This window comes from Lepisma saccharinum, chromosome 6 (genome assembly GCF_977018435.1).
Source record: "Lepisma saccharinum chromosome 6, izLepSacc3.1, whole genome shotgun sequence".
Classification (NCBI taxonomy): Eukaryota; Metazoa; Arthropoda; class Insecta; order Zygentoma; family Lepismatidae; genus Lepisma; species Lepisma saccharinum.
This window is the reverse complement of record NC_139234.1, coordinates 34243880-34315968: the sequence shown is the minus strand read 5'-3', so window position 1 is coordinate 34315968 and position 72089 is coordinate 34243880. Positions and strand designations below refer to the sequence as shown.

The 72089-nt window shown below is 37.2% G+C and overlaps 1 protein-coding gene across 3 annotated transcripts; it reads left to right on the top strand.

Annotated features, from left to right (window-relative positions):
• The first annotated feature begins 14519 nt into the window (after nucleotides 1-14519).
• Hcs (holocarboxylase synthetase-like protein) lies at nucleotides 14520-64388 on the top strand. 3 transcript variants are annotated; one of them, XM_083123739.1, is made up of 16 exons: nucleotides 14520-14586; nucleotides 24987-25168; nucleotides 26296-26417; nucleotides 27750-27914; nucleotides 28477-28630; nucleotides 30475-30588; nucleotides 34973-35603; nucleotides 39089-39439; nucleotides 41203-41365; nucleotides 42079-42261; nucleotides 42935-43117; nucleotides 43503-43635; nucleotides 53346-53506; nucleotides 54501-54615; nucleotides 56335-56548; nucleotides 57562-64388. In XM_083123739.1, exons 2-16 carry the CDS (start codon nucleotides 25027-25029, stop codon nucleotides 57731-57733), a joined length of 3003 nt encoding a protein of 1000 aa, XP_082979865.1. In that variant the 5' UTR covers nucleotides 14520-14586; nucleotides 24987-25026; the 3' UTR covers nucleotides 57734-64388. The 3 variants fall into 3 exon arrangements, with proteins under 3 accessions (XP_082979865.1, XP_082979866.1, XP_082979867.1); XM_083123740.1 differs by lacking the exon at nucleotides 14520-14586 and adding an exon at nucleotides 14653-14746; XM_083123741.1 differs by lacking the exon at nucleotides 14520-14586 and adding an exon at nucleotides 16806-16873.
• Nucleotides 64389-72089: the final 7701 nt, after the last annotated feature.

Sequence of the window (72089 nt, the reverse complement as noted above, 5' to 3'; positions counted from 1 at the left end):
AGTCGCATTCCGTGCGTTTCGTGCAAGAACGAGATTCACCAAACGCACGGACCAGGATGCTGGTTTGTTCCGTGAAAATCGTCTGCTCCTTGCAGACAAAGCGCGTGCTGATGGATTCAAACTGCACTAGTTCGGAAAATGTATTATAATTTTAACAGATAGCGATATGAAGCAACATGCACAAGATAAGTATGCCTTGACCGTTCTTAGAATGTGATTAAAATGAGTAACAGTGGCTATAATAGAGTTTATTTTTGCCATAAGGACATTCCTTCCGCTGACGCCATGCGGAAACTTTCTCTAAACAAAACGCTGCGCCTGCGCTTTCGCCTAGAGTGTCCCATAAGTCCGTAAAATAACTGGTTTCACCAGATTCACGAGCCCAGTTATTTTCGTTGAATGCGTTCGTTTCGTTAAGACTTTCGGAACGCACCCCAAGTTTTGGTGGTCCTGGGGTCAAGGGGTAAGAAGTTAAACCACCCCCCAAAACTTTGATCACTCGTAACTTTTGAACGAATAGTCGTAGAAAGGTCGGGTTTAGTGCGTTGGTCGAGTCTCGGTGTCCTCTGTCCCATACCAAAATAAACATAGGTCGTCATGGAACCAATTTTTTTCATCAATCGAAAATTTTCTAAGTCCACAGCGTTAAAAAAATCTTAAATTGCAAATATCTCGAAAATGGTAAGAGTTATCGAAAAAATATATCGAAAAACACCCCCATCCGGTATCGTTAGATACCCCCTGTCGATTTTGGAGGTGTAGAATACGTGTACCAAGTTTTGGTGGTCCTGGGGTCAAGGGGTAAGAAGTTAACTCACCCCCCAAAACTTTGATCACTCGTAACGTTTGAACGAATAGTCGTAGAAAGGTCGGGTTTAGTGCGTTGGTCGAGTCTCGGTGTCCTCTGTCCTCCCATACCAAAATAATCATAGGTCGTCATGGAACCAATTTTTTTTCATCAATCGAAAATTTTCTAAGTCCAGCGTTAAAAAAATCTTAAATTGCAAATATCTCGCATTTTTGACAAACAGAAGTGTCCCATAGGACAAAAAAACTACAAAGACAGAGACATGGACATAGACATTACACATAGACATAGACATTAGACAACTTAACCTAACTTAACCGGGAACACGAGCCCGGGGACAGGGATAGGACCCCGGGACAGGGGTCCAGGGACAGGGATAGGACCCCGGGGACAGGGGGTGTGGTCACTCCTCCGTAGCGATGATCGACATTTAGACAGTTAAACAACAAACCCGTCAAACTCATGAGATCCTTGAATCCCAGCCTGCAGACCAGGAACACGAGCTAAAGTAAGGGGCCATTATTCACACTGAAAAACTATCGACCAGAACCGGGTTCGAACCTATACCACACGCACGATGTCAAGAACTAGTGAACGCCTTAACACGCACGGCTACGGAGGAGGACCGAGAGAGGTCGTGTATAATTGTTCTTTTATGCGTCCACGCAGTGTTGCCACATGAAGAGAAATTCGGACCGAGATTTTTAGCCAAAAGGGAAATTTCGATTGAAAATACCACAATACCGCAACTGCACCACCGCTACTACCACAACTAATTATTATTCTATTATGTCATTAGCTTAGGTGAAGGGGAAAAAATGGTCCAAAAAGGGAAATTTTGCCCCTTGGTAACGCTGCGTCCACGTCGCCGGTGGTGACATCTAGTAGCAAACACTAGAAATATTTCCACAGGTATCGTCTTCATGTTCTCGACTGAAATATTAAAACAAACGGAGTCCAATGTAAGTTAGTCCGGTGCGTAAAAGATCGCAAATGAAAAAAAATGATAGGTTAAGTTATATCACTGAAGATCGTAAAAAAATCGTAAGAAAAAAAAAAAGGATAAGTTAAGTTATATCACGTAAGATCGTGGCATTCGTACCAAGTACGAGTGGGAAAAAAATTAGATGCGGTGAAAATTGCACTGAAAAGTCGTCAAACGCTATAAAATCAACAAAAAAATCGTCAAAATATGCTACCACTGAGGTTAAATCAATAAAAAAAAGGGCTCGTACCAAGTACTACTTAGAAACAACTAATTTACACTACTTATATATTAAGTTACCTTGCATATATTTTTTTTCACTTATTGATCTACTGTGTTTTGTTTCTTTTTCGTTGCTATGGTCAAAAATGTATATAGAAATGTATACATCGTAATTTTACATTATGAAGAATGTGATTATAATTAATGTGACGATTCTCTACTCGTCTCATGGCGATATCATTCCTAGGTGAAATGAAATGTTTCCTAGACATTAAAACAGGGTTCAGTTTGTGATTTTATCAGAGGGAGGACTTATTTTACCTATGTATTAGGTATACTTAGAAAATCTTTAACTGTGACGCTCACATGCTTTTGCTTACATTAAAGTTCACTTTTTCACATAAACGAGGAATTAATTGACATGTCACCCGAAAACACACGCATGAATATGCATTTAATACCACTACATACGAAAATAAACCTTGGCCCGCTCTTCATATTGTCCACAAAAGGTTGAAAAGAAGAAAAAAAACTTTCAAGCGTATGGTTTTCTTTGCTTGCTCTGAGATCTGAAGGATTTCGGTTTTGTTTAAGTTCTGAATGATAGTACTTTCAGTGTTTGAAAAGCGTCATTAGGTACAGCTACTTCTATTATAAACAAATACTTTGTCAAATGTTTTACAAGTTTGGTCGGGAACAATTTCAACTCTGTATTTTTTTAAAATAAAATTCCCTCTAGTTGTCTGAGAAAATACTGAATACATGGCTTCTAAAAGGCACTGGATGTGGTACACATTTGCCATAAATTGTTTTAATATATTTTTATATGTAGCTATAAGACTTTAAAATTAAAATGAACTGAACGAAGTGGAACTTTACAAGAAGGATATGTGCAATAATATGGCTTCTATAACCAGTGGGTGGGAGATGATTATTCCTGGTTGAGATGGCTCAAGATAGCGGGGGGGGTCCTCCTCACGCCCTTTAATCTCACCCTGCATTAAACGAATAGATGTATCTTTGTAAAAAGGTAAAGTGCTCCCCTGTGCATAGCACCACGCCATGAAGGCGTATAGGGGGTGTGGGGGTAACGCCCCACACCAATTTTCATATTTCAAACTTCTGATTTTCCGTTCCGTTAAATTCAAAATGAGCCCAGAAGAAGGTCCAGAGCTTTATATGTTTCGGAATTGTTGTCTGGTCTTAAATCTGTTTTTAAATTAACTATAAACTTTAAGAAAAACAAATAAATAAACATATTTTTGCAAATTTTGCATTAAAAAAATAGAATATTTCCTATGCCTTCACATTAAGCCTAGGTATAAGTAAAGTAGCACGCGCACGTAACCCCCCCCCCCCAATATATATACTAAACTAAACCCACAGCGCTACAGCCCTTGAAGGGCCTTGGCTTACCTACCGACTGCTGGTCTCCCTCCCACACTGTTCCTCCGTCACCTGTTATAGCGTGGAGGTCTTAGACCAGTCCAATATATATACATACATTGCTTTTCACGGTCAAGTCGCAGACAGACACACACATGTGAGGAAGCTGAATGTTGTACCCTCCCCAAATGAAAAACGTTCCTGCGCCACTGGTCATGTCTAACGATTGATTAAATCAAGTACCGAACATTATCGAAAGGCAATTCTCGAAACGTTAGACTGAAATGTTAACATTATCACAAAAAATAAATTTTTCATTTGACATCTTTCTTCTTCTGAAATGTCCTTGCATGGCCGTTCCAGTCTTCACGTTGTTTCCAACACGGTCAAAAGCTAGCGGAAAGAATAACCAGTGCACAAGATTCCGGCCGTGTGATTTGCAGAGAATTAGATACATTGAGATGGAAAAAGATTGAATTAGTTTTGTTCAGGGATGGGGCGACAGATATAAGGCTTCCATTACTAAACCTCCGAGTTTTTAAGAAAGCAAGAGAATTAATTGGTTAATATAGAAAGGAATGGTCAATTCATATATCAATTTACCGAGTTATTAGGATTTGGCATCCTCGAATCTTCATGCCGCAAGCACCCACCCTCTACGAATTTATTTCCGACTCTCGTCATTTTTACAGATAACATTAAAAGCCGTGACAAGCTATTTTTCTAGTTTTTGAACATGGCCCTTCCATTCACAACACGGAAACTCATCTTTGCATATCGTTAAAATTCTTCTCCTCTTTACACCGCAACGATGAGGATGAATAATGATGGTCAGTACCATGTGGTTTGGTAAATCTAAAGGCTCCAGGAAAATAAACCTCCGGAAGGTTTCCCATATAACAATGAAATACGCTAACACTGTAAATTGAACTGCGTGCAATTTAGATTTTATTGAAAAGCAAACAGAAAACATGTTGCAAGCAGTGTGAAAACTAGAGCGGTTATGCAAAAACATTTATTTTAATGTTAACATTTCAATCTAACGTTTTCGTGAATTGTTTTTCGGTAATATTCGGTACTTGATTTAATCAATTGTTAAACAAAAAACCCACAAAATTTAAACATATTATTACCAGAAATCATTTTATTCAATTCTAAAAAAAATAGGAACACTTGCACAATATATTTTAACTGTATTTTATATGGTGGAAAACGGAATTTATCTTAAGGTCTATTTATTGATGAAATCAGTGTGTATGTGCTTGCCTGTCTGAAATAAAAATAATAAATACAGATATAATATGACTCTTGGCGAGCAAGATAATTTTTCTTTTTTTCTTTTTATCTTTGCAAACTGATAATCCATATTATTAATATCCACAAACACGATGTTAATTTTTACAATCTTGCTTTACTTGTTCGATATCATCTTTACTTCAAGCACATGAACCCTATTCCTTCTTTCACGTTCTGGTTTCAATTAAGAAATATGCATATTTAATTTTAATAGTTCTATGTTGCGATTGAATTTCAATGTCTTTTAAACAAGAATTCACAAACTGAAAATAATGTAATGAAAGTGTTTAAGGGCATTATCGAAGGGTGGGGGGAGAAAAATCCAACTCTTGCATATTATGCCTTAATTGACACGTGGGTTCTGGAGGGGATTCTGAATTAAATGTTGGGGGGGGGGGGCAGTATCCAACTGTAGGTCTTAGATTATGGCATGGGAATTTTGGTGGTAGATTTGAATATTAAATATAAATGAAGCTCTTGATTGTCAAGGGATTTCTGTAGTGGAGAAAGAGTTCGAACATTAAATTTTGGTAACAGTATTTAGCGATATGGTATCCACACGTTTTCGACCCCGAATGTACCAAAAGAGAAGCTGGAAAGGACTAAATATCTCTGGATCCTAAGAAAGTATTGGCACACCATTAAATTAATATTCTTGAAAGCCTGCAAAGAAATGGATGAGAATATTTTCTTGCTCGCTTCGCTCGCAATTATGTGTTATGAAAATGCCTGTTTGGTGCTTTACTGAGGTGAATGTAAAGTTTTATGCTATAGCTGCATTACAAGACTTAAGGATATTCTCGATATTCATTAATAACATCACTTCTTAAAATATAATGCTTAGTGTTGGTATACTGCTTAATTTAAAGCAGGTGCATTATTTGGAACAAAAAGCTAAGAAAAGTTATTTTTTCTCTTGTAATTAAATACTTTGTAGGGATTACAATATAGTTTGAGGGCGCGAATTATATGATTTGGGATGGACACAGGATATGATTTGCGGGGACGCATGACATGATTTTGGGTGGATGGGCACCCCTGTGTATCACACTGGGTAGTGAGTGATATGTCAGCTATAAGTCATATCTTCTTGAACAATGTTACAAACTTGGTCTTGATATGAAAATATTCATGAGTCAAGGTTATGATGAGAGTTGCATATTTAATGGTGCAATCATGAATAAATCAACAATACCCAAATGGAATGTGGCGCACTCTGCCAGTCATATGGTAAATGTAGCCCTATCTTCAGCATGTCGAACTCCAACGTGAGAAACTGTTTTGGTACAGTATGTAGAGTTGTTTTTTGTCAGAATAATACATGCAGTGGTGAAATACTAGAAACAATATATTGCATTATGCACCAGGTAGTAAAACACACTATTTGTCAGTGTGTGCGTGTCTGGTAATTATTATTATTATTATTAACATTTAATAGGATAGTATTATTATTATAACACTGTCTTAATTTAGAACTTTATGGGGCTTTTGACATACATTGGTGAGTGGACACCCCTGGCTGGACCCCCAAATTTTATTTCTGGATACGCCCCTGCTGGCTGCTGAAAGGAAATTTTCACCTGAAGACGAGAGAAGAGGTACATTCTCGAGACGTACTTTTACAATATCCGTGACAAAAATATTGAGCCCTCGGTTTTCGCGCTTGTAAATTATTTGCGCCCTATTAAGTCAATATTGTTTTCAGTTTGCCAAAATTTGAATCTAAAAACCTTCTTGCTCGCTTCGCTCGCAATGTATGGTTCTTTCCTGTAATACATTTTAAATTAGCAGAGAGAGAGAGAGAGAGAGAAGTAATACTTGTCTTAAATGCATGAACAATTGTTTGGAGGAAAAGGAGCATGCACATTTGAGAGACAATTGTTACATTCTATGCCATTTGCTTTAGTGCCTGAAATATACGATAGCCTACTCACAGATGTGTTGTGTTGAATATTTAGTTGTTTTTTTATGGATACTGGTAGTTAGTTGTGAAATAATGCGTCACAGTGAGACCTGTAGTAAATACTGAATTCTGTTGCTAAGAGCTATACAAGTTAAAATCGATCGGTATTACTAATATAATATTCAACACGCACGGAATATGTTGAGATAAAGTGGAAATAATTCGTATTAATATTCATGTTTTTTCTACCAAAGTCACTGCTATAATAGGGAGAATAATTCAGAATTTCTTCCTCGCCCACGACTGAAAAGGTTCATTGTGGGCTGGAATTATCGTTCATTTAGAGTAATGCGTGTTACAGCCAACTGTTATCATTATTGCGCTCTGAGTATGAATTATATATATTTCAAAGTTTTCCTATTTCGTTGGTGTGTCACGAGAAGTGTGATTCCCCCTCTTCTACCTTGAGCCATTCCAACCAGGAATAATCATCTCCCACCTACTGAATATAGAAACCATATTATTCAATATATTATACTCATAGAGTTCCACTTCAGTTCAGTTCATTTTAATTTTATAGTCCAATAGCTACGTATAAAAATATCTTTAAACAAATTATGGCAGATGTGTACCACATGAAATGCCTTCTAGTACTGGAGAGGTCTAACTTTGGAATATTTGTAAAACATTTGACAAAGCATTTGTTTATCATATAATTAGTTGTACCTAAAGACGTTCTTCAAGCACTGAAAGTACAATCATTCCAACTCCAGAAGAGCGACATAGTTAATGAAAATATCTTAGTACATTTTCTAAATTTGAAATATTCGCGATTTACACGCATTGTTTATTTTTTCGGTAGGATTACTTTGTACATTCGAGTATAGTACACATATTTGCTGATGCTTTATATTCTCTGAAGTTTTAATAGAATTCTAATGAATTATAAATAAATAATGTAGATAACGAAAAAAGTTGAAGATATCCACAATCGTTTATTGTGCCATCTTTGTATCTCTACAGGTTATGTTAATGCTTGGTTCTATGCTCGATTGAAAATGATGCACGGATTCAACCCCAAGGTCATTGTTTCCAATTTCTCTAATGAATGATATTAAACTTGACGTCATCACGCAATGCACTTGGGGAAGAAACAGTATGAAGTCGGGCCAACAGATTCGCACGTGTTAAGGAAAGCGTATCAGAAGCCTTCTTATAGCGAGAAATTTGCGATATTTTATACGTACACATTCCTCATGTGATCATGATAATCACATCTTCAATCACTTGGGCAAAGATCATACGCACAATGCTTACCCGGCATGTTTTCAACGCAGGATCTGATCTGTTTACCCGAAAAATGTGTGAGCGTGATTTCGCGAGATGAATTGTGGGGAACTTGTTCGCTGAATATCATACATTATATATGTCTGTGTCTACGAGGCACTAAAACAGCTGACATAGATATAACAATTTCGCATAGTGAAATGTGACATCCATTGCATAGGATAGGCTATATGACTTACATAAATGTTGAATTGAATAATAGCTAAGTTGTTTCTTGATTGATGGTTGTGAAGTAAACCTGTCGTTACAGTGAGAACTAAGCAGAAACTGAGACCTGTTGCTAAGAGCTTTACACGTAAAAAACGATCAATATTACCATGTAATATAATTATCTACAGGCACGGATTAGGTTGAGATAAAATCAGTATATGGAAATGTGACATAATTACTACTGTTTATTTGTGTTCTAACAATCAATGTCACTGTTAGTGTTGCCCACGAGGCGAGACTTTGGCCTGTCTCGCAGTGGCGTATGCTGGTTCTAACGAGTGGGTAATCTCCGACCCTTGATCATCAAACTAATAAATGTTTCCGTGCATTTTATATCAGGATCCATATGGGATTTAGGAATATTTTGTGGGAATTTTTGTCTTATTGTGGCGACCACAATCAATTAATTCTCATTATTGCAGTTTAATATACGTGTAGAATTTCAAATAATAAAACAAGACAGTATTATAAAGCAAAATAAAAAAAAAACTGTGAAATATAAAATGAAAGACATGCACTAGTGAAATAGAAACCCTCATTATTAATTTAAGTGCAAAATTCAACTTACTCCAGGACTCAGAATGAAATTCCCTATGAATGATAAAAAAAAATCCCTTTCCGAGCTCCAAATTCCCTGCAATGACAGGTTTTAAAAGTTCGAATCAGTGCAGGCCTGAGCCAGAAATTTATTTTGGGGTGGGGTGGAGAAGAGGGTACTCATCCTTTATTACCAGCCGCATCATAAAGTTGAAAAAGTGGGGGTAGAAGTTCTGAAGATAAATCTCAGATAATTACAACGTATTATGCAAGGTGTTTAATCTGCAAATGAAGTAAAATTAATTACCACTATACACTTTTTAAATTAGATATATGAATGATTTCGGGGAGGGGATTTCAGCTCCCCGAGTCCTCCACCTGGCTACGTGCCTGATGTGTTTGTTCCTTATATGTTTTAGTCGTTCATCTTCATCACTATTAATCTAAGAAGGTGGAATAGTAACTTAAATAAACTAAAATATATGTAATTTATTTATATATTTTCCTTTAAAAAATATTCGTGTGGCCGCGGTGGCTCAATCGGTGACGCGTCTGACTACCATGCTAAAGGTCCCGGGTTCGATCCCCGGCGGTTCAAATCCGGGAACTTTTCTAACGATGGAAGCGGCCCCGGCGCCCACCCAGCGTCGAATAACATGGGTACCTGGGGGAAACTCTGGGGGGTAAAGGCGGTCAGGGGCGTGATGCTGATCACATCATCTCCACTCACGACCGGATCAAGAAAGTGTGGGGCGTTACCCCCACACCCCCTATACGCCTTCATGGCGTGGTGCTATGCGCAGGGGAGCACTTTACCTTTTTTACCTTTAAAAAATATTCAGTTCCGTGAAGGAAGTACTCTCGCTGCTTTTGAAGATTAGAGAGAAGAAACAATCACTATTTTTGCAAATACAAGAATGGGGGGAGTCAGCTTATAGGTGCATTAATTGCTTAAGTTTTGAATTTTAATTTAGTTTGCTTCATCTTCAATATTTAAGCTTTTTCCTTTTGTAACAGACATCAGCAAGACAGAAGTAAATGTATAGTGAAAATTAGCGTAGAATTGGTTTGCCTATGTTATTCATATTTTCCTGTTCTTCGCACTTTACCGGGTATGTTTTCCCTATTTGCCTTACAGAAGGCAATTTGTGAACCCAAGATTCCCGTTCCTGAGAAATGTCCCTGCCATAAAAAACACAGTTTCTATGTTTAGCGACGACATAGCCTTCGGGAGAGAATTGTGGAGGAGGGTTGTAGGAGGTCAATGGTCGCCAGCGGAAGGAAAGGCAAACTCTAGGGGTTGAGACCGGTGGACTCTCACCAGAAGGAGCTTACCCTGGCCACGGAAACGGCGCGCCTGAGAAGCAGAGTTTCCTCCCCCCTCTTTTCTTTCTCTTCTCGCCAAGGGTTGTAAAAGAAGCGGGTGGAATGACGTCAGGGTGAGATTCCCTAACGTCATTCCACCGGCTGGAGAAAGGTTCCCGGACATTCAGCGGCAAACGGTTGGAAGCATTCGCGGCGCGCTTGAAGCAAAGAAATGTATGCATCGAAATTGGTTTGGAAGAATATTGCGAAGAAATGTATATATATATATTTTTTAAAAAAAGAAAGAAATACAGCCGGGTCATCTGCGATTACCTAGATGACCCAGAGTATACGCCGCTGCTGTCTCGTCTCGTGGAAATGCTGTGAAATGCTGTCTCGTCTCGAAAATATTCGTTTGTCTCGGGACACATGAGTAATCTCGTCTCGTCTTGAATTTTTAAAAGCCTGTCCCGTATCGTCCCGTGGGCAACACTAGTCACTGTCTCACTGCAATAATAATGAAACTAATTGAGAATTCTTCCTTCTCAACGAGGATAAAGATTACATGCCAACTGAAATTATCGTTCATTTAGGGTATGCGTGTTACAGCCAACTGTTGTCATAATTGCGTCTGGATTATGTATTATATACGTGTATATATTTTTGAGTTTGTGCCAGATTTCTTGTACGGATGTTGTGTATTATAAAATGTATGTTTTGCACTGGCACAGGAACTTTTTTTATTGTTTTTATTCTTGCCTCGGTTTCCACTCAGAAGTTGTTAAACTTATTCTACCTAGGCAGATTCACTTCTTGATCAGATAGGCTAATAATGACTAAATCTACAGTTTGAAGTGAAGTCCTCGTGAATGTGGTACCCCTTAATTACAAGTCGAGATATCTCGTCCTAACCCACGAAATTTTTAGTGTAAGCAACACATACATTCTCACCGCTCAAAGGTTCACAACGTTGTACAGGGTGGCTCAATAAGTCACTTAACACCCTCAGTACAAGGCCACTGCGGCATGGAATTTGAAATTGGCGATGACCAATCGTTATCTGGCCAAGGGGGAACCACATTGACGCCACCCATGGACGCCACCCACACGGTCGGCGGCCATCTTGATGTCCGCCATCTTGAATTCAACTTCAGAATTTTAAATGGGAAGGGGGTCGTGCGACATATCAAAATGTGCTAGAATTTTACGAGAAATGCAATGGTGAAGGTTTTTTCGACGTATCTTTAACCAGTAAAAGGTTATGACTGAATTCTTGTACCAATTTGCTCCTTTTCGAGGTGTTAGAAAAATTCCTTAAAATTTGTTTAGCGCTTCGGTAATGCATCGAGATCAAGGTGACGTCTATGGAGAGACGTTCGCATGCCATTGCACATTATTTTAATCGGATACATCCATGAAGAGCTGTGCATTATGAATGGTTGTCGCGAACAATTTACAGTGTGACGCTTCCATTGAATTAAAAGTCCTTCACAGTGACAAGGCTAATGTTTATGTTCATAAGGAAGTTTATAAACAGAATATGTGACCCTTGTCATCTGATAACTAACTTTGGACAAAACCTGGTTCATAACGTTCCCATAAGTGTTCTGGTGTTCTTCCCTATTGAAAAAACTCTGTAAAAAGTACCTTCTTCCATAAGCAAGGATGAAAAAACCTGTTTATTTAACAAATCCAAGTAGCCCTAAGCATTTAAGGTTTCGTTGATGGAAAATTGACTAACCAATCGTGTTCCACACCTCACTTACCAACACTAACCATTCAGTTTTGATCTGTCGAAAATGGGTTATCAGATAAAAATCATCAAATATTCTGTTTATAAACTTCCTTATGAACATAAACATTAGCCTTGTCACTGTGAAGGACTTTTAATTCAAAGGAAGCGTCACACTGTAAATTGTTCGCGACAACCATTCATAATGCACAGCTCTTCATGGATGTATCCGATTAAAATAATGTGCAATGGCATGCGAACGTCTCTCCATAGACGTCACTTTGATCTCGATGTATTACCGAAGCGCTAAACAAATTTTAAGGAATTTTTCTAACACCTCGAAAAGGAGCAAATTGGTACAAGAATTCAGTCATAACTTTTTACTAGTTAAAGATACGTCGAAAAAACCTTCACCATTGCATTTATCGTGAAATTCTAGCCCATTTTGATATGTCGCACGAACCCCTTCCCATTTAAAATTCTGAAGTTGAATTCAAGATGGCGGACATCAAGATGGCCGCCGACCATGTGGGTGGCGTCAATGTGGTTCCCCCTTGGCCTGATAACGATTGGTCATCACCATTTCCATGTTGCGCGCTGCAGTGGCCTTGTACTGGGGGTGTTAAGTGACTTATTGAGCCACCCTGTATATATAATTTAATATATATATATATATATATATATATATATATATATATATATATATATATAAGTCTTTTTGTTTTTTTCGACGCTGCGAACCGTCGAAATATTGAATTTATCCTGAATAGATGAAACCGGGCAGCATTGGCTCGCAATTGTCACTAATAGATTGACTTTAGAATTACAATAAACAAAACATACAACTTATTTGAAAAATCAACAAGATATACGTTTGGTATGTCTCAATAAGCCACATAGTAATTTACATTTAACATAACATAACCCACAGCTCTACAGCACCTTGACGGGCCTTGGCTTACCTACCGACTGCTGGTCTCCCTCCCACACTGTTCCGCCGTCACCTGTTATAGCGTGGAGGTCTCAGACCACGTTTCTTTACTTCAATATTTGCCTCCCCCCCCTAGATTGGACTTCCGACTAAAATTGGGGTGGGGGATAATGCCCCTGTCACCTGCTGTGGCCGCAGTGGCTCAGTCAGTAACACGTCTGACTACCATGCTAAAGGTCCGGGGTTCGATCCCCGGTCGGTTGAAATCCGGGAACTTTTCTAACGTTGGAAGCGGCCCCGGCGCCCACCCAAGGTCGAATGACATGGGTACCTGGGGGAAACCCTGGGGGTAAAGGCGGTCAGGGGCGTAATGCTGATCACATTAACCCCACTCACGACCGGATCAAGAAAGTGTGGGGCGTTACCCCCACACTCCCTATACGCCTTCATGGCATGGTGCTAAGCACAGGGAAACACTTTACCTTTTTTTTTTTACCCCTGCTGTGGTTGCAGCACGTTGTGAGTGTCTCTTCATCAATTTCATCACTCATTGTCACGATCAGCTCGAAGTGGCAGAAAAGCAACGCTAAGTAACAAAAATCGAATATCCACTCCCTCTCTCTATCACATGAAACACTATTACCAATAGGTAGACTTCGGAAACATAAGATAAAGAAGTTCAAACTTCATAGCAACACATCCAAGAAAAACATCCAAACACATTAGGCACCTTTCATACAAGACTTCTCAAAATCTGTTCTAGATACTGAAAATTACGAAATCATTTCCCGAAGTCTGAATCAGGAAGGGATTTTCTCCCCCTAATCCTAGTACGACATTATTCGGAATCCCACACATAGTGTTGCCCACGGGACGAGACGGGACAGGCTTTTAAAAATTCGAGACGAGACGAGATTGATCATGTGTCCCGAGACAAAATAATATTTTCGAGACGAGACAGCATTTCACAACATTTCCACGAGACGAGACCGGCTAAAGTCTCGTCTCGTGGGCAACACTACCCACACACCTTAATAAATCACAAAATCAATAAGTGTCTTTGTTATGTTGCTAGAATAGCCTAATAGAGAATATAATTGTAAAGGTTAGTGAGAATTCCAGGTAGGAATATGTTCTGTATTTTTCGGGCAGAGCAGGCTGCCCCCCTCTAGCTACGGGCCTGGCATACACCTTCTTGTCTTTCCATCCACCATCAGTTTTACCTATGTCATGGCCATGGGGGACTGAGCACCCGATAGCTCTTGCCTGCTACAGGCCTGACATGTTCACAACGAAGGGAAAAACTTCAATTTCGAAAGGGAAAATTTTGCCGTGATTCACTTCCTTGTTTGCATATCTTTCAATAGTAGTGTACGTACGTCAACAGCAAACTGCCCACCGCTACTTTCATTACTTTTTTATTCTACATCCTGTGATGTTTTAAGGAATGAAATTATGTTGGTGCGAAACAGGCATTACCCTCTGCTTATTGACGTCTTTATTTCAATTCATTATCATCATATTGTGCAATACAGACCGAATTAAAATGGATCTGGACAGTTCGCCACTACTGTTTCTTTTGCCGCTGGGGTACCTAATTGAACAACAGAAAGTTTTCTGCTGTAATAATTGTGCTCAATTATGAACCAGGTAGTTCGCCTAAATTTATATATATTTTCAGTAAGAGAAAGTAAGATTATATGAAATACAATCATTGTAAATAATTCTCATATTTGGCAGCTTACTTTTGTAGAGCATAGTGCGAAGTGCAATGTATCGTACGAAAAGTAAATGTATATAGTTGAGCATAATATTTGATATTTTCACAAATATGTACTTCAAATAAGTATCTGAAGGCAAGCAGCCGACAAACTGGTCATTGCCATTAATGTTTATCATTCGCATTAATGCGTGCTTAAGGAAGGTAAGTGGGAAAAGGCGTTGTTGAAGTTAATAATTTATTCCAAATTCAAAAGTTATCTCATAAAGTAAGAAGTGTATGAAAAAGTGTAAGGCGTAACCGCGCGAGTGGTTGCTCTCAGTAGACCTAACCAACTGAAGATATGAACAGCATTTTTTAAAAAGTAAGAATGTGGAAATTTAAAATTAAATTACATTCGTATGTAAGCCTGAGCGTATTGTACAAGTTTGTCTTACTCCGTCATAAAAACATTACTTTCACACCAATGTAATGCATATGTTATTGTAGTTTTGCGGTGGTAGAATTTCCATCCAAGTGTGAAACAGAATGCGTATCCTGTTATTTAGGCTACTTGGTCATCACCAGCGAAAGCTAATTCTTTAGTATTATTTTAATTAGACAACAGTTTATGGATACATTTCCGAGCGAGAAACTTCCATTCATACAATTAAGGATCCGTTATTTTCCTTTTAAAAGGTACACTCAAGGCAAAACTACAGTTGAGTCCAACCGAATACTGTATGCCAGTTATTTAACCATGTAATTATTTATTTTTTATGACTAAAGTCCCGATTGTGTAATTCCGATTTCGGTATCAAATACATCTCCGATCAACTCCTCTCGCTCGTTTATTTCGTCATTTGGTAAAAATCTGATAGTCCCCGGACACCTATAACTTTTTCGTTTTGTGAATTTTTGACATTCGTACTTACCCATCTGCTTCACGGAACATTCTTGAAGGTGCAATCACGTTTTTTTTATGAAAGTAATTGCAATGTTTTTTTTTTTTTTTTAAAAAAAGTGTTTTTGTAACTGAAGAACGTACGTTTCCGCAAATGGTTCGTGGGGCTATGTGAGAATGGTGTGTGGGGCTACGCAAATTTTTTTCGAAACCAATTTTTAACTATTGTAACCTATATGTGACCCTACCTAACCTAATCTTACCGGAAATGGTTTGTGGGGCTATGCGTTAATGGTTGAATTTCTGCTATGAAACATTCCCACATCACACAAAACACTTTCCAGATGTTAGACAATGCTACAGGAACTTATTACCGTAAGTAGTTTCTTCTGTAAAAATGAAGAAATCTGTCCGGGGAATATCAGATTAGTACCCATCATTTTTTACTTTCGTACTTACTGATTGTGCATTGTGGAACATTGTGTAGTGAGTTATTTTGCTTTTCTCACGAAAATAATGTCCATAACAGTAATTATTGTTCGTCCTTTTTTCGCTTCTGTAATACACAATATGGCGGTCACAACATCGTGGATCAGTGGGTGTACAGTGTTTCCAACCTTCTTAACCAAAAAATGCCCCACACATCATTGACGGATAGCCCTAAATACCATTCACGCATAGCCCCAAAAACCATTCACGGATAGCCCCACTAACCATTTCCGGCAAGGTTAGGTTCGGTTCAGCAAACATAGTTAAAATGGTACTACTTTACTATACCTGAGACACCTGGGAATGATTTCTTTCGCACTTTTTTACATTGCTAACGTACTATTCTGCATTCCGGAACACTTATTTAGGTGAAATAATTGAATTTGTTAGGAAAGTAATGTATATTTCTTACATTTATGAGTACTTACTGTTCTTGTTTATTTCCACACACAACATGGCGAAAGCTTACCGTTGATCGTTCCTTGAGCCAGAAAAACCATTGACGTTAGCCCAAAAATACACGATAGCCCCACAAACCATCACGGGGACGAGGTATGCCTACTAGGTTAGGTTAGGCCTGTTAGGTTTGGTTCCATTAGCACTCTTTTCGTTCAATTTAGCATATACGGACAATACGAGAGCGTATTGTGCTCTCATGCAGGAAGCAAATGGCAACAGCAATAGCGCGTCGGAAATAGATTTTCGTACAAAACCACATGCATTCGCATTAAAATGAATCAAAATTACACTCCCAAACATCAACAACGCTACAGAAAATGATTTGCGTAAGTACTTTCTCCTGTAAATTTGAAGAAATCTGTCTCAGGTATAGTAAAGTGTTACCGTTAAAATTTTGGGTCGTAGTAATATCAAGAATGTATATTTAGTTTTTTCATCTTCTTGCAAAACAACGGCGTGACTGGAAACACTGACAGGAGGTAACATCATCAAACGTGCGCAACGTCCGGCTCTCGTAGAGGAAGGAAAAAGAACAGCAACGGCAATTGTGCGTCGGAGAGATATTTTTCGTGAAAACACATGAATTCCTGCTCAAGCACATTCAACGACGAAAGAAAATACCTCCAGGAACAGTCTTAAATGGTAGAAAAACTCATATCAGTAAGTACTTTCTTGTGTAAAAATGAAGAAATCCATTATTCGGAGATGCAATTGTTACCCCGATGTCATATGGGCATTTTTCCTTTTTAGCTTCTGTTCGCCAATATGGACTTTTGGTTGGAACTGCAAACAGTGCTAATTACTATCAGAAAACTTCAAATTTTCTTTCACAATCATTCCCACTAATCTGCGATACTTGTTCTTTTTTGGACTCTATATGTGTATAAGCACATATTGCAGATGATGAAGCTAGCTTTTGAGCTATTTTCACCAGGTTTTAAACTGGCCTATTACACTGATGCACTCGTTCTTCAGTTGTTGGTGTGTATCAGCACTCGTTCTTCAGTTGTTGGTGTGTATCAGCTTTTGTTGGCGTGCCTTTCTTTTCGTGCAGGTGACCAGTATTTTATTTTTTCTGCTCACCAGGGTTGAAATATACCAGAAGGTGATCTAGTATGGACTGCTACTGCTAATGTATCTCATGACCTATGTATGAAGAGGTATTTAACTTGCCATTGGTCAACATGTTAGAGCTTTAAACTGTAGGTCCAGTCCTGATTAGCCTTACTGTGCATCAAGTGGACCTAAATCACTCAATCAATCAATCTAGCTGTCTTTTGTTTTGTTACGGGTGGGAAAATGTAATAGGGTGGAGTGTTTCCTTCCATTAGTAGGAGTTGTGCCCTGATTATGTCAACAAATTGTCAGATGTTAGCGTGATGCTCGCATGTCGACCTACTGTGGGACTATTTTTTTCATTTGTATATTTTTGGTTTTCGTGAATTGTATTTTTCTTCTTATGTTTAAGTGACTTTTTCATGATGGACAATACTCATACATACTATGAAAGTGTACGTGAGGAGCAGTGCGATATTCTTTATTCAGAAAACAGTAATGTGAAGCAGCCTGCCATAAGTGATCATGACAGTAACAGTGAAGTATCAGCCGTTGAAAATTACCATCAAACTCAAATTCACAAGCCACAGTACACTGGCCGTGACGAAACAACAATGTGCAATATTCACATAACAAACCACAAATGATATTGAGAACAAAAAAATGATCAACTAAATTTAAATAAATGGAGGTGTTTGTGTTGCTCTCACATATTGAACATTGGTGTTACTCCGACATAGTTGACCTATGCTGGGTTTATTACATTCCTAAATGATTTCATTGTTACGTTAGACAGGTTAAGTTTGGGGATGTTAGCATTAAAATTACTTTGTAAATATTTAGAACACCTGATCAGTGATCGTGTGATTTCTCATCTTCAGCAGTTTCTGCCATTCTCTTCACTTGATTTTTTTTTTTTTTTTTTTTTTTTTTTTGTGAAATTTTGAGTCTGAGTTGAACGGACGTGTTTTCGCGCAGCTCCTGAGTACAGTGAAGTGTAACTGAATGGGAAACAGTGTTGTGCAGTGGCACCTGGCTATAGGTGCGTGGAACAGGAGGTGGAGGCCCCAATCGGGGCAAGCGAGAGGGCAGCTCCCCGCTAAAGAAGTGCATTTGCTTTTTGTGGCCATGATTACTCTGGTGTTATTAGTGTTGAGTGGCTTGGAAGAGAATCCTGGCCCCTGCACCATCGAGGACGTCATGGCAAAACTTGACTCCATGGACGAAAAACTTAACTCAGTGACCAAAGATACGGCCATATTGAAGGGTGAAATATCCAAACTCACAAAGGAACTGAATGACACGAGACAAGAAAATGACAGGCTTAAGCAACAAGTGCTAATGAACGAGGACGCTATAGATAGATTGGAAAGTCAATCAAGAAGAAATAACCTCGTTTTCTACAACATAAGGGAGGAACGTGAGGAGACATGGGCCAGAACAGAAGACTTGGTAAGGGAGTTTTTATCAACAAAAGGTAAAAAAAAGGTAAAGTGTTCCCCTGTGCATAGCACCACGCCGTGAAGGCGTGTGGGGGTAACGCCCCACACTTTCTTGATCCGGTCGTTAATGGGGGTGATGTGATCAGCATCACGCCCCTGACCGCCTTTACCCCCCAGGGTTTCCTCCAGGTACCCATGTTATTCGACGCTGGGTAGGCGCCGGGGCCGCTTCCACCGTTAGAAAAGTTCCCGGATTTGAACCGGCCGGGGATCGAACCCGGGACCTTTAGCATGGTAGTCAGACGCGTTACCAACTGAGCCACCGCGGCGAGTTTTTATCAACGGAAATGGGAATTGATACTGATGATTTCGACATTGACAGAGCGCATCGTCTCGGCAGGCCAAACGGACGGACCCGGCCAATAATTGTTAAATTTGCATTTTATAAAAGGAGGGAGGAAATTTTATTGAACAGTTACAGAGCCAAGAATACACCAGTCTATATCCAAGAAGACTACACGCGCCGAACGCGGATGGTACATTCAGAACTCAAACCGTACCTTATAGAAGCAAAGGCTCGCGGTCAACATGCTAAATTGCAATATAACAAGCTACTCATAAATGGAAAACCATTTACTTTGGAAGAATTGAAATCCCCTTACAACGTCCCGTCAAAACCACTTCCAGCAAGTTCCAGAGACGCACAAGTAAATTTGGCAACAACTTCGAACAAAGGACCCCAATCGTCTCCAGGAAAGAAGGAAGTCGTCTACCTCGGCGGAAACAGCAGGACTCCCCCCACCCCTTCACCACCATCAAAAATGGAAGCAAAACGTAGGTAACCCAGTTCACCATGCCAACAAATTTAAAGAACTCAGAAAAGCAATCAAAAAAGAAATATCATCCGCCCATAATAATTACTTGTTCGACATCGAAAGCAATATTCAAAGTGACCCGTCACTTTTCTGGTTGTACAAAACAAACAGTTTCCAGTTTCTTCAAACAATGAACCCATATTAAACCTGAATACCGTCATTGATGAATTTGCGAAATACTTTCAATCTGTGTACGCAAACAATACGGCAAAGTATAACCTCGAGATCATGGCGGGGCACACAGAGTGCAAAACGCTAGATTCACTCAACATTCAGATGATCAGTATGTCTGAAATTGAAGCAGCTGTAAAAAAATTAAAGCCAAAGAAATCGGCGGGGCCAGACAAAATCCCACCCTACATCTTCAAAGGATGTGTAGACATTTTAAAAATTCCACTCTTTGTTATCTACAATGCGATATTATCTTCCACGCAGTTTCCCGAACGGTGGAAAGTTACTGCTGTATGTCCAGTACCGAAATCCTCGGAGAACAGAAACATTCAAAACCATCGTCCTATAGCTCTTTTATCTGCCCCTGCTAAAATATTTGAGCAAATCTTATATTGCCACATATATAACCATGTCAAAGAAACTTTTTCTGAATACCAGCATGGCTTTCTGCCCAACTGCTCAATAGAAACAAACCTTGGCGAGAAACTGCATTATATAAGCACGGTGTTAGATGATGGGGGGCAGGTGGATGTAATATACACTGATTTTTCCAAAGCCTTTGACACCGTAAATCATGATGTACTACTAAGTAAATTGGGCACTTTCAACTTTTCCCTTCCCCTCAGGAAACTTATGGCGTCATATTTAATGAATAGAAAACAATATGTCTCGTATAAAGGCCACGCATCCAGCGAATTTCTAGTACGTTCCGGAGTACCTCAAGGGTCCAACATAGGACCTCTTCTCTTTCTTCTATTAATCAACGACTTACCAGAACATTTGATTAATTCTAGAAAACTGTTATTTGCAGACGACCTGAAATTCTTTCAAAGAATAAAAAATATTGAAGACTGTGTGTGTCTACAACAAGACATAAATAGGTTGAGTGCGTGGTGCTTGCGCGACGGTCTTTCTCTTAATGCAGCAAAATGCTATTCCGTTACTTATTCTAAACAAAGAACGATCTTAAATTTTCAATATAAACTTAATAATACCAATCTAAAAAAATCTGAAACAGCAAAGGACCTAGGAATATATTTTGACTCTAAGCTAACTTTCACTCACCATATTAACAAAGTAATAGGCAACGCTTACAAACTTATCGGGTTCATTATTAGAATGGGCAGAGACTTTCGAGACACCCAAACACTTAAGGTATTATATTACTCATTAGTGCGTTCAAAACTTGAATTCGGGTCTGTTGTATGGAACACTGACAGTATAGTACAGACTACAAAAATAAAGCGAGTACAATCAAAGATGTTACGTTATATGAAGTATAAACTTGAAGGTACTTATCACAAATTTGATTCGTACAGTAATCTAATAGAGGAGCTCCGAATGCACAGGCTTGACGATCGAAGGACAGTGCGCGACCTGCTGCTGCTCTGGAAAATATATAATGGAAAACTTCGCTCTCCTCATTGGATCTCACAATTTAAATTACGCGTTCCTAACAATAAGACTCGACCCAATCATCAAACCTTTTTTGTGAATAGAGCGCGAACAAACATTGTCAAGAAATCCCCTATCTGGAGAATGAGTATTCTCTACAATGCCTTAGAAAAGCGTAACAAAAAAATTGATTTGTTCTCTATGCCATATATACAATTTAAAAACTGTGTAATGAAAACAATATCAAATAACAGTCACTGAAGCATGTATGAAAACCTGTATCTCTGAACTCTCTAACTGGGCGCCAGCCTGTTGAGTTCATTATTGAAAAATAAATAAATAAATTATTTTCTTGTGTGCATAGTATAGGTATGTTCAACATAATTGCGAAATGTATCCTGTGCTGAACTAATAAATAATAACGTAACTTCATATGCTATTGTTTCACCACCATTTTCAATAAAGCTAGATAATGTACTGCTCTCCACAGAGAATGTTCATTTGCAAATGTGTGTCAATAATGTAAACCTATGTGTGTCCGTAATCAATATCTAAGAAATGATGAAGTTCTGCAAAAAGTTCTGTTGTTTCTGTTGAGTCTTGAAAGACCACCTGGCTAGTCCAGTTGCAGCCTTCATTACACCAAATACTCTTCACCATAATCAACAACCTTCTGCCAATATTCCACAATGCCATTTACGTTTTTATGAAAACTCCTCTCTTGTGTGGCAAATGAGAATAGTTTCCACAGAAAGTCTCTTGTGGATTTTTTTTCCAATCCAATGACCAAAAATAATAAAAAAAAAAGATGTGGAAGTCTCTCGAAAGATCTGGTAAATAGAGTGGATGGGGCAAGAAACATTCTGCTCTTATGTCATGACCAGGGAATGGATTTATATGTAAATACATATTTATCTATGAAGCTGAAATCCGTTATATTTTGTATTATCTTTGCGCATCATGGCATATAGACTCGAAAAATTTATTTTTTATTTTTCATATTTGTACATATATTAGGTTTTGGCTCATATTTTACAGATTGTAGTTATTTTTACATATTGTTTCCATATTTCAGAACATTTCTCAACATATACTCCATATTTGCACAATAACTACATATACTCCATATTTGCACAATAACTACATGTTCCTGTATGACCGAACGAGTTGGGTGAATTCCTTGCTAATAACTGACAAATTTGAAATACACTCCCATTACTTCTTGCGATATTAAATGCAGTTTTAGTCAATATAAATCCATCTTGAGAGACAACAGAAGGATATTCACCTGTGAACACAACAAAATTTTGTCATTCTTTGTTTTGGAAACAGAAAATGAAAACACATTTTGTGTTGTTGTACAGTTAATGTCATTGTGTAGCATCTTATATTATTAAAAAGGCAAATATTTACAATTTTAAGTTAATATGTAACTTATTTTGGTGAAAATAACTAAATATGTATTTACATATTTAGCACATTTTTACTACATATAATTCCGTTCCCTGCTCATGAGTAACGGGGGTTGGGATGATCAACTATGCAGATTGTTTTTTGAACTTGTTGAAGCTGGCCACGGAACACATTTGCATTGATTTTTCAAGCATTTAAAACCTAGAACATAGAACCCTGTCTCAGAATCATAAACACTAAACCCTCACAAACCTTATTACTATTTTAGATATTTTTTATTAGGAAATTGTTTCTATAATTTCATATATTTGTGTTTTGAGAGTAAATATAATTGTTAATATATGTTTGTAGTTTTTTTTAAATTCGTAATACTGCATCAGGATATCACAATATGTACCTTCAAGATTAGGTCATCTGCATACAGTCTTTGGGTAGATTAGATACTCAAAAAGCATTATAAACAAAATACTAGAGAGAGTTATACACAATAGGAACAACAAACCTAACACCTCAAGAAATCCAGACATGCAAAACAACCAATATGATGAAAAGATAGCAGTCAGCCTATACACTGGAAACGTATCTGCAATCGTCAGTAGTAGAGTTCTTTCAAAACACATCAAGATATTCACGAACTGCCCCCAAAAATCAGAAGCTGATTACAAACTTCAAAGAACAATCTGGGACTAACGACAACCATAGGTTTACTGTATCAGCTGCACCTCTGGTAAAACATACATCATACATAGCAGGAGGATAAAGTGGACAACACTGCAAAGAACACGTCAGCTATATCAAGATTTCCATCCGGAAAAATCAGTATTAGCAGAACATTTCATCAACGAGGGCCATAGAATTGACTTGACCACAACTCACATCATCAACAAGTCTTCCAAATACTGGGATCACATAACCACAGGGAGAATCAAAATTTCAATGGGGATATTTGACTTGAACTAGACCTGGCCTGTCTTGACAGTTGATCAGGAGTGTGAATCGGGTTTTCAGCCCTCCCGGAATGGCTGGGAGTCTTCCAGAATCAAACTACCTTTTCCGGTCTCCCAGACAATCTTTGTTATCTCCCAGAATGACAAGATTTATGTAGTGTTTTATTTATATTATTATATCCTTTTGTATTCTTTTATTTGCTGAGGGAAGAAATTTGTTATGGCAAACCAAACACAATATTATTTTGAAGACATGTACAAAATTAGTCATTATTTAAGTAATTTAGAGGAGGGAGAAATAGAAAATCTAAACACATTGTTGCATCAAAATCTTGAGACTTCTTTATTTCTTTCATTATGTAGATTTAACTAGTAGAATGTTACACTGGGATTAAGTGTGTTTCAGTGTTCATGATGTTGTAATCATGGTCAGTTCGGAGTTGCAAGGGGGGGGGGGAAATAAAGTATTGATGCAATTGTAAATGAATTTATATTATCTCATTTTGAAAGAATTTTGTATAGCGTTTTGGCTGCAGAAGAGTCTGTGTACCTGTATATTGATTTTGTTTTGTTTACTTACAAATTGTCATTGCAATGTTGTTTTGATCAAGCTGGTTCAGGATTATAGCAGGAATCAAGACACGGGAATCGTGCAAAACGTTGTTTAAGAAATACAAAATATCAATCCTCCCTTCATTGTACATATATGAAATTGCATTACATGCGAGAAAAAATATTACTCTAAGTTCAATAGATATATAATATATAATACCCGAAAGACACAGCTTCTAAAGCGATATTTCACCAGGCTAACATTAGTTCAAGAAGGACCCAAACAGATGGCAATTAAAATATTCAATAACATACCAAATGATATTAAAGCAGAAAATATGACAAGTTTCAAAAACAAATTTTAAAAATTATTAATTAATAAGGAATATTATAGTGTTAGTGAATATCTAGATTGTAAATTATAGAAATTTTGTAATTATATATTTTATCTGAACTGTACTGAACTCTCCAAATACCAATGTATATGATTTATATGGAGTAATAAAATTGAAATTGAAAAGTTTGTATTCACAGTAGCAAGACCACAAATAGGGAACAACTGATATTCAGGAAATAAGTCTTTAAGAACTTTTTCACCTAAAGGATTAAATAAATTTCCAGGAATTTTATTCTTAAAAGTTGGCAACCCCAGTGCAATTGGTGCACCACCTGCATCAGACCCTGCACATAGTGAATACATAATACTAGGTTCATAGGCATTCCTGTATTTTATTTTCTGAAGAAGGTAGTGACATTAGCTCTTGAAGCTCAGAAGCCTGCGGATATCCAAGAGATTCTTTTCGTCATTAAATTTTACATTTGTTAAAGTGTACAAGAAAGCTCTCCTGTTGATGTTGGAGACACAGCGTAAAAATAAATGCATGTTCTATCACAGCTAATGTCCTTTTTTTTGTGTTTTCAGGATTAATGGTAATGATGTGATAACAAACTGAAGGTACAGGATGCTTCTAACACTGTATTATGCTGCTGCCACCTGGATTCAGTCATGGAGGCTTAGCTCTTTGTCTAAGAGAATATCAGAGCTCCTTAGCCACAATGCAAGCATAGTGATGTACAGAGTATGTGAACCTAGTGCTAATGAAGGTGAGGGAATTTTTTTGTTTTGCACGGTATATTATTAGTTTACATGTGCTTTTTATAAAATCCGAAAATTCATTGCTGTAATGTGTTTCTATCTGAAGCAGCCAGTATCTGGAATGTTGGGTATTTTACATTATATGTTTTCATTCATTTTACATGTTTTGTTTCAAGTACAATGTTACAAAATACAGAGTTGTGAATGTAAAACTATACACAGGGCTTTGCTGTACACACCAACCAACACAGAGCATAAAGGACATCAAGATGAATACTTTGCTTGGTTAGGTCTTGTTTCGACATTATGATCCCTCAAAAAATGACATTTTTTAAAATTGTATCTATGAAGCCATGCAACATAGTTGCCACTGGCAATTATTTTTTCTTTATTTGTTAATTTTTGCTGATATAATACTGAAAGCAATAATATGCTATGGAAACAATGTCATGCCAGCAGAGATACTGGCCTTGCGAAGTTAATATGTTTAACCACTGCATTTAAAAATGCATTATCTTGCAGCTGACCCCCGTGGCAGAGTAGTTAGCACATCACACTACAATGCCAGGGGTCCCGGGTTCGAATCACAGCTTGGGGCATGGATGTTTGTGAGTGTCCATTCATCATATCATCACTCATACCCACCTTCGCAAATTAGCCAAAAGTGGTACAAAAATTGAAGTTATCCATCATTGTTGTTGCAAGTAGCCAAAAGTAACAGAAAAGTAATGGAAAATTAAGAAAATAATACAATAAAATAAAAAAAAACAAATGAAGTCAATAAGACTGCAGCCAAGAAAAGTAGTGAGAAGTTCGAGCCTGTTGTGGTGAATTTTTCATTTTACACTGCCTTTCTAAATACCTATTTTAGAGAGTTTTAGTGCTTATAACTCTGGTTTCTGTTCTTCTAGCTATAAAACATTCAACGTCTTTACTGTGATTTCAGTAGCTACAGTAGTGCAGCTGGTAGTGTGTGATTCACCTAGGTTCATTTCCCAGAGTTGTTGATGTTGGAAAATTTTCTGTTTAAATTTCAGATTGGTAAAATTATTAGAATATTTACTAATGGGCTATTGCTCATGTCCCACAAAATATAGTAACTTGCCTACTGAGATTATTCTTGTACTCCTTTCAGGTGGTATTACAATTCATGTCCCCAGCTTGAGTTCCAGTTCCTGCTTAAATTGCCATGAGGCAAAGATAGAAGACTTATTGTGGACTATTGGTGAGAGACGGGTGTGCTCTGTGTTTCCAAGGGTAAGATTTATTTTTAATTTTTATTATAATCCCCTCCCTGTATCATGTGCTGTGATTTTCTTGATACACATACTATTGTGGATGGAAGAAAGTGTTCGTAAAAATTTATTAGAATGTGAGCAGTATTTATAAAAAGGCCATGTAAGTGAAATTCAACTGTTAACAAAATACTCAAACCCATCATGAGCAGCAGACGAAATGGCTTCACCAGCGCCCCTAGCGGTAAGCAAGGAAACAACACTAACTGGAAGTCAACCCAACAGTAAAGCATCGAGTTCCCAAGTGGATGGTGGCAGAGGCCACTGAAATTAATAGAACATTTACAAGTAAGTTTCGCGGTTATAACTATAGTAACTCGCGTACGTCTTATAATACTTTCTCGCTAATGTAACACCGGAGTACACACATTTCATTTCATAACACCATTACCTGATGCTTACCCACATGTTTGCAAATATTTTATCAATTTTCAACCAAAAGTTTGTTTATGGAGACCAGAGCTACAGTTTAAAGTCTGGTGCCTCCACTAGGTATTGAACATGGCATCCTCTTGATTACAAGGTGACAGCATTACCACTACGCCATCAAGGAAGCCTTTACAGTCAAAATATCATAAATACTTACAATATACTTGTGTTGAATTTGGCAACACCTCATGTTGAACTGCAGAAACTGATGGCTGTCACTGCGAGTCAGCATATTTGCTGACACCGCTATCAACACACATCTTTACCCCATTGAATAAAAATCTATATGAAATCGATTTTGCATTGTGAATTGACAATGATAATGGGTTTTCAAAACAGCTGCAAAGAGCTTCAAAACAAGACCAAGATTGTATTTATAGGACTACCCAATACTAAGAAAAAGTTTTATCAGAAAATTGATAAGATGATTTTATTGGCTGATTTAAAAAATCTGAAAACTAAGAATTGTATTTAAAACCATTCTGTCTGCACTGTATTTAAATTGCATCGTGATTGGACCACATGTTTTTTTATTTATAGAATTTCAGAGAGAGAGGTCGTTTGGAAAATACAAAGAAACCAGCACTTTTTTGTTCTCATGACTATAAAAAATCGAATGCATACTAAAAACAATGTGGTTACCATAGCTTAATTCAGAATTGAATAAGTTAAATTTTTATGTAACTTTTTTTTTTACGTAGGTCCACTGGTTAATTTTTAATTGTAGTCCAAACTAGTCTCGATACTTTTTAATTGGATAATAGATGGTACATCATCTGAAAAGTATTATACTTTTATAGTCCCTTACAACGTTTACCTTTTTTTATAAAGAGTATTCTGACATCAAAAATTTCCTTCTTTTTAGCAAAAAGTGAATTTGCTAAGGTGGGTGAACTTCCTTGCTGAGAAGCCATTATTTCCCATGAAGATTCAGGGTGAAAGTAAATTATCGGACACCTGTAAATTTCATGTGTTGATTGAAGCAGAATATTTAGATGCACAGAAGTTAAGCAGAGAAAATTATTGCCAGGTAAACTCCTTGTGTGTTTATTGTGTATGCTATTTTATGTCAGTGACATAGTAATGAAGCATTGTATTAGTACTGTATTTGAATTGTACACAGTTCGTAAATTTCATATTTTTTCCTTATTTACAAATTAAGCATGGTATTTTATCACCTTATAACACACCAGATTGATAAACTTATTGCCAATTTTACTTATAAACTATTATAACCATAAGTTGTTATTTGTTTGTAATCACTGTTAATGTAAGTATGTATTTGATTTTTAAGCTGGATGTTACTGAAATTCATAACCATCTGTATGAAGTGTAATGTTTTTGAGATTTTAAAATGGTTTACTTCTCTTTTACATTGGTGTTTTTTCCCCCATCATCATCTCTGTATACACTGTGCTCCCTCTTCATGCAAGTACACACTAATCTTGAGGGTTTCCTCAGTTGTGATACAGCTAAAGAAAGGTCTGAAAATGTTTGAATGGTTCTAAAAGGCGAGTGGTATATACTGTAATGGTTGTATATATGTACTACAATACAGGGTATCTATGTTTATCATACTCTGCATATTGCAGGTTTGCGAGTTTGGAAATCTGAAGGCATGGAGGGCAAGAGAATACTTTGGCCTGATACTTGAAACAGACATAGAACATTTTGCAAAATTAGGTTTGGGCTTTATGCTGAGCAAATTGTGCATAGAAGGTGGAATGGAGGTTGTAAGAATTGAATGTAAGTACGCCACTTCAGCGAATTAACATTTCAAACTCCATAATGTTCACAGCATGTTTTCATTTGTAGTTATTTCCTACGTGAAACTTATTGGGCTTTTATTTATTTCAATTGAAGATGAATCATCATTATCAATTGTCATTCAATTTTTTGTGCTGCCTTTACCTCTATTAGTTCAGAATATGTGTGCTTTGAATTTTACTTTTTGTTTCTCATCTTTTACATGTAATATTTTTTTGCACGTGCCAGTCTTTGCTGTTTCATAGTTTTGCAGGAATTATCTTGACTACTGTTACTCATTTTTGGTTAAATTGCTTCAAATTTTAGTTTTTTTGAAAATCAACTAAAATACGGTAAAATGAAATTTGTATTAGTTGTACTGTAATCATAGGCTGTACTTATTGAAAAGAATGTTGAAAAATTCCCTGCACCACATGCCAGGACAATCATATCAGACTTATAATTTTCACACAGCTCTGAAATAGCAAAAATTTCCACTTGCAATATAACAAGAATTTCCACCATTGGTTATTAGAAAATATTAGACATCAAACTAGGCTTGTTCTGAATTCCCAACAATCAATACACACACAAAAAATGGAATTTTTAGAGACAGTCACACAACTAGTGTTAGACTACTTTACATGGAATGAACCTTAAGTGATGTAATTTGTATCCTAGAGTTCACATTTGATGAAAAATGTTGTAGTAGTTAATAATTCTATAGCATAATCGTGCGAGAAGTATAGGTTGATGACTATTGCATATTTTTCATTTAGCTGCAAGCATATTATCAATGTTTTGGTAATCGCTACTGAATTAGTATTGACCGATATAGATTATTGGTAACATTTCCGAGAATTTTACCAATGTGATATATCTATACATCAGCCTGTAATTTAGTGTAAGATTCTACCTTTTTGTTTTTGTTTTAATGAATATAGACATATAAGTCAAATGCTCTACGAAGTACCTATAAATACACAGTTTCTTTTTCAAATGCAGTTGTCCAGTTACATGTATCAAATAATGACATTGGTGAACTATTCATGTTCTTCAAGGAATATGAGAATACCAGTTATCAGTATCACTAAACTTTATATTGGCACTTTATTGATACCGGCAAAAAATTTATTTCAGCTCAACCCCATTATTTTGTGAAACCAACTTGGTGGCATCGTATAGGGAACAGATTTAAAGGTGCAAAATTATGGTCAGGAAAGGGAAAAAAAGGTTCTGAAATTTTCAAAAAAGTGCTGATAAAATGCCTTTTTTCAGATCTAAACCAGTTACATTAACATTCTTTATTAAACAGTGTATGAAATAACAATTAGTAATTAGCCATATATAATTTATGTTTTACCATCGTGTAGTGCTCGTTCTGTTCTACAAAATGAGACTAGGATTTTATGTAGCTGCTCAAGAAGAGCAAAAATAATTTATTTTTCTGTCCAATTTCTTAACAAAACATGAAAGAAAAGGAAGGAAAAGGTGCTGGAGCATCAAAGAGGGGGTAAAAAGGGGATAAATGTGCTAATCTCATGAAAAGGTGCAACAAAGTGTTCATTTACTTTATTTCGTGTCCTAAAATACATATCTCAAAACGATTGGTATGAAAACAGCTATACTTTTGGAAAGATGCTCCACTTAAATTCCGTTCCCTAGTAATTATCCAATGTTAGTTTGTGTTTCATTATGGTTGACTTAAAACATTACTTAACAAAACTTTTGAAAATTTGCTCGGCTTGGTGAATGGACAGGGAAATTTTTATGCTGTGATACTTTATAATAACAATTATTAAATATAATAACAGTTGACATTAATTTTATATTAATATTTATAGCTGTTGAGCTGGAAGGCTATCCATGTGTAATAAGGAATGCAGACGATTTTCCATTCAATCGCATCTCTGGACGAAACAGTGTTTCAGTTGGCAGCTTGGAACGATTAAATTCAGGTATTTACTTGATTGACCTGGTTGAAATGAATTTGAGGATATTTTACATACCAGTTAATTGAATATTATTATATTATTCTTTCAACATATTAGGCTCATCCAGAAAGTAAGCTTCCCACTCGCCCACAGGTGGCAGGCCATGTGTATTGGAACTGGTTTTGCACATGCGTGAGAGAGACATGCCCTGGCTAGTGAATGTCCTAGAAGACGCCTTCCGAAAGTCCTCAGTAGCGTCGCGGCAGCGATGAAACATGGTGGCTCTTATTTCATCTCCCACCATGTGCGAGGTTCGATCGGTGATCAAAACATACAGCCGATCGAAATTCATTGTCAGCTGTGCCAGGTGTATGGGCCAGACGTCATGAGCAAGCAGATGGTGCGTCGTTGGTGCAGGACATTTACTGAAGGCCGGCAAAATGTGCATCATGATGAGCACAGTGGGCGGCCATCCACCGTTATGGACGAGCTTGTGGAGCAGGTGCAGCAGCTCATATTTGAGGATCGTCGCATCACGATCACTGAACTCAGCAGCTATTTCCTGCAGATTTCTCGGTCATTGTTGCACGACATTGTTACCAAAGGCCGATTGTTCAGGAAATTGTGTGCCCGGTGGGTGCCGAAACAGCTGATGCCCGAACACAAAGGAAAATGCATGGGCACGGCGCTGACATTTCTGCAGCGTTACCATGATGATGACGATTTTCTCAACCGGATCATCACTGGGGATGAAACGTGGGTTGCATACAGCACCCTAGAAAGCAAGCAGCAGTCCATGCATTGGCATCACAGTGGATCCCCATGCAGGACAAAGTTCAAACAGACTGTGATGTTTACGGTGTTCTGGGACAGACAAGGCATTCTGCTCATAGAGTTTCAGCCCAGAGGTGAGACTGTGAACGCTAACCGTTACTGTGAAACACTGGGGAGATTGCGACGAGCCATTCAGAATAAGCGACGCGGTAAGCTCAGTGCCGGGGTGATCTTGCTGCATGACAATGCGAAGCTGCACGTGGCTACACGCACTGCAGCCCTTCTGGACAAGTTCGGTTTGGAGGTGTTCGATCATCCATTGTACAGCCCGGATCTCGCTCCCAGTGATTACCACCTGTTCTTGCACCTGAAAAAGTTCCTGTCCAGCCAACATTTTCTCATCGACGAAGAGGTTCAGACTTCTGTCACACAGTGGTTCGGCACCCAGGCGGTGGACTTCTACGATGCAGGTATACAGAAGTTAGTTCCACACTATGACAAGTGCCTGAATTCTGGCAGGATTTATGTTGACAAGTAACTGGATAAGTTCTGTATCTGTGGCAATAAATCATTGAATGAAATAATGTTTCCTTTTTGTGCACGACCCCAGGGAAACTTACTTTCTGGATGCTCCTAATATTTCAGGGAATCCTCAATTTTGGTGTCATATTTTTAAGTAAGTGGACTTAATTAACTGTAATTGAATCAAATTATTATTAAGCTACACCTATAAATATGCATAGCCATATAATGTATCATTAATACAAGAAGTAATATCATGGAATCGAAAATGACAAATTAATTTTTCTTGGATGTACGTGGTGCTTATTTTTCGTGTAGTATAAGTTTGTTCTTCTGAAACATCACAACAAGAAACTGTTTTTATGCTTTTAACAACCATAGACTACAAGAGAAATAATAAAAGATTAAGCCGTGTTCAGTCACCATTTCATATGTTGCATTCTTTACTATTAATGCATTGACAATGAATCACATGATATGCATAGGGAAAATTGGCTGCTCTGTCCACAAGACTCGTGTTTCATCTTCATCATCACTCTACAGATTGCTAATTTAGGAATGGCATGTCTTGTATTTTCTTTTTTTAAATTTATCTTGTAGCAAGTAAACATCACCTGGTTCTTCACTGTTGTTATACATGTATATTTTTACAGTGATTGAAGAAGTTACTCATGTTCTTGCACACTTAGCCTAATTCTAGCTACAAGGGGGACCCAAAAAAAACAGAAATTTTGAAATAAAGAAATATGTATTTATTTTTAGGTTGTTTCAAATTTAATCTCCTCCAGAGTACTGTCCATTTGATGCAATGCACCGGCTAAACATGTTTTCCACATTTCGAAGCAGTCCTGAAACACTTGCAAAGTGATGCCTTTTAATGCCTCCGTCGTTTTTTTCTTCACCTTTTCCACGTCCGCAAAATGCTTTCCTTTGAGGACTTTTTTTCATTCGGGGGAATAAAAAGAAGTTGCAGGGAACTAGATTGGGTGAATATGGCAGCTGGATGAGCTGGGTCATGCTGTTTTTGGTTAAAAATTGTTTTACACTCAAGGCTTTGTGCGCTGGCACGTTATCGTGAATCCACCACTCGCCACTTTGCCACAACTCGGGACGTTTTCGGCTCTCGTCACGCAAACATTTCAGAACTTCTAGGTAAAGTGTCTGGTTAACAGTTTCACCATTAGGAACGAATTCTGAGATCAGGTCACAAATTCTCGCTATGTTTTCGTCCATTCGGGAGGTCAAGGGTCACCCTGAGCGAGGTTGGTCTGCAAGCGACAATTCACCATTCCTGAAGCAGGAAAACTACTTGTAAATTAAACAAAAAAAAAATCACTATTTCACTCGACGGTGCCAGTCGGCAGACAGATGAAGAGGCATCTAGTGGTGGAAAAATGTTCTACATTGTGCCTGCCAACCAGAGAAGGATTCCGGTTTCTTTTGAATTCCCCTCGCAACAAATGAGATATTTTGCTGTAATATTGTAAATTTATATGAGACAAAATGACTTTTTATAACCATTTGTTCTTTTAATATAGATAAAAATTTATGTATTCAATTTGAAACAATTGTCACCTCTTCCTAACAATGTAACCTTTCCATGTATGAAAACTTTTATTGCCTTTCACAGTTTCATACCATTAGCATGCCCAAACAGAAGTACAAAAAGCTCCACATTAAAAGTAGCTGGTGTTCAAATACAGACAAGACCTCTCAGACTTATCAGACATCCCATTACCAAGGTTTATAAATAACTTTTTGGTTTCTATGGCCAACAAAAGGTGAAATGGAAAGTTGTCACTTTCATTAACTTGCTCAAGGCAACATGCATTCCTCTTCATGATGGAAGTAAACAAGTTTGTCCTTGTATAATTTTCCTTTGTCTTCAGGCAGGTAATGGGCAGTTAACGTATTCAAAGCTTCACCAACCATCATCATATTGATGGTCAATTATTTTTAGATTATGCTTTATTTTCCTTAGAAAACTTTTCATTCTTTCTCTTTCAAAAGTTCTCCCTCCTGTCTCGGTACCTCTACATGTGAGGGGGGAGGGGGGAGGGAAGAGGGTCCTCCCTTGATAACATAGTGGTAATGCCACATTGTACTAAAGGGTGGTCCTGGGTTCATTACCTGTTGGAGGCACATACATAGTGGTTCGGATCCCACTTTAAACTGTAGGTCCAATCCAGTGATAAGTCATGATGTTGTTGATGTCAAGCATCTTCCTGCATGGAGCTGAATACAGGGTGATTCAGAATTCGTATTACACACTTTTATGGGTTGTAGAGGGGACTTAGTAGATCAAGTTTTGTTAAGAAACTCATGTCCATAAACGCACTACACAGATGACAAGATCACATAATTTCACATCTCCCGCTTCACGGTAGGCAACCCATATTGACAGAGGGCGACGTCTTCAGTCACCTGATGTCATGTGTGCTGGTTCCAACGTCCTCTGTTAACAATCCGGTGTGCTTCGACCTTCACGTCAGTTGCTATTCATTCGTTGCGGAAGACAGTACAGTCTGGTTGAATACATGTTTGCCGAGAACACAGACATGTTGTTAATTTATGATGAAGCTGGGCGTAATGCTGGAGGTGCACAACGTCTGTATGCAGAGTGTTTTCTGCATCATGTCACTCAAACACATTATTTTTGCCCGATTAGATAATGATGGAAATGTGAAATTATGTGATCTTGTCATCTGTGTAGTACCAAAACAGTACGTTTCCGGACATGGGTTCCTTATCAAAACTTGATCTACTAAGTCCCCTCTACAACCCCTAGAAGTGTGTAATAGGAATTCTGAATCACCCTGTATTATACCTTATCACTGGATGACACAACTGCCACACAGATAGAACAGAGGAAGCAAAAATCAGGACTGGCTCCATATCTGTCGATAGAGCAATTCCACAGTATACCATAGACCCATGTTTGCATCCTGGTCAAGCCTGAATTTTTCACATTTTTCTCCCTAAGATTTCACTCTAAAGATTATTTTAGATACAATACGTACAATACCTTTTGTGTGAAGAGTAGTTTATGTCAATGGGTAAGTAAATGATTGATTGTAGTTCTAATTTTTCTCTAAAATTGCTTTCCACCCAGTGCCCTCATCCACGTCTCCAACATGGTTGATGTCTCCGTCTCAGTGGCTCTCCCACGTGGATCTCCTGCAGACCATCAGTGTGGCAGCAGAGAGAGCTGTGAGCACAGACGGCGGCTTTGAGATTACCGCGGATATGATCAGCACAATAAAGCTGTCGGCAGCGTCTTCTCTTGAATCTATAAGTGTTAGCAAAGCAGACTCTAAGGTGAACTTATTAAAATCAGTTCAGGAGGTGCCGACGGGCGAGAAGAGTCCGAAAGAAACAGAGTCCCCAAAGGTTAATACAGGTGCATCGCCTATCCACAGAAACAGTCAGCACTTGAAAAAGGAGTCTCCGAAACTAAGCATCGGGGATGAACAGTTCGATGGAGAGAGAGAACGAAGCAGTGATTCCATAGGATCTCTCGGCTCGGCGAGCACAGCATCTGCCGGGTCGGTGGTGAAGGCTCCTCTTTCAAAGACTTCAGCCGGTTCAATTACGTCAATGATCAAACCTATATCAAGAGCAGCAATAAAGACTCTCAAAATGCCAATGATGAAACCACCGAATGTGTTGATATACTCTTCTGAAAGTGGTGAGGCACTGGAAAATGTTACCTCCGTAATGCAATCAACTCTAGATAGATATAAGTGAGTAATTTATTTCTATTTGTGTGTGTTTTTGTATTATTTCACATTGGGCTCACCTCAATAAGGATTCAAAATCTTTTACACTGACTGATGAAGGTTTACTTTGCAGATCTCTCATCAAAATTTTGCATCATTGTACTGATGAACCATTCTGAGAGTTCTATGCAAGCCCTAGAGAATAAACTTGAAGTTGGAGGCAAAATTTATCCAATTCAGAATTAGATATCCAGATATTAATTTGCCTTCCAATGCAGATCTTGGGGAAGAAAATCTGATAATTTTACTAATTCAATGTTTCTATAAAGATCTTGCAGTTAAGTGCATTTTTTGTTATGTTGTTATTTTTATGAATATAAATGTATAATTAATATTCCTTAGATATGTAAAGTAAATGTCTAAATATGCAGTTTCTTTTTTTGAGGTTAAACCCCATTTCGGTCATCTAGTTAGATATCAACCTGCATTATTCTCATGGGGGTATTAGAAACCTAACTGGTATTATATTGAACTACTCAATTTGGTACCTTGTGTTATGGGTGGTTCTGAGATTGAGATGGCCTTGTGAAACTCGAAATCAGAATGAGACCAAACCCTTCTGGCCTTGAGATGAGACATTTTCGTAGAATTGAAACAAGATTGAAACTTCGTAATTCAATTTTGCTATGATATTGAAAAATTTACCTAAACCAATTTTACTTGATTGTTTTCGTTCATCAGACATACCACACATAATTATTTATGGATAGATAATTTCTTATGTTTATATATATATATATATATATATAAAAATCAAATAAGGTAAAAGGAAACACTCACCGGACAGTAGGAAAATTCAAAATTTTTTCGCTAATTTATAGCATCATCGGTGTGAGAAGAAACAGAAGACGGAACCGGAAGTGTGTGTGTGTGTGTATATATATATATATATATATATATATATATATATATATATATATATATAGTAATTACAAAGTCAGTCCTTTAGTGTCAGTTGTGAGCTTGTGCTGACTAGTTGTGTATATATATTCAGGGTGAAATTCCATTTTTCAAGAGCTCTCAACATTGAAATGAGATGTCAAACAAAATATTGATTGCCTAAATGACTTCTATACACTGTTAAAGTTTATATGGTGATTTACTGTATATGTTGTTTATATCTTGAGATTTGAGACGAGGTGGAGATGACTGTTTATAAATCAAGATAAGACCAAGAATGAGACAGGCATTTACAACTTGAGACAAGACCATGGTACTGCAAGTAACATTTTGATACCATCCCTACTTTGCGTACTTTCAATCTTCCTGCGAGTCTAGTTACAATGCTGATTTTTCACATAGTCAATGGCTTTATAAAATGAAAATACTTATCAGGTGGTTATGTTTTGTTCTTACACTCCAGTTTGTCTTAATGCTCATTAAGAGTCTTTAAGTCTACAGGAAGCTAGTGCAATATTAGAAAAAAAATGTACAATATTAGTTTTCCATAGAAGTCAATGTATTTCATTCACAGATTTATTTCCATTTCAAAATGATTGAGATAGAGAACAGAGGTTTTTTTTTTCGGCTATCACTCAAAATATAAGTTATTTTCCTGTAGTTTACGGTTATTACAAGCATAAGAAAACAGTTTTTTCTTTGTGACGTTTCAGGAGAACACACGCTCCTTTCATCAGACATTTATTTTCATTTTGACTAAAGATACAGTTATAACAATGGTTAGTAATTTTTAAACAAAAAGAATCTGTTATATAATGGATGTTGTCAATGTTACATTGTTGTAATATAGCAACTTAACTGTGAAAAAAGCAGTCTATTTTATTTTTATTTTAAAATTTTTTAAATTATGAATCCCAAATATCATCAGGTAATTCAAATTCATCATTGTTTTCACAAAGTCTCTTGATGTTTTCTGTTACATTGAATTTTAAAGATGGTGGCTTACTCCATTTGTGAAAAAGAAAACTCCACACTGGATCTATGTTACCATTTTCATTATTTAATTTATTCCAGTGTTCTTCTGCAATGACATTGACAACATCCATTATATAACAGATTCTTTTTGTTTAAAAATTACTAACCATTGTTATAACTGTATCTTTAGTCAAAATGAAAATAAATGTCTGATGAAAGGAGCGTGTGTTCTCCTGAAACGTCACAAAGAAAAAACTGTTTTCTTATGCTTGTAATAACCGTAAACTACAGGAAAATAATTCTATCATGCAAGCAATGCGTACATACAAGAAAAACTAAAATATAAGTTGGTGTGAATATTTAAAAAAAAATCTAATTGAAGTATTTTACATCCCATCAGACTAATGGTATGAGAGATTAAGAGGGTGAAGGATGCATTCGGGTTCTCTTGGAACATTTGTAATTTTAGAGTGAATTGGTAAATACCAGTTATCAGTACTGGTGCATTTTAAATGTGCACGTATTCAGTATCAGAAAAATTTCATATTGACCCATGTGTACAAACTTACACATTTCATAAATTATATGTTTTTCATTGTATTTTTTTAAGTGTGGTATCTGTTCTTGGTCCTAAACTATATGTATTTGTCCACTGCTGCTGCAGAACTAAGCATGAATCAGCCACTTCCAGCTGCCAAATGTTAAATATGCAAGATCTTGCAATCGATTTGAAGTTTTGTATGGCTCACTGAACTCTGAATGAGTTGAAATTTCACGAGCTTGGTTGTTAATGAAATATGGGAGAAATATTAGAGCCATTTTTTTGTAATACGGGAGAGTAGGTCACCCTAGTCAGTATATTGATTTTCAGTGCTGCTGTTTTCTGCCATATACTGTTGATGTACCAATGTGATAAATATATATTGTTTAATGGACCTGTCAATTTTCAGAATTAGTAATGTTGGGTCAAACTGATGAGTCTTGAGCTCTTTCCGAAGTGAAGTTCTATATGGTAGTAAGCTTAAGTAAGAATTTGGATTTTAAAATTTTGCAGGGAGTGCAGAAAGAAAATGTAGGGAAATATTGATGATATAATGGATGACCCAATTGCTGTAAACCCATTGAGGACAGACTATAATGTTAATTTAATTTCTCCAAAGCTATTGTTGACATTTTATTTAATACACATTTCATATATTTCATGAAGAATGTGTGTATGAAAATTAACATTATCATCATTATAAAATTATATAAAGTGTGTGTGTGTGTGATCGTTCTTTATTTTCTTAGATATTTTTAAGGGCCATATTAATAGCCAAGGAAAGAAAGTATAATACAAATATAAAAATATACTTTTAAGTAGTTCATGTTCTGAAATTACGAGGATCTGTTCTTGGTTTTGTATCTTAATACTAACACTATAAGTACTGATATTTATAAAATTTTCATGCGTGGCCCTCTTTATTTTTATTCAAGTTTAATGCATTGCATGAAGAGTACACATTGAACACTAGTATCTAGTTTGGTGATGTCTCTTTATCAATTATGCCCTTCAGTGTAACATTGTATTTCAGGTACCTGGTATACAGTATTAATACTGAGCGGATAATGACCACCCCCTGGCAGGACAACGCATGCCTTCTAGTGATTGCAGGGAGCATTCCAGACTCCCTCGCACAATCCTTCATATCCTATCTGCTGAGTGGAGGGAAGATCCTTTGCATCTGTTCCGACTTCCTCCACCTTGTGCTTCCAACATTCCGCACAGCTGAAGTACGGGAAAACGAATTGGTCCGATTTTCTTACAAGAACTGGAAGAACGTTAGATTGATGCATCATATATTTTGCTACATTGACTCGCCTAGGAAGCAGAAATTTTCACATGACATAGTAGATGCAAAAGGTCCAACTGACTTAAAAGACAGGTAAGTGATTGTGTAGATACGAGGGACATTCCGAAAGTAAGTTTCATCATTTTTTTTCACAGGGAAGCTTTATTACAAACAGAAGAATACAATCTCATAACAAAATACAATCTTTTGTTCCACCTCTTTTTTGCTTTCAAAGTGACATCCCGATAGAGCTGACTTCAACTCAGGAAAAAGGTGGATGTCTGATGGGGCAAGCTCAGGGCTGTATGCCAGGTGATTCAATCTCTCCCATTCAAGATGACAAATGTGTTCTGCAGTGACCCTTACTGTGTGGGGTTTTGCATTGTCGTCCAAGGACAAAACCCCTCGACTTAAGAGCCCTAGTCTCTTGCGTCAAATGGCAGACTTCAGTTTGCTTAGTGTGTGGCAATAGCGTGACGAACTTCCATTTGTGACCACGTTTCCAGCACACGTCTTTCTGCCATACTGGTTTGCACTCGAATGAGCTCAGGCACGTTGGTCTGCTGCTTATCTCTATTCTTCGGCACTCTGCGCATGCACCATCGCTCCTCCTGGCGTGAATTCAGGAAAGATTGTATGTTTTATACTGTAAATTATGATTTTACAGGAGGGCTGTATCGGAGAGACAAACCAATAATATTCTGTAATTCAGATCATATGTGTGTATAATTTAGTTTTATTCAATAAAACATTTTCTCACATTTCCTTCTGCTTACTCAAACATGTGGACCCTTTGAGTCTTCTGATGGTGTAGTGGTAATGCTGCTGCCTTGTAATCAAAGAGTCCTGGGTTCGATCTCCTGTGGAGGCATGTTGCATGGTGTTTTTGATTCTACTTTACACTGTAGGTTCAGTCCCAATTACCATAAAATGTACATTCTGACCTATATTGAACAAAAGGGGGTGGGTATGTTTGATCCTACCTACCGCTCTGTGCTACAGCCCTAGATGAGATTTGGCCTCCTCAACAATCACCTTCCACTGCCCTGGATCTCAGATTTTCTTGATCCATTCGTTCACTTTCATTTTGTAACTCTACAATCAAGATATTAAATTGTAGTTAGAGAAGTACATGATTTCAAGGCACATGCAGAAAACTACTCGGTGCTTGCAAAAACTGCGTAATCATGAATGTATTACAACTTGAGTACAGATGAAAGAAAGTTAAAGAAGTGTGTGTGTTGGGGGGGGGGGGGAGGAGGAAGTAGCAGAGGGTATCAAAGATGCAGGCAGAACTGAAGGCACTGGTAAATGTAACTGAATCCCAGAGGTGGACATATTATGTTACACTGCTCTTCAGTATTCTTTGGTTAAGTTAGTCAGCTGTTTGAATGGATTCATAATTTTTTCTGTGTGACTTTTTAAAAATGTTTCCTTTCACAAGATGCCCATTTGGCCTGGTTGTGAGATTTATTGGCCCTTCATATCCTATCTCGGTTCACTAATTCTCTTCTTGATTGTGCATCCACTCTCACTTATATGTACTTGTTCTGCATTTCTTGCACTTCCTCTCTTTTATTACTCATGTTTTAATGGTTCATAACATTGCAGGTATTTCATGTTGTGATTTTATTTTTCCAAGAAGAGAGGAGTAACATCAACAATTGGAAAGAATTTTTAAAATGTACGTAGCTTTACAGAACATAGGAGACAGTAAAATTTCGAAGTTGAATGTTTTGCCACTGTTATTTATTTAGAGTTTAAATGAGGAAATTGTGTTAGGTCCAATGTATTTTCAACTTTTATAGCTTCAAATGTACAAATCTTCTAACTTTCTTTTGGTCTCCTTATTTCAGATCTCCAGCACCTAAGGCACCTTCATCAGTAGAGGTAAAAGATGTTGATAACAAATCTCACAGATTGGAAGTGAAAGTTCTTGCAGCAGAAGAAACGTGGCAAACCCCAAGTCTTCTCATGGCGTCCGTTCCAAATTCTCCTGGGAAAGTTGTCTTTTCACAGGTTACACATTTAATATTTTCCGTTCCCTTCCATTTTGAGAAAATATAGTGAACCTAACTCTCAATTCAGGTACTCACGTTTTCCGCGAAACTGTTTTAAGTAATTTTCTATTAATTTCGATAGCCACTGCCACCATCCTCGTTGGAATTTGTTGTGTCGTTACTTGGCACCAACGAGGATGGTGGCAGTGGCTACCGAAATTAATAGAAAATTGCTTAAAAGAGCTTCACGGAAAATGTGAGTACCTTATCTATTACCGCGTCTCTCATTCCGATTGGTAAATGTTACGCTTTTGCTTGCAGATTGAAGACCCATTTAGTAGTTAATGCTTGTCAATAAAAAAAAGACCAACAGTTACTGAAGCCAATTGCATATAATTAATAATTCATATAATTTTAGAAATAAAATGTTGGTTGTCAGAATTTTTAAAACAAGATAAAAATCACAACATGTACATTGATTTGTTCTCCGAATTTTCAGACCGACTTTGGTCCTTTTTTAAGGGATGAAAGGAAAGAATGATTCGTGAATGGGTTAAAATAGTTTAAAAGGCTGGAAATGTGTAGAAGTTTATGTCCTGATCATGTCCCTGCAGTGATCAGCTCTAACTGATCAAGTCAGGCCTTAGCTTTTATTCCAATTCTGTGTTATGAAAAGACTTGACTTTTTCTAACAATCAGAATTAATATTTGTTGTAATTTTTATGATTCCAGATTCACTTGGAAGTAGACCCCCTTCAGTATGAAAGTGACGACACTACCTTTGCAGCTTTGAAACAAAACAACATGACACGGTTAGAGATTCTGAAAGACCTTCTGACCACACACTTGGATTTGGAGTGTGCAGAGAGCAAGTATCCAGACCTTACATCAGCTGTTCTTCTTGGGAAACATGAGGTAAGTACGCCTCTTCAACAGCTGATAGTGCTGCTGATCAGTAGTGTTGAGACATGAACAGGCGAGCAGGTGATAATGCACCTAGCAGCATGCCACAAAACTACACAACAAATCTTGCGAACAAATAGCACAACTAGTTTCCGAGAGCATAGTGGCAGTGACAAAATATTACATTTGCTTGAAAGATAGAAAGTCGAACGCAGATAGAATGTTGATTAAACCGTAAATTTTAATTTGTTTCACTGTGGTAAAAGTATTTAGTATTATTTGCATGCACACATTAACAAGCCACTATTGTATGCAACATAGCTTCAACAAATGTAGTACAGTGCTACAGTATTGCCACGGCATGGCAAGACCCCCCCACCCAGCTCAATCCCTGGTTCAATATCATATAGTTTTCGATTCAATTATTATTTAGTCTTATTGTGGGGGCCCTTATTATTTTATTCATATGTTGGAGAATGAGGATACATACTAATTTTATCTATTATTGAGTCGGGAGTATTTTCTAACTTTTCAATGAGGTGTAGGATTGTTACTCTATTTTTTATGAGCAGCAATATATTTTATATCATGTTGTTGCGTCTGCAGTCATATTGGCACATCCTTAATATCCTTTTAACCCTTTTTTGTATTCTTACATCTTCATGTACTGTAATGTCTATTACAGGATAAGTTGGAGTTTCTGAGCACAATAAAGAGCAAGCTGGACAGTGACTCGATGTTGAAGATGAATCGGATTTCTCTGAAATTTTGTGGGAAAGGAGTTGATCCACCTCGACCTACAGAGACACTGTTGCCTATTCTTGTACATGCGTGTCCTCGCAAGTTTTCTACTGTTGAATACTTTGAGGTAAGGTGAGAACTGGCTGGTTGGCTTCTTTATTTCTTTCTTTCATGCGAGATGAGATTTGAGTTGGGAAGGTGATTTTTTTTTTGTTCAACCTACATGAAATTAAAAGTAACAAACGTGTAATAAGGCATTCTTAATGTCTTTTCATGCATGGGACATTTCACAAACATATAACTCGGCAGTTATTATAAGCAATTTGATGCCTGAAAGTTGTCAACATTTTTGCAATTCAGAAATGAAAGAAAAGTTTATTTTAACATCATCTTATTCATATGGTTCACCAATAAGGTTAGATGACAAAAATAAAGTGTAAAAATTTTCTTCACCAGTGAGGATCCGATGTATGATGTTCCAATATTAAGCACAACTTACCTTTTCGTTGCAGAGTTTGAAGTCTGAAACCCTTGGCCGGTTGGTGATACACGCAGAAGTTATCAACACAACCACGGTGGTTCTAGATGGCCCAGTTTTGTATCATGGCCTTACAATCATCCCATACCAGCAAACACGAGCCAAAGGTGAGTTGCATGTAGATAACAACAGACAGACTCTGTGGTATTTACCTATCAGGAATTATATCTGTGTTTACTTTTGTGCTGAAAGTTCATTCCACAGCAAGTTCTACATTCGGTGAAGGTACTTTATGTTCGCCATCCTTAAAGTTATATGCTGCATTTGGGCACATACTAGAATGTATCTAAGAAACATTCAATCTGCAGTAACTTCATGATCATTATTCCGAATCCTCACAAGGATAAAAGATTACTGCATTATTTACATATTTGTTTTTGCCACTAACAGCAGGTGCGTTGACGTTATTGTTATTTATGACACCCATGGAGAGATAGAGAAAAGGTGCAAAAACAGTTGGATGGTTGGAAATCAAAATGAAAAAAATTAATAATAAAAGTGAAATTATTTGTAGTCACAATAGGAAAGAAAAATAAAACGCAGTAGAGTTACAGAATTTTACATGTGTGATATGCAGAACCAGGAAGAAACCGAGAGAACAATTAATGTGGTCTTCGTAAAGAAAAAAAGTGAAGTGACTGATGAACAGGAAGTACCACAGAAGTGAAGCCAGCTGTATTGGTATAGAGTCAGAAAAATATTGGTGTGATTTAACCTTTTGGTGCCCAAGCGTCTCGAACGAGATTCGAGATGCTGTGTCAAGGTCGTAGTTTTTACGTTATAACTTTTCTATTTTTGGCTAGAATTTCGATTTTATTTTTTTATATTGTTCCTAACACATGTATTTAACAGAAATGGTTTTTTGCATATTTTTTTTGTCTTCATGAAAATGGAGGGGGAAAGGTGGGAAAAGGGACTTCTCTTTTGCGTCTCTTTTCAAGGTCAATTTTTTGCCGAAAAAGGAAGACCGGCTTTGTTGTTCTAAAGCAATGCTTTTCACTCCCTCTTGCTAAGTGCATTCGAAGGAAGCTTGTTTATCAGTATCCGATGTCAAAATGAAAGTTTTCCGTGAGGGCGCAAGCAGGGCCGGGGGGAGGGGAAGACTGGTTGTTGAATCTGCGTTGTGAGGATGAAATTTCGAAGCGCGCTGAAGGAAACCTTTGTTTTCTTTAGCACAAGTGTCCACAAGTGGCAACAGGGCTTACCCAGCATTGTCTAAAAATAGAATTTCAAGCAGCTGCAAGAATTGGCGCTCATTTGTCACTACGTTCTAGCTTTTCGTCCGTGAATGTTGTGTGTAGGTGTCGTTTTGTGCCCAAGTGCGAGGACATTTTTTGGGTGGTGACAATTTTTTAAAATAATTTTTGGGGGTTTTCTCCCTTCCCCCTCCATATATACACCAAATTTGCATAAATTTTCCATTTTGTGCATTTTTTTCGGGGCGGTGGGAAACACCATTTTTTTTAAGAAAAGTATTTTTGAGGGGATTTCCCCCCTTTCCCGCTCCATATGTATGCCGAATGTGCATAAATTATATATCGTCTGAATCTGTGATTCATTCTGCGTACAACGGTATATCTTTCATATCTCTAGAGCATTTAGTTTCTGAGCTATAGTCATTTCAAGGTACCGCTGCATTTTGAAGCTTGAATCAGTGGCCATTCCTTTCGGGGGTACAACTCAAGTTACATTGGTCATACGACAATGATGCAAATATTTTTCTGTTTCTTACATGCCAGCGATAATTTCTATGTGCATTTTGAACTTTTCACATCCTTTTTTTCGGAGGGCGGGGGGGGGGGGGAAACCCCATTTTTTAAAAAAAAAATATTTTCAGGGGATTTCCCCCCTTTCCCCCTCCATATATATGCCGAATGTGCATAAATTATATATCGTCTAAATCTGTGATTCATTCTGCGTACAACGGTATATCTTTCATATCTCTAGGGCATTTAGTTTCTGAGCTATAGTCATTTCAAGGTACCGCTGCATTTTGAAGCTTGAATCAGTGGCGTGCCGACCATTCCTTTTGGGGGTACATTGGTCATATGATAATAATGCAAATATTTTTGTGTTCCTTACATGTCAGCGATCATTTCCATGTGCATGTCGACACTGTCATGTACTTTTTTCTTGGGGGGAGGGTGGGGGAACCAAATTTTTTTTCCGAAATTTTGGAATTTTGAGAGTTAGCCCCTCCCCCCCCCCCCGCCACATATACGCCGAATTTTCAAAAATTTCATATAGTCTGAATCTCTGGTTCATTCCGCGTACAACGGTATATCACTCATCTCTCTAGGGCAATTAGCCTCCGATCTACACTCATTTAATTGAAACTCTGCATTTTACTCAAAATCGGCTCGTGCAATAGAGGCTTACTTGTGAAAAAGGCCTTGGGCGGCAAAAGGTTAATCACCACTTCTTTTTCTGGACTCCTGTTATCATATTGGGTTCCTTTAAAATGCAACTTTAATGTATTTCTATCACCAGTACTGTGTGGAAAATGCATTTTTTTCCATCTGATTATATCATATGATTTGATATTTTCATCTGATTATCTCTTATGATTTGAACGTTTGATTCAATGTCCTGTTTGATAATGGTACAATTTTATGAGAATATTCATAAATGTGTCTCCATGCCAGAATGATCAATAAAATGTACTATGAAGCCAGAAATCCCAGGTTCGAACCTAACCTAACCTCTGGTTATGGAATGAGTTATCATTGTGTTTGTCCTAACATATTTTTTTTTCGTTCATCATTTGTCCTAATTGCAATCAACCTAACAGGTGGAAAAACTACATAGAATAACCAAAATGAAAAGAGAATATACTGAGTATAAACTCATTCTGAACAACTCTAAATTGTTACAATGTTCCAAGTGCTGGTGGGAATTGGTGACAGTATCAAGATCAGTGAAAATTGGTAGAAGAAAATGGCAGATGAGATGGAAAGATCAAATCGTGAAAAGAATGGAAAGGAGTTTAGGAAGACGACTGATTCAAAATAAAGATGTCTAAGGAGAGGTTAGCTTTGATACTGACCCAATTGTAAGATGAAAACAGTAGAGCATGATGATGAATTTATGTATCAAAAGTTATCAGCTAAAAATTCAACATTTTTTTATTGTGCGACTTTGAAATGCAAGCTTGGAGCAGCAAGGACCATTAAGAACATGTTCACTTGTTACACATGATCACAATTTGTTTCTTGCTTCAACATTAGATTAGCAATGATAATACAGGGTCATCGAGAATGATTGCCGGGATTTTAAACTGTTATTATAAAATAAGTATTTAATGGATATACATGTGCTGCATCTTAAAATGTTCAGAAAAGTTTACACTTCGATATGGGTGCCATTTTTAGCTCTGGTGATGTCTAGAGGGTATTCAATCTCCTGCCACATCTTCAGAATCGTGTCCAGAGTTACAGTTGTAATTGCTGCAGTGACCCTTCTCTTTAAGGTTGTGGATGTTCCTTATCTTCTCAGCATACACAATGTTTTTAACGTATCCCCACAGAAAAAAGGCTAGTGGTGTTAGGTCTGGGCTTCGAGTTGGCCAGAGTATTGGTCCACCCCTTCCAACCCAGGCATTTGGGAATCTCTCATTTAAGACATCACGAACAATGCGACTGAAATGAGGAAGAGCTCCGTCCTGCATGAAAGTAACTCTACTCCCCGTTTGATGTTCCCAGTCTTCAAGTTGTGGAAACATGTACTGTTGAAGCATGTCAAGGTACACATGTCCGGTAATGGAGGGACCAACAACACGATCGTACAACAGTCTGCACGAGACGTTCACCTTAGGTGACCCACAAACATACTCAAGAATCTCCCGTGGTGGCTGTGAACCCGAAATGCAACAGTTATGTCGATTAACGCACCCATTCACATGAAATGTTGCTTCGCCACTAAAACAAACACGCTGTAGGAAAGTTGCATCGTCATCGATGCTGTTGAGCATAAATGCAGCAAATTCCACACATTTTTGTATGTCGTTCAGTTTAATTTCATGCAGCAGCTGAATTTTGTAAGTGCGGAGCCTTAAGCGTTTGTGCAGAACATTTTGAATGGTAGTTTTTGGAATCCCTAATGCTAAACTTCTACAAGCAATTGATTTCTTTGGACTTCTAATGCAGGATTGCCTTGTGTGTTCCACCAATTCAAAGCTTTGTCATCTGGAGGGTTTTCTCGTGGATGCAAACGTCGCTACTTACGTTGCACTGCAACAACCAATTTCAGTTCGGCATACCACAACACAAACTCAGCCTTCTGCTGAACGGTCGACATCCTGCCACGTGCCAACTCACACTAAAGCGGAGTGAACAGAGTAGTCTCGCAGCCCCACTCCCGCTCCAGCGCATGCACCGTTTTAAGCCTCATGGTCACACAAGGTCACACGAATCTTGAATAAACTTTTCTGGACATTTTAAAATGCCACACATGTATATCCATTAAATACTTCTTTTATAATAACAGTTTAAAATCGCAGCAATCATTCTCAATGACCCTTTATTCTGGAGAAAATATTGAAAACAGCATAACTGGCTTCTAAGAAGCTAAAACTATGTTTTACCTGGCTTCTTGACAATACATTGATTTTGCTTCCTTAACCCTTCTCCAGTTGGTAATTACATTTTTAATTCCTTTGGCGTTGAAAATGTATTTTTAAAATTGATCCAAATATACAGTGTTTCAAGTATATTGATTTGTAATTATGAATGTAACAAATTCTGACAACCTTCTTGTATACTTAAAATTTTATTCAGAGATGAACTTATTCATTTGTCCCTAACTTAATATTTACACAATTTAAGTGTTCTGTCACTCATCAAATGTTTGCAAGATGCAGTTACTAATTTTCATTTGCTATACTGCTTGGTTTTAGATGTTTGCATGGATTTGCGACAGTTTATTTCTACCTCAAGTCCTTAGTGTTCATAAAAGTCCATATTTTTTGTACTGTGTCAAGAATGTGAAAGTTACTGTGTACAATTTCCATACTAATAGGTATATGCAACATCATTACCTGTATGAAATGCATTGCTTATTAAGAGTTTATTTCCTTTTTAAGGAAGTCTACTTTTCACCTCACATTTCACTACAGAATTAATGAATGTTCCAGAATTTGTGCGGAACTTGAACATATCCCAGACTTTGGAAACCATTTTATCGGCTTTTAAACTATTAGGCACATAAAGAAAGTAAGATTCCCTGGGGTCGTGCACAAAAAGGAAACATTATTTCATTCAATGATTTATTGCCACTCGTCCAGTTACTTGTCAACATAATTCCCGCCAGAATTCAGGCACTTGTCATAACGTGGGACCAACTTCTGTATACCTGCGTCGTAGGAGTCCGCCGCCTGGGTGCCGAACCACTATGTGACAGCCGTCTGAACCTCTTCGTCGCTGTGAAAATGTTGACCAGACCAGAACTTTTTCAGGTGCAAGAACAGGTGGTAATCACTGGGAGCGAGATCCGGGCTATACGACGGATGATCGAACACCTCCCAACCGAACCTGTCCAGAAGGGCTGCAGTGTGCCTAGATATATGCGGCTTCGCATTGTTGTGTAGCAAGATGCAACTGTCCCCGGTGTGGAGCAGTTTGTTGCAATATTTTAAATAAAAATAACTTTTCAAATGTTACTTAACAAAATTAGTATATTAAGCAATTTCTACAGTCACTATAGTTACGAATAACAAACAAAATAACATCAACATTGAATAGACTAACACAACAGAAGTTTTCTTCATTCTTTTCAGATTATGCACACAACTAAATAACAAAATATAATTGTAAAATGTCTTTGAATTAAAGAACTGTTGCAATAGCCTCCTCCTCCGGTTGAAACTCTTGATATCATACTTTGATGTAGAAATACGTATATTTTTCAAACGTAACATCTTCAATGTATCATCTTCTCTTCTTCTTCTTCTACTACTTCTTTGGCACCAATCTTATTCCTTTCACAGCTTCTTTACAGCCATCTTCAGTAGATTTCTTCTTTACTGCAATCTCATTACCATTACTATTTCATAACCATCTTATGTCCATTTAAAAGGGTTTTATTCTTAACGAGTGCACTTCTTCCGTTTGAAACCATATGTGCAAACGAAGCCCTTCAATAAAAATGCGAACCACATTACATTCAACTTACATTATATATATATTCCTTCTTATCATTCTTCCAGAGACACACTTTGTATAATTCTCCCTTTGTTATTCGTGTCAACACTCTTCCTCAATACATTGACATACACCATACTGATGAGAATAGAAGCCAAACATAAGTTCTTACATAAAAGATAATATGATGATCAACAGAACAGAGATAATAAATTCATGCTGGTTTACACATGATAATAAAATACATAATGCAAACAACTGAACTCGTTTTTGCACAAAATTACAACAAATTCAATCCTTATGTACAATTAAAACATAAATCAGTATTTCTTAACAACTCCTTTCTTTTCTCCTCCGAACAATTAAAAGGTTTAATGTTTTCTAGGTTTTGTCTACCTTTTGTTCCCTTTCCATCTAGAGAAACTACAGTCGCACAATTGTTTCTTACTTCTATTACCAAGAATGGGCCAATAAACAAATCATATAATTTGTAGATAGTTTTGTTTAAAGCAGAGCTCTTAGCATGATTTTTAATCATGATTAAATCTCCTTTGACAATATTTTTAGTAGAGCTTGTTTGAACACCTTTAGAATTTCTTCGATGTTTAAGTTTTTCTTTTAGCTCCAAGTATTTTGCCTTCCAGGATAATTCTTCAATATTCTCAGGCCAATCGACAATATTAGTTATATTATCTTTAACTTGATCGTGTAAAAATAGTTCCGCAGGTGTAAAACCAATAGATTCAGAATATGAATTGTTCAACAATTTGACAACGTTTGTCAAACATTTAGCCCAAGATTTATGATTATCCTTGCAAAATAACCTCAGTAAACGCACAATCTCTTTATTGTAGCGTTCAATTGGATTAGCGTGTGGTGAATATGGCGAAGTAAAAATATGCTTGATGTTCTTGGAGGTAATAAAACTTCGCCACTCCTTAGATTTAAATTGTGAACCATTATCACTTAATATAATTAGACATGCAGGATAATGATGAAAATACGATTGGTTTAGTTTATTGATAATTTCCATAGATAAAGCTTTACGCAAAGGATAAACCATAATAAACTTACTTGCAAGATCCACTATACTTAGTATATATTGATAACCTTGAGAAGCTGGTAACGGACCAATCAAATCTAATGAAAGGAATTGATGTATTTTAGGAGTTAATATGTGAAGATCTTCTCGTGTGACACGTTGCACTCTCTGCTTTGACTTGGCACATTCAAGACAATTTCTCAGATATAATTTAATGCTGGCTTTCATGTTTGGCCAAAAGAAAAATTTTGAACACTTTCTGAAGGTTTTTGAATAACCAAAATGTCCACATAAATCATGATGATCATACAGTACCTTTTCCACAGCTTTTTTAGGTACAAATATTCTCCAGTGTTCAGACGCAATAGATTTATAGAATAAGATATCTTCATGCATTCTAAAATGTCCTCTGATTTCGAACTTGAATCTCCCTTGTTTATCGCAATTCTTAACTTTTGACACTGCTCATCGTTCTGTTGAGATTGTACCCAATATTGTGGAGTATCTTGGGATAGGAGATCGATATTTGTATTATTAACGTAGAGTTTCGATGTGAATAAATCTCCCTGTGCCCTTGCAGGATATCTGCTTAAGGCATCAGCCACAATATTGGTAGAACCTTGAATATGTTCAACAGTAAAATCAAAACTTTGAAGTTTTAATGCCCAGCGGTTTAGTCTTGGGTTTAAACTTCTAGCCGACTGCAGCCATGAAAGTGACTGATGGTCACAATGAATAACAAATGTTCTTCCACTAAGATAAACACTAAACTTTTCTACTGAAAAGAGGATAGCAAGACATTCAATCTCATGAGTTGAATAAGTTAATTCTGTACCACGCAATACTCTACTAACATATTGTATTACTAACGTTTCATCTTCATCTGATAACTGCCATAAAACTCCTCCAATTCCAACTTTGCTTCCATCAGTGTTAAGATGGAAAATTTTACTAAAATCCGGTTGAGCTAATACATCAGGAGATGTAACTAGCTGTTTCAAATCATTAAAAGCTTGGTGATGATTCTCCTTCCAGTCCCACTTGTTATTTGATTTTAGTAAATCATACAAAGGAGCAGCTATCATTGCAAATTTGTGAACAAATTTTCTCCTCCAATTTACTATTCCTAAAAATTTCCTTAGAGCCTTCTTGTTTTGAGGAACTGGAAAATCCATGATTGCTTGGTTCCTTTCAGGATCAATATGAATGGTTTCTCCAGAAATCACATGGCCTAGGAAATGTATTTCAGTTTGGAAGAACTTGCATTTCGACAATTTAATAGACATATTAGCTGTCTTCAGAGTTGATAAAACATAACGTAAATGTTCTAAGTGGTTTTGAATTGATGGAGAGAAAATTAAAATATCATCAATATAAACAATCAGGAAAGAATTTGTATGATTGCCAAATATTTTATGCATTCTATCAACGAACACACTCACGGCACTTTTGATTCCAAAAGGCAAAAAATGGAACTCCATCAAAATGCCTCTATAAGAAAATGCCGTAAACTTAAACGACCTTGGTGTCAAAGGAATCTGAAAATAACCGCAACTAAGGTCAATAGATGTGAAGTATTTTGCTCCCTTCAATCTTTGTAGTAATTCCGAGATAGGCTCTACCTGTGTCATCGGAGAAATTACGTGTTGGTTTAATTTACGGAAGTCGACCACTGGTCTCCATAAACCTCCCGCCTTTGGGACTATGTGGAGTGGATTCCTATAGGGAGATGTGCTTTCTTGTATAACGCCCCACTGTTGCCATTTTTGTAACTCTCTTTCCATATCATCCCGTCTAGCATAAGGAACAGGATAAGTGGGTGCTATTATTGGCACATCAGTATCCAATTGTATATCGTAAGCTTCCACATTTGCTTTTTTAGGTCTGTCAGAAAATAAAACTTGGTATTCGAGAAGAAGATGAAATAACTGATCCAAACAATCAGATGGAAGAGTATTGTTCATGTACGCTGCACGCCGAATATCTTCCTCCGAAGCGATGTCAGATGTTCCTTCAATTTGTGAAGTGGTTGAAATTGGTAATTTGCAAGAACGTACTATTCCCTTCATTGACGGAAGACTTTCTTCAGATTGCACTAAAAATGGAGCAATTATTTCCTGACCTAATGAATTCGAAAGCATGACGGTTGCGTTGCTGTAATTTATAATCGCCTTATATTGCCACAAAAATGGCGAACCCAAAATTAAATCAGCGTGTAACTGTTTGACAATATACAGTCCCATGTGGAAAAACTCATTTGCTATTTGAACTGTTACATATTTGAAACCCATTACCTTTATACGAGGGTGGTGTGCCTCTCATGCATGCGTAAAACTGGTTTCAATACGCATGGCCATCCACCTGTGGGCGAGTGGGAAACTTACTTTCTGGATGCGCCTAATATAAAGTGTGCGCTTCACTTTATTTTGCATTTTGTATATAATTTGCATTACATCATGATGAAATGTGGAAGAAAAACTACTGCTCACCCCTTTCAAAACACTCAAAGTAAATATTACAGTTGGGAATCTCTCATTTTGTCCTTCCATCGAAAACAAAATATGTTGAACGTGTGTTTATCTTCATTTTTTGTGTAGAATATTTGTGTGTAATAGTGATCTGATATTTGTTATTCCAGGTCGAGGTGGAAATCTATGGATTAATCCTGAAGGATGTGCCATGTTTTCTATGCAACTGTTTATTCCATCCAGTTCTTATCTGGGCCAACATCCATCCATCTTACAACATCTGGTGACTCTAGCAGTTGTGCTGGGTGTGACTTCCATGCCAGGTTATGAGGTATGTTATTTCAGTTCATTAATAGAAACCATAAACAGAGGCTATGATAGAATGTGTAAGAAAGTCTACCAGTTGAAATTTTAAATATCGATCACATGGATTTGGTCTTTGTTATGTTTGTGTGCAGATTTAGCACACGTTAAATCATTTATTTTTAACACTTATGTATTCAATTTTCCCATATGCCTGCATCTTAGCCTATCTATACATGTTTAGAGTCAGTTGATGATGGCAAGCTATTTCTTAAGTACAGTGATAAGAAAACACATCACCATCAAAAGTTATGATGTAGTAGCATCATGCACTTTGAATAAATTCCTGAAAATCATAAGCATTGCTAAGTAGAGTTAAATTAATTAAAATTAAGTCCAAAGATTATAATTTACATCTTTCATTGGAATGTAAATTGTCAACATTAGCATATTCATGATGCACGATGGAGCATGTTAAACATGGTAGATTTATCAAGATGGAAGCGATTACATGTTTCCATGCTGTCTTCTATTCAGGAACCTTGTAATTTTGAAAATTTCATGCCTTGATTGTCTACAAGTTTAAAACCTCTTGGATGCATGAACCTGAAAATAATGATGGAAGTAGACCTTTGAAATTAAAAGGCTTTTGAATGGAATGCAGTATAGAAATACAAGATCTCTTCACTTTTGATATGACTTGTTTTCCGTTACAATTTGGCACATGCAGCAGATGTACTGTGTAGGAATCATAAGGTAATTCCACACAAGTAAAACACTGACAGTGAAAAAAGGGGTGACTTTGTGGCTCAGTTGGGTGATTGACGGCATGATATGCCAGAGACCCGGATTCAAGTCCCGTTTAAGCTTGCATTTTCTACATGTTTTCAGTGTCTGGATAAATTTTGAATTATGTGATTAGTAAAGGCTACTAATATTTCAATGATTTGGTAGAAATTTTTGACAGAATATGTAGAGTAAGACTTTGCCCCCTTCTCTAACTGTACTGTTTATTTTCGTAGGCACTGGATTTGCGGCTTAAGTGGCCCAATGATATTTATTATTCTGATGAAGCTAAACTTGGTGGAGTGCTAGCAACCAGTGTTTTCCTGGAAGACAAATTTGTGTTCAATATTGGTAAGTTACACTCTATAGCAAACTAATTCTGTATCATAAAGCTAAATGACATGAAATCTGTTATTTGTCTTACAACTATACCTCAAATTATGCAGTTTTGTGAATTTTTTGCTTCCCAATGTTTCTACCAACTGTTGTGTGATGTAAACCTGCCTGCTCAATGATTTCCTGTTCAGAAAAAAAAAAACAGCTGTGCAACCTCAATATCAACTTTGATGAAGCATCCTTGATTTTACACATATTTTGTACCTTAGGCTGAGTTACTGTACTATAGTTACTAACAACAGTCCACACTGCTACCAGTTACAGTAGAGAACCCTGAAGAAATGAATAAAAACTTTGAGCCACATGAAGTACAGCTCTCCATATTTTTATTTCTTAAAAAATGCCAGTGGGTGCATAAAGAATCTAAATTCATATTGTTTAGCTAGAAATGTGAATACTAACCTGCCACAGCTTCCTCTAATTCCATATTCAAGATACCTGCAGTTTCCAGAGAGATTATGTGACATGGAAAATATGTTAAAGGAGTGCTTTAGGATTTGTAGTGTTGACTTCTCAGTATATAAGGGTAGTGTATTGTGTGTTATACACACATACATACAAAGCAGATAAGTATAATATTGGTTTACTTCTATATGGCACATATAATACTGTGCTTCTTTCCTGTAATTCTGATTTAGATTTTACCATGAACCAGGAAGTCTCATAGTTCACAGCAGAAAGAATTAGAGGAAAACACTCATGAGTGGAACAGATAAAACACTAAGTATTTAAGAAATTTACTTTAATTGTGAATTTTTAGTTATGAAAAATAAATTATTTAAGACGAAGAGAGAAGGTAATTGACCTTTGAATATTTTAGTGGAGTTGAAGGGGAAATGCATCAGTTAAATGATTTTTTTTTTGTCAAGGGTTGGACATAATACAAATTAATGAACAATATGTAAAATACCTTCTACCGGGGTGTTCAAATAAATGTACACACACTTTAAAAGCATGTCGTACATGCAATAAGCTTCAATTTGCGTTGGCTACGGGTTCAACATGTAGTACTATCGTTCAGAAACAGCAACAGATAGCGTTAGTGTTCAGCGACGTGATGCGATGCAATAAGTTGAGAAAGTGCAGCGATGGTGCAAACACGGCTGTCATCCAAGGTGCAAAAAAAAACATTCTGAAGCGGTATTGGAAGTTCGAGAATGTGTGAAGTGCAACGACAATGGAGGCAGGAATATGAAACTGAAGCGCCAACATGTCTAAGCATTGCTCGCTTGCACGATAAGTTTGAAAGGGAAGGAACAGTGATGGATATATATAAGGGCTTGTGAAGCAATCCCTGTGGCTACTCTGGAAGATGTCGTGAGAAATGTACAGCATTGTGTGCAAAGGTGTTTGCAGGCTGGTGGTTTGCAGCTTGAGCACTTATTGTAATTGCACGCAGGAACTGTGTCTATGTTGTAACTTTTTCCTTTGTATTGTTGTAATACTCACAATAATATAGCAGCTATTCCATTTTAAAGTGTGTGTACATTTTTTTGAACACCCCTGTACTTGAATTTTTAAGATTGTTGACTCACATGATGTAATAAAGTTACAGCATTTAATTTAATTTAAAAAATTGAGGTTCAGGGCACTTTAACATGCAATAATAAATATTTCATGCCAGTGCACCCCCATGATATAATAATTAATCTCCACTGGTTTTCTCATTTGAAGGGTGCGCTGTTAACCTGAGCAATAGCAATCCAACAACATGCATCAATGATCTTATTCGCCACTACAACACCGAGTACAATCAGAACTTGGCCATAATCCCATATGAGAAGCTTCTAGCCAGAGCTTTTTCCTGCTTAGAAGAACTCATTGCCTTGGCACAAGGAGGCAACATGGACAAAGTGATGGAGTTGTACTACCAATGCTGGCTTCATAGGTAAGTCCTCCAGATTATTCCTTTTGCTACAGATACATTGTGGAATGGAAGATAGTGATGTTAATAGTTGATTAATTTGTTTTGTCCTGAACTGAAAATCCTGGCAAAATCTGACAGTAGAGTCCCTGAGTCATTGGACAATAAGGGAATATTCTAAAAAAACTGGAAAAATCTAGGAATATAATGTAATCATCATTGTACATTTGGTGAACATGTATTTTTCATATATTTGTAAACTCTAAATAAGTGTTTTGTATTTGTATACTGTAAGAAACAGTCTCTCTAGCACCTGGAAACAGTGCTTTTGCATATCCATTCGAAAAATAAGATCCTCGACAGAGTTATAATAAGTTAGTGCATTGCAAAGTGGTCTAGAAATGTGTTTCAAAATTAACATTAACAGCATTCTCTTCAATGACATGTCTACATGGTTGGCTCATGTGTAGAGGCATGCATATTTCATTTTTGACGGAAAAACAAAATGTGAAATAATACACGGTAATGGGTTTTTTTCTCCCATGAAAGGTGTGATTTGCATTTTCCTACCATGTTTTGCCAATAAATTATGTATTGTTTTTAATCAAATATATGGTGTTATTCTCCATTTTAACACCGAAATGACATTTTATGTACTGCTTTCGACCCTGAAATGTGTCCAGTTTTTGTACCGAAATCTTGATCTTTTATTTACAATATATGTGGCCCTACTTATATGGTATTCTAAATTCACCTTGAACTCCCCTCATAGAATGGCATGGAAATGTAGTTAAATTAAAGTTCTTCCGTGAACAATGTTATTAGTTCTATATTTTATTATATGAAATCGTGTGTAGTTAGGCTAATTGGGACTGGACCTACATTATAAACTGGGATCTAAATCATTATGTGCCTCCACTGGGGATCAAACCAAGATGACAGAGTTACCACTATGCCATAATCCCATAAAGTAGTAGTAATAGAATTATGTTTGGTATTTCCTGTCTTTACTAATAATTTTTTCCTTTCAATTCTAGTGGCACAGATGTGATAGTGAAAGATTTGTCTGGCAACACCCAGCATGCCACCATAGTTGGGGTGGACGAATACGGCTTTCTCAAAGTTCAGTCCCGAAGCGGGATAATCACCAGTTTGCAACCCGATGGCAATAGCTTCGACATGATGAAGGGCCTGGTGTACCCCAAATGAAGGTGAAAGGGAAGCTTGTAGTCGTGGTTTGTTGCTGCAGTAGGTCTTTTCGTTTGTCCTTAGGAGGGCTCACGTGGGAGAGAGGAGTTGCTTAAATGTTGGTGTTATTTTTTTGTACTCTCTTGGTGGAATCGGACGTAACTGTTTCATCTGTTGGAGTGTAGTAGGTGTTGATGTATTTTTACTCACGGCTCTCCCTTGAGCTGTTTGCCTTAACTGTGGTGGCATTTGTGATTAGGCTGTGCAGTCGTATTTATAGGTTAGCGTTGCTGCTAGTCTTAAAGCACATTAAGACCAAAGAGAAATATGTGATTGGCATGACTTTAATGACGTTAGTGAAATTGTTATTATTTTATATATTTAATTTTCTTTTTTTTGAAGGGAGTAATTGTTATAGTCTGTTGTTCCTCATTGTTCCTTATATATATTTAACTGGTCTAGTAGGGATTGGAAATTTTCAAAGAACGCTCCTTATCTGCTTTAACGAATTTATATATTGTTGTGATTCATGTTAGTATCATGAATGTAAACAAAATATATTCTTTTCCACATGCACAAATTTTCCTTAGTGACAACAAATAGTAGTGCTTTATCGAGCTTCTCCTAATAAAAGATTAACAGTAGAATCATATTTATACATTTACGAAGTATCCACTTGGAGTTTTGATATATTTTTACAGTGTCATGCAGTAGGTTTATGATAATGTGATGTTGAACTACTATAAAACTAATTAATATAATGCCCACTATATTTCTATAATAATAGAGATGTGGTTTATATGTTACTATATGACCAAAAACCTAGTTTTGCCTTGTAGAAGTCTTCCACTTAAAATATAATGCTTTTTGTTTGACAGAAACTTTCACAATTCATAACTAGGGTTCAGATTTTTATGACCTAAAAACTGTAATATGCATGCATTTATGCCCTTAAAATTAGCAAAATATGACCTTAAAAACTGAAAATATAACGAATAGGATATATGTAAAATTTAAAATGACTGACATTTAAAAAATATATGAAACTCAATTTACAAAATAAAATTCGGCCATCAGTACTGAACTCTTTTTACCGAACTCTCTCACAAAACTTTTTAATTTCACACTCTCTGGGCATTTCACATTCGGCATCTTGAAATTATAACAACGTACGCGTTACCTGCAAAATTCGTTCCCCTACTTTGAAGCAAAGATGGTCTCTGGATGAAGTGCGAACTGGAAGCTTCAAACTCTAAACGACGGGATTCCTTTCTCCCCTACCTTGGCACTGATACTCTCCCTCACTGAAAATAACGTACACTTCCAATGCTGTCTGGTTGCCGTGTATAGAAGGGGAGGAGAGGGGCAGAACAGCTAACGATAAGGAATGAACAATAGCCTAACAATCTTTAAGCCGATTGCGGACAACGAAAAGGACGATTGGAAAACAATTTCACTGTTTATTTTTTAAAGCACGTCCAGGAAAAATACACCGTTGGTTATATTTCAACCAAGGTATAAAACAAACTGAAAAAAAAAATCTGCCGTTTAGATAAGTTTGCAAAACAAGCCAGGAATTCCTCACTGGAAGTACTGTGTGTTGAACATAAAAATATGCTTTTATTCCACACTTTTGGGCCACAATATGCCCTAAACCGAAAATATTGTAGAAATATGCATTTATATGACCAATAAAAACAGTGTTATTGATTTCATAACACTAAGAAACGTGCTTAAACTAACTTTACAAACAGAAAAGCAGCCCCTGGTAAAATATGATGGCATAAAAATCCGAGCCCTATTCATAACAATATCAAAATTATGTAGTATGCGAGACAAAATTTTAACAAGTCTGAGTTCACTTCATTCTTTTACAGAACTACAAATAAAATGTTATTTAGTAATACTTGTTACAAACTAGTTTGTAACAAGTATTTCAGGTTTTATGATTATTCCAATTTGAGATTGGATGAATTCAGTTTTAATTTTGAAGCTACTCATTTAGCAGAAAACCTATGCATTTGATGACATAATAAAGTGCTCATATTTTATGAAGATTTAAAAGAAAAATATAATATGATGGAGGGAACTTATTGAGTTAAACTGAATTCACGTTCCTAAAAATGCTGACGCAACACCAAATGTAATTCCTGAAGTTGTAGTTGAAATGCAGTTAGACTGGAAGGAAGACACACAAAGCGTGGGGAGGTTCGTGACTTCTTCAAGATGTAGCGCTAGTGTCTTAAGCAATACAGTCAAGACACTTCCCAAATTTCAGAAACAGATCTTGTTCACAAATACAACTTGCTTCCCTGGTCAATGTTCAATTCTGCTGCTATTCAACAAAAGCAGAAGGTAAGATCCCACTATCCTACAGTTTTTCATGTGGCCATTTACAGTTTGATGCCAGGATTGTGAATCCAACAAGTCATTCTAAAACTGAGTGTAAGACGAATATTCATTCCAGGAATGTCAATTTGTCATGCCAGAAATTAACATTTCATGACAGACTGTACACCACAAATGAAGCCATAGAATTGCTTCGAGATTTGATGATTTTTCATGTCCTTTCTTTGCTCCAGGGAAGCATTTGACTCGGTAAGGGTCGATGAAGAATCAATCTTTATTCTCTTGTGAGCCTTGGCATCTAAACTGTTGAGGGAAGTGACATTTCTCTATGCACACTTACCATATAAATGCAGGATTTATTGTGTATCAGCATCTTTAGTTAGAAATTCAAGGGTTGAAACCATGGCCAAGCTAAATGTTCTCACTGTCTTTTCATTCATTTCATTAAGTTAGATTTTTAGCATTTACCAGTTTAGTAATTGAATGTGGCAGAGAAGAAGAAAAATCAGAATTAAAAGTCTTTGAACTTTCTTTCCTGAAATTAACGAAAGCAGATATGCAGTATAATGCATCTTTGAAATTTCTTTCCCTTCTACTTCTGTTTTTTGTTAATAAAATCAAATGTTTTAGTATAAAACTGCAATGTACACATGTGGGTTGTTGGAAAAGTCTCTGACCTGACATAGGTGACACTCTTCAGTCACATTCTTAGATTGTATTCAAATCCTAGGCAAAGAGGCATTTATCATCAGTGTGATTGTTCTCCAGTCATAAGGCACAATGTTCAACCGATTTCAACTTGAGAGGTGGGGATGTAAGCAATTCCATTTTCTTTTTTATTTCCTGTCGGCCAAGGGAGGAGTGACAGATGCAACTTGTATGACCCCTCTCTCTCCCATCAGCCATGCCTTAAATCGACCTCTCTCATGAAAACCCTACCTGTAGGAGGTTAAGGTTGCTTAGTGAATGCAACTGCTGCAATACAAGGAAGAGGAAAATGGAGGGAGAAGTTGCACTGCCAAGAGAATAGCCTTCTGACAAACATTATGGCATCTCCACAGTTGGGAAACGGGAGTTATGGCACACAAGATCATGAGATACTGTGGACCAGTGGCGGCGATTAGGTTTCAAAATGGGGGGGAGGGGCAAGAACAGTTTACTTTCCCTTGGTAGATAAGGTTTAGCTTAGTGTGGGAGCAAAACTGGCAAAAAGTGGGGGGCAACTGCCCCCTCATCCCTCCTAATTGCCGCCACTGCTGTGGATACAAGTGTGAAGCGTGAACAACAATATGAATGTCAGCTTGTGATGCATACTTCATCACCACAGCATAAACCTACCAGGGTAGAACCAAGTCTGGTAATTTGTAAGAGGCAAATTGTGCATATTGTGGCAGAATCTTTATCTATTTCCAGATAATCTGTGTCAGGCTCTGGACTTTTCAAACAATCCTTGTACTTGAAGATAGAGATAAAGGTGCAAGCAAAATTGTAATATGATACACATACCTCTGTTGGTACGAGTTTCTCAATTTGTGTGTAGCCTTTGCAGACGTTCAGAAGGGAATGCAAAGAAGTACTCAGTTCACAAACGATGCTGGGAAATTCTTGCTATTCCTTGTTGAGTTTGAGATGTGATGGACTGCAAAACATTGTTATGCAAACACGAATAGAATTTTCAGCTTGCATTGATGTTGCAAGAAAGGAGAATTTAAATTCTGACAAAGTTTTTATCATTGTAATTTTTTTGTATGTGCAGCAAATACTATTTTGTGGTGGCGACTCCAAAATTGAAAATTATATTTGCTATGAACCCCATATACCAGGCTGTAAGAGAAAAGGTTTGTACCTTTTTTTTAATAATATATTTTTAGTGTGGTATATTTTTGTATGTTCTGAATTTTTATAGTTAGTAATGTCAACGTTCTTCTTTAAACATATCATATTTGTTTCTAAATCATGCAAATATTTTTTTGATCAGTCCTTTGGGGAAGATGTTCATTGCTGATAGAAATCAAACATGAACTTTAGGAAGTTTGCTTCAGCATAAATAAGAAGGGAAAGAATCTTAAATGACAAGATGCTGCTTATTTAACCAGATGCATACCTTTTTTATTTCTCCTTCTTGTCTTAACCATTCACCTTACACATTTCGCTCCAAATGGACCAAATCATTTAAATTTTTTATTAGTGTTTTTGCTCTTCCTGGTTACTTGGATAACTAATACAACATAAGCCCTAAAAGACAATGGTATTGAGAATAGTACATATAATGAATAATGATTTTTCACTTGTGTACAAAAAAAATCCATTTTGCTCGTGAAAAATATTGACAGTATTGCCATTCAAAAGCAGCTGAACTTGACGATGCTCCAAACATAGAAAATAATAGTTTAATTAATCCAAGTTGAATCAGGCTAGGCTACATGGAACTAAACGAAATGTTTAAATGCTAATTTTAAACTTCAATTGCGAGTCTCTCTGGACTTCACATCATTGTCAGGCTACTCTGTTAATGAGTACATCATAACACTGAAAAACAATTATGCAGTTCAATTGAACTAACTATATGGGATGTGACACAAAGACGACATCACAACTTTTCAATAAGTTGTAATCTCATATAGTGTTTACAATAACACTATAGGCAAAAACTTGCAAGAAATATAAAACAATCCCATGTAACTGTGTGAAAGTGAATTACAAAAATTGGGGATGTGCCGAGGCCGATTACAGATGTATGAAAATTGGCAGAAATTGACATATCGGCATTGGTATCGGCAAAAATCCGATATTTAAACTGGTACAGATTATACAGAGTTTTTAACTTCTAATAAGTTTTATATTTTAGTTTTGTAAGATTTATTGAAAATTTGGTTATGATTCGTCATTATTGTAGAGTTTTTGTAATAAAATTATTGAAAACTCATTCAGAGGATCAACCTAACTATAAATCGGAAATAAGACAGTACATTGCTGAACGAGGATCTGCTGTTGTATTGGAAATTCAAAAATGAGTATTCAAACCTGAAGGAAGTGCTGAGAAAATACATGGGCATAGCTGCTGCATCAGCATTCAGTGATTGAGTGTTCAGTGTTGCTGAACAGATTTGTGATAAGAGAAGAAGTAGGTTACTTCCTGAAGTGCTTCCAAATCTCGTGTTTCTGAAGATGAATCTGGCAGAACAGGAATTCATATTGCATTTTTAAGAACTGCTTGTGTACTAATGTTAAATCTCTTGAGAACCCATGTTCTTCTTAAAGGTTCACAAAACATTTTGTAGATGCAAATGTACATTCGCATCTCTTGAGAATATATATGTATATACATATGATATGCAATAGAAATGTACATACCAAATTTATTTTTGTCATGCACAAAATAACATCCCATTTCTGTTTAATAATCTTATGTATCGGAATCGGTTAAATATCGGCATCGGTATCGGTTCCAAAAATTATTTGTGAGTACATCGGCATCGGTACATTTTCAGCTTCGTCACATCCCTAACAAAAATCAACAATGATTGGTAAGGAAATAAATAGACAGATTACCAAGTAATGGAAAATGTTTGAGATCTCACATGTGGTACAGCAACCGGCAAAAATTTCAATTCAACTACATTACTAACACATTTTAGGGAGATTTTTTTTTAAAAAGTTTTCATAAAAAAAACTTCTTGTTAAAATGAGTTTTGTCTATGGTACTCAATATATATATTCAGGTATTCTCTCTCTCTCTATATATATATAGAGAGAGAGAATACCTGGGCTTCTTTGCATCTGAGAAGAAATTAACTGTAGCTATTCATTACAAATGAATAAAATAGTATTTGTACACTTCTCACTAAATCATGCAATTCTATAAATTGTAATTTCAATTAACAGTTGGAAATACCTAGTTCAAGGATATAGTCTTTGTAGAGGATTATTTATGGTAATGTTGGAATTGTCCAGTTGTAGGACAACCAGTTTTTTTTCCCCTTTCTTTAATCCATGTTTCTATGGGTGATACCACAAAATTGAAAGTAGCAATATACTGTGAGTTGTATGAAAGTGTAGTAGCTCCATACTTTTAACTCAGAATTAGGATTAGAAATTATTGGAATATACCTAAGCTGAAGCCTTCCTTAGTGTGCATCCTAAATGTAAAAACATACTATGACTGTTGGCATATACTCGTAGTAGAACAGTAATTTATAAAAGTATTTTAATTGCTTCCTTCTTTTTAAGTGTTTGTAAGTGTTAATTTAGGTTTAACTTTTTACGTACATCATTTTCCAAGGCAGTGGTTGTAGTTTTGGAAATAAATTACTCCATTAATACCAACTATACTGTGCAACACCTTTTTTGTGATAGATTCTATTATTTTCCAATTTATATTGATCACAGCTGCTGCATCATGTTTAACCAACCATGTGTGATCTTAAATAGGCCTAAGAAACTAGAAAAAATGTTGCGATAGCAATCAATATCAAGTGCTGGTGCCTATTACATGATGATGATGGGTATGGCAAGTTTTGGGTATATATTTTGCATTATCTTATCCCTTCCTCTTTCTTCATTTTCCATTTGTCCTGCTATTAGAAATCCTGGAAAAATCAACTGTTTGTGACAGAGATTGTAAAATACAGAATGATTAACCTTCACCTAAGTAGTCTCAACTATATGTTTACACACTCATACACATTTTTGCTACATGGGATGGTGAGGTTATTTCAATGTTTGATAGAGCTGCTAGTACCTTTCACAAGCAAAACTCAGCTACAAAAAGTTGATACGTGAAATTTTGCCTGGCAAATAACCTATGAATGCCATAGTCATACCTGTGCTGGTGCGTCTCATATTTATTAAGTAAAGGGTGCAGGGAAATCAGCATACAAGCAATCTGTATACAGTGAAAAGCCCACACAGAAGCATTCTGAGGAATGTAATGTACGAGGGTTGGGGAGTAAGTCATTGCAACCCAATAATAATTCGACAATCGAAGGATGTATTAAAAATTTGTTATGTACAACTGAAAAAGTATCCATTATGGATATTTTGTTGGCAGGAATCATGAAAGAAAACCCAAGCAACCCTTTGTCCACAGCATGCTGCCATCAATGTAGAAGATTTTAATACCATCGGCAGCACCATCCTCTTCACCATGCCTGAAGCAAGTGATCTGTCGTCGCACAGTATTTTCAATGTCCATGCGGTTCGCATATCGTGTACCACGCAGTGGCTCCTTCACCTTGGGGATGAGGTCAAAATCACACGGTGACAAATCCGGTGAATAGGCTGGGTGCTCCAACTCTTCCCATTCCCATCAGCGCAGTAGGTCTCGTACCAAGCTGCCTTATGTGGCCTTGCATTATCATGGAGTATGATTGCATTATGCAGTACGAGTAGATCTGGATGCTTCTTCCTAACGGCACGTAGATCACAAAAACTTCAGGCATGGTGAAGAGGATGGTGCTGCCGATGGTATTCGATGGCAGCATAAAGTAAAGTAAAAAAAAAAAGTAAAGTGCTCCCCTGTGCTTAGCACCACGCCATGAAGGCGTATAGGGGGTGTGGGGGTAACGCCCCACACTTTCTTGATCCGGTTGCGAGTGGGGGTGATGTAATCAGCATCACGCCCCTGACCGCCTTTACCCCCCAGGGTTTCCCCCAGGTACCCATGTTATTCGACGCTGGGTGGGCGCCGGGACCGCTTCCTACGTTAGAAAAGTTCCCGGATTTGAACCGGCCGGGGATCGAACCCGGGACCTTTAGCATGGTAATCAGACGCGTTACCGACTGAGCCACCGCGGCCACATTCGATGGCAGCATGCTGTGGACAATTGGGAGATTATTTCGAAGGTTTGTCATAATCAGACAAGTTTTTGTAACATGTGCACATGTGTATGTCACAGGGTTGCGTGGGTTTTCTTTCATGATTCCTACCAACAAAGTATCCATAATGAATACTCTTTCAGTTGTATAACAAATTTTTAATACATCCTTCAATTGTCGAATTATTACTGGGTTGCCATGACTTACTCCCCAACCCTCGTATATTTAAACTAAACTCCAAGGTACAACTGCCAACTAAGGGTCAGGGCCTGCCAAGCATTGGGTGGTGTGTGGTCAGCACACAGAGTCCCATCGCCCTGTTTTCTGGCTTTCAAGATTGTAACCTGCTACTTCTTGTTTTCAAGTAGCTCCCCAATTGTCCGTGCAACGCTGGGTCAACACTGAACACCCACTGGGAATAGAACCCAGGACTGCTCACACCAAAGATAAGAGCACTAACCATTTGGCTACATGGGCTTCATTTTCATGAAGTATGCATTTAAAAAAAATTCTCCATGAACAAAATGGTAACATGTTAATGTGGAGACATGTCTGTTCTCCACAGAAACAGCTAGCCTCCAGTGAACAAAGTAATGCTGTTGTGGTGTCAAACCGTCTGAAACATCCATACATGCTAACAGTGAAAAATAAACCAACATTCAAATTTCAGATTCTTTACAAGAGTACCTCAAATACTTCTTCACCCCAATCGACCCTGACCAAACATTTTATTTTGATATGTGAAACTTTAATTTTATTTACCTTCCAGTTAAAATAAAGCTTTAGGGGTTGTACAATATTTTTATTCTCCACCCCCTACTCTGGCAATTTAGGTACAACATGCCTAAATTTTGTAAGTAGCATTACATGTAAAGAATCACCCAACAGAAAACCATAACAGAATGTGTGATATCAAATCAGTCCTACTTTAAACATCTAACAAATGAGATTTTCTTTTTACCAGTAACAAAATGCCATAATAGTTGTTCCTTCCCACTAATTCCATTTTGTTCCTTATTTAGGGACTAACTTGACAAATAGTAGGGATGGCAAAGGGGCCAGGGAAGGGAAATGTCCTGCCATCAACCAGTGTTTTGCATTTCCCTATGATATTAAGAAGTATAATAACGTGTGACTGCCTGGACAGACACACTTACCTTTCTCTGTCTCCTTATCCATTTCCTCCAATTAAAGTTACTGTTGACAAATGAAATAAAAGAAATATTTTGGACAATATAAATGAAAATTCTTTATTTCAGTGATATTGACTGTTCCCATGTAATTCCAACATATTCTCCATGTTCAAATTTCTAAAACACAATTCTCTAATGGTAGGTACATAATAAGTATAAAAAATCCAAGAAAGAAATATGTAGAGAAAAAAAAAGTCTTATTTCTGTAGGGAAAGATCAACTGTATATCATATAAATGTGAAACTAGAATTTCAGGTGTTCTAAATACGTTTATAACAAAATGTATGAGGCTGGTGCAACAGTATTTTTTAAAGTACAATACAGTTATAATGTTCTTTTATCACAGAGTTTCTTATTTACAAATAAAATGTTCGGTGGTGAATGTTGATGGAATGCAGATTACTTGCATGTCTCTAATTGTAATCTCTATTCATGAAAAATGGTCAAAATACAATTGTGTTGACTGTGTAACATGTGGGTGCAGTTCTTTGCTTTCAAATGTAAAGGACATGTTGATGGTGTTGTGTAATATTGATGTACATGGAGTAAATAAAGCACAGTTGCCTTGTTGAACTGTTAATTCTACTTTTACATGACATCCCCCAGTGTTTACATCAGGGTGGCTACAAACAAGCAGAAATGAAATTCCCTGACTTTTCCAGGAAAAAATGTACATTTTCCCCTGACAATTGCAAACTAAACTAAATCGATGTTTTTGCAAATGGAAATAATAAACACGTACAGATCCAGGTATGGATTTGTTAAGTACCAATATTATCTTCTATGAAATTGACTTAATTCATCTATTCTCTAGGATTTGAATTCAAACTGCAAAATAGTGAATTTGGAAAATTATTACAATTCACAAGCTAGGGAAGGATTATGGAATTTTATCATATGCAGTAAGTTTAAAATAAAATATGTGATTATTTTTCAAGTTACGACTAAATGGGATTAGAGTGAAGAGTGATTGATTAAGAAATACAATTTGTAATTTATCAGTCTCCTTATCCATTCTCGGTATTATATGTTGATATTTCAACTGAGGTTTGGAACCACCCTCTTGCAAGAACCATGAGTGCAGACTCACTTTTCGATGAATAAAGCTACTTCTCTCTTCTCTCTAAAGCAAACAACTTAACTCTTGCATATATGTGAAACAATTGAATTGTACAAAAGAAAGTGTCATATTTCCTTACATTATCAATGGGATTTCTGCTTCAGTACAGTATATCCAAGTGAAGTACTGTGAAACTGACAACATGCAGTTATACCATTACTGCTGACGAAAATGGTATGTAGGTATTAGAAATTTAACACAAGCAATTTATAGAATTGCATTGTATAGGTACCCAATTTAGCTAACCAAACATTAAAACAGGAAAAAACTGTTAATAACAGCTTCTGAAAGTTCATATACGAGGGGCGTCCTGAAAAAGGCTCCAATTGTGCCTGTACGCAGCACTAGTGGCTGGAGAGCGACACACACGTGGGCAGGAAGAAGTGGCATGTAGCTGTAATCTGGTACAGTCACAATGCAGCCGTTTAGGACAATTCTAAGTTAAAGATTGCAGCTCTCATACAGTCTCCCACCGACTGCGATGTAGCCTACATGTAGCAATCAGATTTTTGCACACTCAGAATTTGGCACAGAGCCACCAGCAATCGTGTGAGGTGTGCAGACCAGACGTCACAACCAAGTGATAGTATGGTCAGACGACTGTGCCGACAATTCACAGAAGGCCAATCAAATGTGTAATGGCGGAAGTGTGCTAAGGACGTGCTGATCGGCTCCGGAGAAGATTGTAAAATTCTGCTGGACATCGGGCTGCTGGCTGATTCTTATCTTCACACAAGGAAGAGGTAGTGTCAAGGTTCTGGACTGACGTGTGCAAGTGCAACTTTAACGTTAATTAAGAGAAAATACTGGAATAATTATCTGACGCTCGTCGCAAGCAATAACCACTGTGCTTCACGCGTACCAACCCAAGATGCATCGTGCTGTGGTCAAGGAACTCGGCAACCGGCTGGAAAGCTTCAAAAAGCAGGTGTGTGGCGAGCTGGACAGTTTCAAATGAAAAATTGATAATGAAACACAGTCAAGAAGCGGGGACCTAAGTGCTACGTACGATTCCGATGGAATGAAGAAACTCAAAGACGACCTGAGTAAATTGGAGGCACGGTTGGAGGAAAGTTTCAGAGTACAAAAGGACGACTTCCATTATTTACTGGATAGGATAGAATCGCAAGAAGATAGGCTGGATGATTTGGAACAATATTCAAGGCGTGAGTGTCTCCTTATTCACGGAGTGCAGGAGAACGTGGAGGAGAAGGTCCTGGACTTATTCCGAAATAAGATGCACGTCGACATCAAGAGTGACCAGATCGCGAGGTGCCATCGTTTGGGAAAACCAAACCGTAGCATGGCCGAGGCTGTGCAGGAAGGAAAACGCTGCATTATTGTTAAATTCGCAACCTACAAAACCAGGCACTCCGTGTGGTCGGCGAAGAAACAGCTAAAAGAAGCCGGGTCGCGAATCTACATCACCGAGTCGCTGACTCCAGTGCGACAGGAGATGCTGCGGGCAGCGAAAGAGAAGTTCGGGCGCCGCGCATGCTACACGGAAGATGGTAGGATCGTGGTGCGCACCGCTACTGGCAGGATACTCACTATTACAAGAATGAAGGAACTATCCCGATTGGCCCCTGAGCCTTACCCCTCAAAAGACTAGACCCATAAACAAGACTGCTCGGACTCCTTAGCCACTTTAACATTAGTAACCGGTTAACATTGAAATACTTTTAATATTTCTTTTATTTTTATCATTCTATATTTATTATTATTATTACGTTGTTTTTTCCCCCCCACAAACTCAAGTGCATAATCAAAGTGTATATCCGTGATGACCATCCTCATTTTATTTCTTAGTTATATGTATTATGAGCGTGTGTTTGAAATCGTTTCCCTATTATGTCCATTGTGTGTGTCTTGTGTGTCAACCATATCCCTTTATGCGAATGTTTATGTTTCTCTGCGTGTGCTCAAGTGCTCCGCAAGTGTTTCGGTGTGCGCTACTGGGAATTATTTCATACAGTTTTCCTTGAGTGATGTTTTAGCGTCAAATATATCTGTGATTCACGAACATCCAAGACTTCACAAGAAGGCAACATGTAAGTACCCGAATTTCCTTATGTCTTTCTTCTCCCAATTTGCACCTACATTCATATTTGAAATAATGCTAAAATACGCTATGACGTTATGGAAGGGAAGGTTCGATTTCCCTCAAGCTCGCAACAAATGGTACCCCTGTCTTTGTTTTCTCCCTGATGTCGACTCCACCGCCTGAAATTCCTGCAACTAACGGTTTCCTCCCTTCCGGTCATCACCCCCCAAGGCCACCCTTCCTGACCCTCGCTCAAGCGAACGTCAAGTCCTTGTCGTCACCCAAATTAGAGGAGTTGGCGACCACGGTGCTCGAGTCGGCTTTCGATATCTTCCTGTTCACCGAGAGCTGGTCTTTCCGCGAAGCCCTCGCCTCGACCTTCTCCATACCGGGTTACGCAGCAATAAAAAAGGATAGAACAACAAAGGGTGGGGGTGGCCTAATCTTGTATTACCGTAAAGACCTAAATGTCAAGATCATTCCCTCTTGCAACGAAAATGACGACGAAGTCGAAATGATTAGCGTAACTGTGACGCTCCAGCATCTAACTCTGGGAATAATTGGTGTGTACAAAGCCTCTAATATATCGTATACAAAATTATCGCGCCTCACTCGTTCACAAATTACTTATTTTAGGTGACGTAAACGCAGATTTCCTTTCTCCCCATAAACCAGAAACAGTATATTTACAATCAATAATCGACTCTTTCGGCATGGTTCAGATCATTAACCAACCAACCAGAATAACGGTAACCACCCAATCACTCCTCGATGTGGTAATAAGGTATGACCTGGATCTTGTACACTCATTTAACGTAACCGCTCCCGTCGGAACGTCCGACCACTGTCTAGTAAATGCGACACTTGCCATCAAAAAACCAAAATTAATTAAACAGTTTATCAAATCTCGAAACTTCTCTACCCTTGACAAAGATATATTTGATAGGGATGCTACAACAATTGAATGGATGCACATTGATAGCTTCTTCGATAAGCATGCGCCCCTTGAAACTAAATTAATAAAATCAAAAAACTCTCCGTGGATATCCGAAAATACAAAACTGCTCATGAAACTCTGTGACAATGCCCTAATAAAATATAAGCGCACAAAATCCCAGGCAAACTGGGACTATTACAAAGAACTGAGAAACTTCACCACCTCGGTCCAACGGCAAGAAAAGAAAGCATATTTTAATCATCACCTCCGCTGCAACAATAACAGCAAAGAGTTGTGGAAAAAAATAAAAACGTGGGGTGTATATAGTAAAAATATGAACAACGAGATACCTTCTGACCTGAGAAACGTAGATTCAATTAACCGACATTTTTCTAGCATATGCAGCAAAGCGAATGTCTCAGAAGATGCCGTTAACAAAACTCGAGAGTTCAAAGAACTTTTAACGAAAGTGCTCAAACTTTCCACCTGCAAGAAATAAACGAAGCTGAAACAATGAAAGCGATAAACAAAATATCATCCAATGCATCTGGTAATGATGGAATATCTATAAAAATGATTAAACTGTTATTACCGCACATCTTACGTCCCCTGACGCACATCGTAAATTTCTCATTCCGGACTGGACAATACCCGACCAGATGGAAGACAGCACGTGTTGTTCCGATACCAAAGAAAAAAGTAATAACGTCCCTGAATGACCTTCGACCAATAAGTCTCTTACCTATATTTTCCAAAATCACTGAAAAAATTGTTAACAAGCGAACTCGCAAACACGTTAATGACCTAGATCTGCTTCCGAAATGTCAATCTAGTTTCCGTCCCTCACACAGCACGGCAACGGCTTTACTTAAAGTAACTGACGATTTATTACGATCAATCGACAAGAGAATGGCAGT

Coding starts and splice junctions, on each gene's coding strand:
- Hcs (XM_083123739.1), top strand. CDS start 25,027: ATGCTTCTAACACTGTATTATGCTGCTGCCACCTGGATTCAGTCATGG. Junction 41,366..42,078: donor GGAAAGTTGTCTTTTCACAG/GTTACACATTTA, acceptor TTATGATTCCAG/ATTCACTTGGAAGTAGACCC. Junction 42,262..42,934: donor TTCTTCTTGGGAAACATGAG/GTAAGTACGCCT, acceptor TGTCTATTACAG/GATAAGTTGGAGTTTCTGAG.